Source organism: Dromiciops gliroides, chromosome 3 (assembly GCF_019393635.1).
Source record: "Dromiciops gliroides isolate mDroGli1 chromosome 3, mDroGli1.pri, whole genome shotgun sequence".
Classification (NCBI taxonomy): Eukaryota; Metazoa; Chordata; class Mammalia; order Microbiotheria; family Microbiotheriidae; genus Dromiciops; species Dromiciops gliroides.
This window is the reverse complement of record NC_057863.1, coordinates 574,274,846-574,346,934: the sequence shown is the minus strand read 5'-3', so window position 1 is coordinate 574,346,934 and position 72,089 is coordinate 574,274,846. Positions and strand designations below refer to the sequence as shown.

At 39.5% G+C, this 72,089-nt stretch overlaps 1 pseudogene; it reads left to right on the top strand.

The window, feature by feature from the left end:
* Positions 1–40,633: 40,633 nt before the first annotated feature.
* Positions 40,634–67,306, top strand: LOC122747965 (annotated as a pseudogene).
* The last annotated feature ends 4,783 nt before the right edge of the window (positions 67,307–72,089 follow it).

Genomic DNA, 72,089 nt, shown 5'->3' with positions numbered 1-72,089 from the left:
ATGAACAGTTGTCAGGTCTACACGAAACACAGGTAAGTCTACAGGTATGCTGGTTATTTCACTGATGTGTTTACACCCTCTTCCAACAAAGATCAAAACCTCTCCATGCCTTCATAAATACTTGTCAAGAAATTAGCAATCTCCCCTTCTTGAAATTGCTTTGTCTGACTTTGTATTTACCAATTGTGTACATCCTATGTCCACCCAGAAGACTGTAAGTTCCTTGGGGGACAGGAATGATTTTTTCCCCTGATTTTGTATTCTCAACACCTACTAGAATGTCTGGAACCAAGGATTAGGCACATAAAAAGTATATCATGAACTGAACTGAATTTGCCAACTACTAAGGAACACAGTAACATCAGCCCTTGGTCTTCAAGCTGCCATGATTATCAAGAGATGGTGACAAAAAGATTTTTTTTAATTCCTTAATAAATGTAATTATTTTTCATTTTTCCTGCGAGGAAATGAGGATTAAGTGACTTGCCCAGGGTCACACAGCTAGTGTCAAGTGTCTGAGGCTGGTTTTGAACTCAGGTTCTCCTGAATTCAGGACCAGTGCTTTATCCACTGCACCACCTAGTAAATGTAATTTTTAAAAAATAAAACTAAAGCAGGAAATGCAACTAAATAAAATTTAAAGAAAGAGTTATGGGAGACTAGCTGAAGACATTAGCAATGACATGCAGGTGTAGCTGCCTCACTTTATGCAATAGAGGCGTTCCTTAAAAGTTGTGTAAATAAAGTATTGGTTCAATGAATCATTAAGTACACAAAGAGGACTAGTTGTTTAAAAGAAAACGTATCCAAAACTTTAGAGCACATCATAGATACACCCTTTGGAATGTCAGGGACATACAGAACGAATCCTTACTGGAGGTGAGACAATTTTTAAAGTACTCTGGGATTGATTCTCAACATTACCTTAAAAGGGGCAAATTCCAGAAGAATGATGAGTTTAGATTTGGTTTGGTTTTACAAAAAATAAAAAGGGAATATAAGGAAAAGTGATTGAAAGATATCAGATGGCTATAGATCTGATAGCTAAAGGGCATTCCAGCTTAACCAAGGACCAGAAAGGTTTTATCTTTCCTAAGCAAGTTGGTCATGAAATGGCTAAAGTTTTAGGCCTAAAATCAGGAAGACCTTATTTCAAAATTGGCTTCAGACAGTTACTAGCTGTGTGATCTTAAGAAATTCACTTAATCTCTATCTGCCTCAATTTCCTCAACTATGAAATGGAGATAATAGCCTCACAAGGTTGTGGTGATGAGCAAATGAGAAAATATTTGTAAAGCTCTTAGAGCAGTGGCTAACACAGGGTAAGCACTATATAAATATTTATTTCCCTCCCACCCCCTCTCACCCCCTGTGCAATGTCATATAAGTATTAGAGCAAAGTTGGAGCTCTCATTCAGCATTTCTAACTATAAAATTGGACAGTCAGGTAGTACAGTGGATAGAATGCTGGGCCTAGAGTCAGGAAGGTTCATCTTCCTGAGTTCAAATCTGGCCTCAGACACTTAGCAGCTGTGTGAGCCTGGGTAAGTCACTTAACCCTGGTTACCTCAGTTTCCTCATCTGTAAAATGAGTTGGAGAAGGAATTACAAACCAATGGCCAAGGGATCATGAAGAGTCAGACATGACTGAACAACAATAAAACTATATAGTTCTTGTACTCTACTGCCAACTACTAACTTAACTCTCTGTTTCTCATCTGTTTTAAAATTTTTCAGAGAATGACTCTTTGTCTCAAGGTAATCTGCATGAAAACACAAGGGAGGTAGGGAGTTACTTCAGAAGACCCTAATCTTAACAGTTGTACAACTGACAGACAGAGAGTTTCCACCATGTTTATTATTTATTATTTTTGTAACTTCACGACACAAAGGGTCTGGAAACACGCTAGGGGATTTTCTCATTCTCTCAGCTCATTCAGGAAAACCTGAATGATAAAGTATATACATGGTTATCCCCCACCCGTGAGAAGACCAGCTTCCCCCTCATGAGATTATCATTCACAGTATTGCAAGGGGGAAAAGTTTCACTGTTTAATTTAACTAAATGTCATTAGCTGACATTTATATATAGCATTTTGAGGTTTGCAAATCTCTTAATATGTTACTCCATTTAATATAACTCTGAAAACAAGATTCTATAAACATTATTCCCACTTTACTGATGAGGAAACTGGGGCTCCGAAAAATTAGTAAACAAGAATTTATTAAATGCTTACTATAATCAGGCATTGTTTTAAGCATCAAAGATACTAAGAAAACAGGAGAGAATAACAATCTCTACATACAGAGCAGAAGGGAGGTAATCTCAGAGGGAAAGGTTTTAGTAGCCGGGTGTAATGGGGGAGAGACCAAGAAAAGCCTTCCAAAGAAGACTGGGATTTGGGTTGGGTCATGAAGAAAGCCAAGGAAGCTAATAGGTGGTAATGTCTCAGGTGCCAACTCTCCCTGGAACTTTCCTCCCTCATGCCAACCTCCTTCCATTGGTGAGTTCTTGCTAGGGCCTCTTTGAGGAAAGAGACTGTCTTTCTTTTTGCAGGTATTTGTATCCCGGTATTTATCACAAGGAGAGAGAGACGGAGGGACAGAGAGACAGAGACAGAGAGAGATGCAGATGTTGATGTAGCTATAGATGTAGGTGTAGATGTGTGAGAAAATAATTATTAATAATGGATTTCTGGAAGGACCCAAGGATTAGTTCCTCAGTTCTTTCTCTCCCCCCATCCCCCTACCCCACCCCCACTCCAGAAAGTTGAAATCTTGATCTAGGACAAACCCAAGGGAATAAAAGAAATGGAAATTGATTCTTTTGCCACACTCAGGCAACTTGAGTCAGGGTCTTCTCCCTGATGTCGTCTATAGAGTTCATTTTAATTTAGACCACACTCAAATCATGTCAAGCAATGGAATTGAATGATGCTAACCAATTAGCTTTGAACAATGTATAATGACCTGCATCTATCAAAAGAGGGTAAAACCCTTGGCTGTGCCAGGATCTCTCTCTTGGCTGGCACTTGACTACCTCTCAGTGTATGTTCTCCCTCTTAGGACAGTATAGATTTTGTAGGTGTTCTGAACTCTCCTTTGGATCACATGCTGTCTCTCTGAGAGACAGCATGGGTCATCTGGGACTTTTCTCCTGCTTCTGTTAACTGCCACCCCATCATTCTTTACTAGTGTATATAGTATTTAATTAATAGTAAATGCTTACTGGGGCAGCTAGATGGTGCAGTAGATAGAGCACCAGCCCTGGAGTCAGGAGGACCTGAATTCAAATCCGACCTCAGACACTTGACATGTACTAGCTGTGTAACCCTAGGCAAGTCACTTAACCCCCATTGCCTCACAAAAAAAAAAGATCAATAATAAATGCTTACTATCAAAACTGGCATAATAGCAATTAATTATAAAATACAGTTTTAGCCATAATTTTTAAAAACACAGTTATAGTTAGAGAAGTTGCTACTAGAGCCTTCCCCTTTGAGATTATTTTCCTTCTATCCTGTGCATATCCTCTATATTCCTAATCATTTATATGTTTTCTTCTTCATTAGAATATATGTTTCTTGAGGGGAGAGCCTGTTTTTGTCTTTATTTGTATCCTTAGTGCTTCATATGCTGTCTTTGTATATACACATGCATATAAGCATACTTCCTTTTATTGCTTTTCATTTTATGGCACTTCACAGATATTGTGTTTTTTACAATTGAAGGTCTGTGGCAACCCTGCACTAAGCAAGTCTATTGGCACCATTTTTTTTCCAATAGCATATGCTTACATTGTCTCTGTGTCACATTTTGGCAATTCTCACAATATTTCCAACTCTTTCATTATTATTATTATTATATCTGTTATGGTGATCTGTGATCATCATGATCTTTGAGGTTACTAGTGTAATTAATTTAGGGTATCACAAACTACACCCATATAAGATGGCCAACTTAATGAATGAATGTTGTATGTGTTCCTGTCTCCTTCCCCTTGGGCCTCCTTATTTCCTGAGACACAACAATATTGAAGAATATTACATAAATGTAGTTGATAAATCAGAGGATGGGTTTGAGAGAATTGATTCCAATTTTGAAAGAAGTTCTACTGTGGTAAAATGCTATCAAAGAGCATCACACACAGAGTCAATCGACACAGCAAATTTCATTGTTGTCTTATTTTAAGTAATTGTCACAGCCACCCCAACCTTGTTTGCTGCATCAATTGACTCTTCCTTTCAAAATAAATTTCTCTGTTGCATATGATGCTGTTTGATAGCATTTTACTCACAGTAGAATTTCATTCAAAATTAGAGTTAATGCGCTGTATTGACTTCCTACCACCTCTAGGATCAAATATAGAGTCTTCGGTTGGGCATTGAAAGTTTTCAATAATTTGGCCCCTATATGGAAGAAGTCTGTCTGTTGGTCTCTCTCTGTGTCTCTGTGTCTCTGTCTCTCTCTTTTTCTCTCTTTCTCTTTCTGTACAGGCATACCTCAGAGGTATTATAGTTCAGTTGCAGACCACCGCAATAAAGCAAATATTGCAATGCAGCAAGTTACATGATTTTTTTTTTTGGTTTTCCAGTGAATCTAAAAGTTTTGCTTACCCTATGCTATAGTCTATTAAGTGTACATAGTATTATTTCTTTTTAAGAAGTACATACCTTAATTTTTAAAAAAAACTTTATTGCTAAAAAATGCTAATCATCATCTGAGCCTTCAACAAGTCCTAGTGTTTGGCTGGTGGAGGATCTTTCCTCAATGTTGATGGCTCCTGACTGATCAGAATGGTGGTTGCTGAAGGTTGGAGTGGCTGTGGCAATTTCTTAAAATAAGACAACAATGAAGTTTGCTTTCAGTGATCCCAAACTGACAAAAGCTGCCAAAGCCACTTCCTGGGACGCTAGATGGCTGTATATGATGGCACACCACAATCCCAGAAGAAATAAAACTACAAATAACCCAAAAAGCAATGGAAAGACTCATGGAGAATGAAAACAGTCTGCTGCATATCACAAACAATGCTGTGTATGTAAGAATTCACATAAAAGGCATTAAGGATGAGAAGCAGTGCCAGGTAGTGCCTTGTGCTCCAAAAGACCTGGATTCCGCTCCAAACTCAGACACAGACTGGCTGTGTAAGCCTGAGCACATCAAAAAACCTTTTGGGTCCTCCCAACTCTCTCAAAGTGTGTCAGCACAGTTGCAGATCTGCATTGGAAAACAGACTTGTTCATTGAGAGCACAATATACACATGAAATCCCAGATCTGGTTGAAAAACTTTTTAAGAGAATGGAGCAAAGGTCAAAGATCTGATCTTGTACATGGACATTTTCATGGTATTAAAAAGAACAAGACAAATACCTCCATTCCTTTGGGAAAACAATGAAAATTATATGCAGAACATGGACAAGAAGCTACATAGAGCAGGATAGCATAATGAGGTTGTGATCCTCACATATTAGTGGATAGAGTGTCCATACTGATGAAGCTGTCTCTCTCCAACCAATCGCCAATGTAGGACCAATTCTACCGTGAATCATATTAGTAATAACAGAGTTAATTATTAGTAATAATAATTACTAATTACAGTTACAGACCTGTAAGTCAGTTACAGATGGCTAATATGTAATACAGTTCACTCAGTTATTTTAGGGAACGTATCATTTTTAGAGTACCTGCACAATAAACATGATTCATTGCACTTTTGCAGTACATCTTACAAAATTGTCTTTGCATAAAGATTTGAATTTTAATATAATTGTGTAACTCAATGATGTGATTAAAATTGCACATTAGTTAGAACTGAAATATATTTTCAAAAGCAAACTTAAACACGAAAAGGTTATAAAAAAGAAATGTTATTTGTAACACTCATTTTTAGGGTTTTATTTGTGTTTTTTTAAAGAGAATAGGGAAATTGCACACTAACTATAAAGGGCATTTTTTCCTTTTAAGACTATCCATGTCCAAGGTCAGATTTCTCCTTCCATGTTTATTTATCTCATTATTTTTTTTAAAGTTTTCAAATGCATAAAAAAATAAACATAGATCACTGCTCAGACATATCTTCATTTGTCAGGGAAACATCCCAAATGGTAGATAACATTCTCATTAGCCATCTGGCAACATACATTCATTCAGTCCAGCTGGGCCTTTAATTTATAAGATGGGGAGATGTTAGTCAATAGAGCACCTGCCGGTTTTTTGAAGTTTTTGAGTCTTATTCTTCACAGAGAAATCACTCTCTTGAACCAGGTTTCCTCTTTTCTACCTATCTCCTCCCCTGACCCTATTGCCTGTGAGAAAATAACACACACACACACACACACACACACACTAACTTTTGCAGGGCCAGTCCAGAGTCAGGAGAATTTCAAAGGAAATGTAGATCAACCTTCCTAACTAACTAAAGGAAGTTAATTAACTTAAGACCAACCTTCAAGTCATGTCAATCAGTGGACTTGAATGCTACCAACCAATTCGCTTGGAGCGGTGTGTAAGGATTGCCTCTCTTCCAGAACACCAGGTAGCTTCCACTCTCATAGGCACAGGATCTTCCTTTTTTTGGGGGGGGGGCCTGAGACTCTGAGGTGGTGGCAGCGCCTTGTGCTAGGTACTTAGGGCTTCTGAACTTTAGGAACTCCAAGTGTTCTCTCTTTACTAATATCTAATATACTTTAATAAATGCTTAATGCCCCAAACTGGTGCAATAGCCTCTAATTTCTAAGTAACAAATATATTAGAAACCCCAACTAATTTTCTCTACACTAGGGACAGTAATAGGGCGACCACATTTAATTTTACTTGTCACATGCTTCAATCTTAAATGGGAAGCATTGGTCTTTTATCCCATAGAGCCTTCACTCAGCTAGCTACCCAAATATGTATGGTCTACCTTCCTCTTCTACAGATTAAAAGACTTTCAAAGAAGTCAGCAGAGTTACTTAAAGCTAACAGTCAAAATCGGTTAATTTGTATTTCTTTACCATTTACATTTCCAAAGGCTATGCCAGTGGACCACAAAATTTAGTAGGTTTAACCAGACAGGAAATCACCAGATTAAGCCTAGGTTAGGAGAAAGAAGTTTATCAACCAAGGTTGACCACAAGCTAATGAAGTTTTCTTTTTTCATTATTTTGTTGTTTTTTACCCCCAATAACACACAAAATGCTCTTTAAAGTGGAAAGTGTTATTTATAATCTGTACTAGTGGAAGGTGTGACCATCCTGATAAATCATAGGTCTGTGAAGAAATTTAAGTATTGAGGCAGCTAGGTGGCGCAGTGGATAGAGCACTGGCCCTGGAGTCAGGAGTACCTGAGTTCAAATCCAGCCTCAGATGATTGACACTTACTAGCTATGTGACCCTGGGCAAGTCACTTAACCCCAATTGCCTCACTGAAAAAAAAAAAAAAGAAATTTAAGTATTAACAAGGTGGCTTAGGCAGAATCTCAAACCCCTTCCACATCTCTGAGGTTAGCATTGCAGTGCTCCTGCAATCTGGAAAATCCACGGAAAAATGTTTGACTCTCCCTTCATACCAGGGGGAAAGTCTGAATTATTATGGTATTAAAAGATAAAATATGTTGATATTATATAATACAATACATACATTTTATGCATTTCTGAATTTCTAAACTTTTTCTGTGTTGTCTGCTGGCCTTTGCATGTCATCATAGGCTTCCACAAAATTCCCCCCAAATTCCCATTTAATTTCTTATGCTGACCCATTAATGTCAAAACCATAATGGAGAAAGTTGTGGTGCAGAAGGAATAACTGTATACATGCCTCCACCATATTGATTCAGAAAACCACACATTAATGTTATATTTGCTTATCTATTTTTGCTTTTGGTTTGGTTGTTGTTGTTGTCATTGTCTTTAGACATTGCTCATTCTGGACTCATTCAGGAGTTTTACTGCCAAACCTCCAGTTCAACCCCTCTTGTTTAGGGGAGAGAGCACCACTGACCTGAATTCAAAGTCAGCCTCAGACATTTGCTTGCTATGTGACCCTGGGCAAGTAACCTTTCTCAGTATCTGCATCCTCACCTCTAAAACAGAGATGATACTAGCACTTACCTCACAGGGTTGTAGTGAGAACCAAATAAGATGATACATGTAAAGCACTTTGCAAACCTCCAGTGTAAATATTAGCCATCATGGCTGTCTGTAAATGTACAGGACCAGCTGACATGGGACTAGAGGATACGATCTGACCATTTCCCTGTAGCTCACTATAATGTCAGTGATGTAGAATGAGCTGTGGTATCAGAAAAAAGGCACTCAACTTGAAGTAAAACAAAAACAAACTGGCATTTAAGACTTACCTGTCACTTATTAGTTGTACCTATTAGCAACTTGTGGAAGTTGCTGGACTTCACTTGAAAATGGAGGTCACACTATTACTCTCCCCATCTCATGGGTTTTTTGAGTGAATCAAATACACGGGCACCTGTATTTGATTACAGGAGCTCTGATTCCTTCAAGTCACCAAAGTGACATCCCTTTCAAGGTGAAATAAGGCAAGATAAAATAATTTTGTCATGGGATCATAGAGTATAAAAGCTATAGAACGGAGGGTCCTTGAACATCATCTAGTCTAATTACCTCACTTTATTAAAGAGAAAACTAAAGCCCAAAGAAACTAAGCAGCATAGGCTAGGAGTAGCAAAGAGCTGGGATCAAATTCCACATCAGACACATACAGATAGTAACAGCATGACTCTGAATCTCAATATTCTCATCTTAAAAATAAGGACAATGTTACTAGCTGTGTGACCCTGGGCAAGTCACAAAAAAAAAAATAAAAATAAGGACGATGGCATCAGCTGCACTCATTTCCCAGGGTTATAGTGAAGAGTAAATATAAAGTGCTTTGTAAATCTTAAAAGTATGACATCAGTAATCGTTATCATCTTTTCATCAGTTAGGGGACAGTTAAAGCCAAGACTTGAACTCTGGTCTCAAGTCTTAAGAAGCACTACTCTTTACAGAAGGAGTATCAAACATGGTGCTGACTACACTGACCTACAGCAGGAACCAGATTAAGATGTAATTGGGAAATATTTAATTAAAAATTCAATAAAAATACAATAGGACATAGATAATGCTAATATGTAGTTTTCTAAGTCAAAATGCCTGGGCAGGGATCCCTATGTACAATTTAGTGGTCTCTGTTTTTTTTAGACACACACATATACATACAGATAGATGAAAGCTGAGAGATAGAGATAGAGATATATAACATAGGCAGTATATCTCATTGGATTCACCACAACTCACATAAGTGTCATACTGAGTTATGACAATCAATTAATCAAACCACTCAGTCTCATTTCAACTGTCAATGTGCATAGAGACGTGGTTGTGGTTGATATTGCAGGAATAATATCTCCTAGGCCCTGCCCCATAGGCTGGGCTATTTTCCAACAGCTCTAACCCATGCAGGCTACCCTAGTTTTTCCTTTAAAGGTCCTGAAACTGCCCTTAAGATTAACAATTGCTCCAGGGGACCATGACTCTGACCATTGACTGTGGCTTCCTGTTGGTCTAAATACAAAAGCCATCACACTAAGAATCATGTGCTCCTTTCCCAGACTGTAGAAACACTTCTGACTAGAAGCAGTAGATGGGACCATATTAATGCTATTTCCTTGCTAAATATCCTTTCCATGATAAGGTTACATGTTGTTGCTGTTGTTCAGAAATTTTTCAGTTATTGTCTTACTTTCCATTACCCCATTTGGGCTTTTCTTGGCAAAGATACTGGAGTAGTTAGCCATTTCCTTCTCCAGATCATTTTATAGATGAGGAAATAGAGGCAAACAGCATTAAGTGACTTGTCCAGGGTCACGCAGCTAGTAAGTGTCTGAGGCCAGATTTGAACTCAGGAAGATGAGTCTTCCTAACTTTGGTCCTGGCATTCTATCTATCATGGCACCTAGCTACCTTCATATGGGTAAATAAATATTCTTTAATTAACTGCTAGATGATTATTTATGATGGGGCAACTAGGTGGTATTGTGGATAGAGCACTGGGCTTATAATCATGCTGACTCATCTTCATGAGTTTCAATCCTACCCTCAGACCTGTACTAACTATATGACCCTGGGAAAAGTCACTTAACCTTGTTTGCCTCAGCTCCTAAGCTATAAAATTATCTAGGAAAGAAAATGGAAAACCATTCTAGTTTCTTTGCCAAAAAACAGCAACCCTAAAATGAGGTCACAAAGAGTTGGACATGACTGAAATGGCTGAAGAAAACAGCAACTAGGTGGCATGGTTAATTGAGTACTGAGTCTGGGGTCAGAGAGCCCTTAATTCAAATCTAGCTTTAGCCACTTATTTGCTGTGTGACCCTGAGCAAATCACATAATTTTTATGCGCCTCAGTTTCTTTATTTGTAAAATGTGGGTAATAATACCACTTTCCTCCCAGGTAGGTTGTGAGGATAAAATAAGATAATATTTGCAATGGTCTTTACAAATCTTCGATCACTATATAAATGCTAGGAAAGTATTATTATTATTATTAATTATTATTCCAATGATGAACCTTAACCACCCAGGCCTGACCTACAACAGTTGGCTACAACATAATAAGGAAACTGGGAGTCTGTGACCATATTAATATCTGTAAATGATAAGGCCAAACTATTTCCCTAATGTCCCTGTCTTAAGTGTCTACCCTCTACTAGAGATTGGTGAGTATATTTGTGTGTGTATATATATATGTGTGTGTGTATATATATATATATATACATATATATGTATAGATACATATATATGTGTATATATGTATAGATACATATATGTATCTATACATATATATGTATATATATATATACACAATAATTGTTCATGGGCAAGCTCAAGAATTGACACTAATACCAAATAATCTCCAGATTTGGCACCATTTTCTTTTTTATTCAAATAATAAAATGTAAACCTATATTTAAAGTACCCATTCCACATCAGAATCTGTTGATAATTTGAGTCTGCTGGTGCCTGCAATAACACTGTGAATGTTAATGATAGAAGCCTCTGCCAATAGAAATAAAGCAAGTGGTGTCACGGGCCAGAATGAATGCTGCTCTCTTTTCTCATTTAATATACTTTCCTCTTTCTTTTGTTAAAGTTGTCCTTGTCATTTTATTTCACTGAAAATTGTCTCTCCTTATAAGTCAGAGTATCCTCAACAATACCCCTACTCCCAAACTATTCTGTGGTAACATCTGGTACTCAGGGAGATCCATGGAATTTTTCAGAGCACCAAAGTCTGGCTTTCACTGCTCTTGTAGGAGGCAGGTCTTCTGAATAGACTTGACCCCAGCTTTCTCTGAAGGGTGTTTTCCAATGCCTACTGGTAGGGAGATCCAGTGGAACATTATTTGTTCCCTTTTCTCAGGATGTTTGGTGCCTGGCAGAGAGAGAAACCATATTGTTCAGCCAAACTGAGGACAAAAGAAATTATGAGGGAGACAGAGAGAAAAAGAGGAGGAGGAAGGACAAAGGGAGAGAGGGAAGGGATGAGCATAGAAAAAGATGGGGAGAATTAACTGAAACAGATTCCTATGAGAGGCATATTGACTTGGAAAAACCTCAAATTAACACTATCTATGTTGTATTATATTTTTATTTATTTTGTTAAACATTTCCCAATTACATTTTTTTGGAGAGGCAATTGGGGTTAAGTGACTTGCCCAGGGTCACACAGCTAGTAAGTGTTAAGTGTCTGAGGCCGGATTTGAACTCAGATCCTCCTGAATCCAGGACCAGTACTCTATCTATCCACTGTGCCACCTAGCTGCCCCCTCCCAATTACATTTTATTCTTGTACTAGCATACTTGGTTGAGGTGGATCCCTCTGAGGTACACAATCATCTTTCTCTAGAATACATTAGTTGCTGGAGGTGAAACTTCATTCCCATCGGGACACCCCAAGACATGATAACACACCTTACTGAGTTATTTCCATGAATGACTTAACTGTTCTCCTATAATCCTTTCTGACAACAGTAGGAAACAGAGAAGTTTACAAGGTAGTCCCTGAACTCCTGTCTGTGGATACAGAAGTGGAATGAAAGATTGGGGGTAGATGGAACTCCATCAAGGTGGATAGAGGAGACAAGGAGATAATATGAGGCATGAATGAAAGTGAAAGCACATTTTATCTTAGCTTTTGCTTCATGTTTCTTTCTATTGCTGCATTTTCCCTAATCTAAGTAACTGGTGTACAGATGAGGTTTAAGTGATTTAGAAAGGATGTTTCTAGATAATAGGTTCCAATGAGTAGGGGTTGAGCCCCAAGTCCATACTTCAGGAGTAATAGGAAAGTAACACTCTGGATACTGACTACATATAGAACATCTATTTCACAGCAGAAGAAATCATAGATCTTGGAGTACTAGACTTAGAGTCGGGAGAGACCAGAGTTTGAATTCTGACTCTGATACTACTTGGTTGACCCTGGGCAAAGTCATTTTTCACTTCTCTGATAGCTAACATATCATGTCCTCCAACTGCCTACCCAGGCCATCTTCTTGCCATCTGCCCCAGTGCCATGGACCATACCCACCTTCTACCCTACATTTGACCGCATGCTCTGGGAACTATAACTGAATCAATACTACCAATTACTTCTGAAAATTCAAAGACCACCAACTTTTGAAAATTCTTGTAGTCAATGTACCAGCCTGAAAGGAAACTTAACACCCCAGGCAGAAAGGGGAGGGATGGTGCAGGTCAGCACTTACATCTGAGCCTCAGCTCTTGTCCTCCCTGAGATACTTTTTAGTTTTGCTTTGGTTTCTGATGAGGCACACCCAGAACTGTTTATATGTTCTTTCCCTGAATCTTGTCTGATACTTTAGCTTTTTGGAGACAATGTGGCCATCATATGAGAATGCACTAGAAGAAATAAAGGAGCCCTTCCACCTTAGTATGTCTGGAACATACTCAGAGCAAATTGTTGTCTCCCCCCACTTAGACTATAAATGACTTGAGAGCAGGGACCATTTTGCTGCTTTTCCTTTTACCCCCTGAGCTTAGGACAGTGTCTGACATGTGGCACATAGTAGATATTTTAGTAATATTTGTTGACTTGCCTTGTAATCCACTCCAATATTTTCTTTTTTTGTTTGTTTGTTTATTTTTTGTTTTTGTTTTTGTTTTTGCAGGGCAATGAGTGCCCAGGGTCACACAGCTAGTTAAGTGTCAAGTGTCTGAGGCTGGATTTGAACTCAAGTCCTCCTGAATCGAAGGCCAGTGCTTTATCCACTGCGCCACCTAGCTGCCCCCCCCAATATTTTCTTAATTTTGTCTTGGTCTTCTTCACCCTTTTTCACTGGTTTGGATCCTCTTGATCCAGCTTCTCATTCTGTTTACTGAGTCCAAGATTTGATGCAAACCATAAACCTTGACTCCCATTTTCAGATATCTTTACTGACAACACTTCTTTTGGACTCTCCTTTGTATGACCCTTGGCTTCACATGTTGATGAGGCCACCATTTGCTTCTCTACTTCTGACATGGTTGCCTAGCAACCTCCCCACCCTGCTCAATAAACAATTATTGTACCTCCTCTCCTCTGGCCTTGGCTATGATCATGATTGGAGGAACTCCAACAGACTGGATACAACAGGTGGCTCCTCTCTTGCTACCTACCACCAACCCATGCCTGATCTCTGAGGTGCCCTGACTTGTATAGATTAGCAATGGCTTTGGCATAAATAAACTTCTACTAACCCTTTGTTTACTTAAGGCAGAGATTGGATTTTTCCAACAGGATTTGATTGGCAATTAAAGGAATAAAATAAAATACAGCAACTGAGAGGAGGGTAGAATAAATTAATCTCAGAGCCTGAAAATCTTATTCTCAAATATTCCTATCTTCCCTTAACTGCCCCTGATTCTGACTAATAAGGAAGAGCTAGTTGGAGAAATATAAATGGTGAGAATCTTGGAAAGTAGTGATCATGTCATCTTAGCGTTTATCATAGATACTCACAGAAAAGCCAAATATGGTCTTAATAGTTGACATGGAGTCCAGAGAGCCCTGAGTTCAAATCCTACTTCCAACACATACCAGCTAGATGACTGTGAGAAAGTCACTCGACCTTTATGAGACCACAGAATCATGCTTCATATGCCATCTAGCTGTCTGCCCTCGCCATGTTCTTGCTATCTGCCTTCGCACCATATACCATAACTACTTCCTACTTTGCTTTTCATCTCTTGTTCTGGGAACCATATTCTAATAAGTGGTATAATTGCCTCTGGAAATGGCTCTATAGCTTCACCAATATTTATTATTACTATAACTAGCATTAATGTAGCACTTTGGGGGTTTGTAAAGTGCTTTACAAATATTATCTTATTTGATCCTCAAAATAACTCTGTGAGGTAGGTGCTATTATTATTCCCATCTCACAGATGAGGAAATTGAGGCAGAGAAAGGCTAAGTTATTTATCCAGCATCACACAACTAAAAAGTTTCCGAGGCAAGATTTTAACTCAGGTCTTCCTTCTCTCCAAGTCGAGTGCTCTATCTATACACAGAACCACCTGCCTGATTCGACTCACTATCCCCATGACTTCCTGTATTAAAACTCTCTTCCTAGGCTACCACTCCCTATGTGTGTTGTCTCTTCCTGTTAGAATGCAAGTTCTTTGAGGTCAGGAACTATCTCGTTTTTGTTTTTAGATTCCCAGAATTCAACACAGTGCTTGGCACATTTGTAAGCATTTAATTAGCAATTGGTAAACGATTAATTAATAAGCTTTTCTTTCATGTGAATCTTAATATCCTCATCTGTAAAATGCAGATGATAATACCTCTAGTTCCTTCCTCAGAGAGTCTGAGGATCTAATGAGATAGTGTGCATACAACACTTTGCAAATTCTAAAACGTTATATGTTGATGGTGGTGATTATGATGAGAAGGAAGGATAAGAGCTTTTGTGACTTCTTGAGAATGGATCCTTGGGGGCAATAAATGTTTCAGGTTTTGTATCTTCGCAGCTTAACAGTCACTTGCACATGATTGTTAAATAAATTAAATCAAATTTAGAGTTAAGAGATAGTTCAGGGGCAGCTAGGTGGCGCAGTGGATAGAGCACCGGCCCTGGAATCAGGAGTACCTGAGTTCAAATCCGGCCTCAGACACTTAAACACTTACTAGCTGTGTGACCCTTGGCAAGTCACTTAACCCCAATTGCCTCACTAAAAAAAAAAAGAGATAGTTCATATAGGATCCCGTGGCCTGAGGCTATGAAAGGGAAGTTGGCTCCAGAGAAATGGGAGGCTTTCAACAATGAATTTCTGGCATCATAATCACAAATGACTCTGAGAAGAGAGGTGGAGGGGCAGCATCTCAAAAAGATGAAGGTGGATACAGAGATGCTTGTCAGCAAACTCAAATTTTAAAATGAGATCAAGTTGTTGTTGTTGTTATTCAGTAGTTCTGTTGTGTCTGACTCTTCATGACCCCATGGACCATAGGCACACACAACCCTTCTATCCTCCACTATCTCTCAAAGTCTGTACAAGTTCATATTCATTATTTCCATGATACTATCTATCCATCTCATCCTCTGCTGTCACCTTTTCCTCTTGAATTCAACCTTTCCCAACATCAGGGCCTTCTTAAATGAGTCCCATCTTCTCATTATGTGGAAAAATATTTAAGTTTCAGCTTCAATATTTGACCTTGCAGTGAATAGTCTAAATTAATTTCTTTAAGTACTGGAGATAGAATCAGATTCAATTTAATTAGATAAAAGTTTATTAAGTGCCTATAGTATGCAGAGAATTGTGCAAGGTGCTGGGATACAAACACAATTTAGAGAAAAGGTCGATAGAAGCAGGAACAGAAGCTGTATTGTTTTTTTTAATATAGTATTTTATTATTTTCTAGTTACATGTATAGATAGTTTTCAACATTTTTTCTTTCTTTCTTTTCTTTTTTTTCCAGGGCAATAAGGGTTAAGTGACTTGCCCAGGGTCACACAGCTAGTAAGTGAAAAATGTCTGAGGCCAGATTTGAACTCAGGTCCTCCTGAATCCAGGGCCAGTGTTTTATCCATTGCGCCACCTAGCTGCCCCTTCACATTGATTTTTTTTAAAACTTTGTGTTCTAAATTTTCTTCCTCCCTCCTTCCTCAACCCTCCCTATGGAATCAAGCAATTCAATATAAGTCATACATGTGCAATCATGCCAAGCATCTTCACATTACTCAAGTTGTGAAAGGAAAAAGACAGAATAACTTTAGCAAGAGGAACTAACAAATAAAAATATACTTCAATCTGTATTCAAATACCATCAGTTCTTCCTCTGTTGACGGTTTGCATTTTTCATATGTCCTTCTGATAGCATCCTGCCCAACATTTCTTTCACAGTTATTATTGCTAGCTGTATTACTCTTCATCCTATTGCCTCCCCTTGATATTTACTCTATTTTCTATCTTCTTTCACCCTATCCCTCCTCAAGTGTTTTGTGTTTACTGCCCCCTCCCCCAATTTGCCCTCCCTTCCTTCACCTCTCCCCCCCTTTCCCCCTTCCCCTCCCACTTTCCCTCAGGGCAAAATATATTACTATACCTTGTGATGTTTAAAATCTAATGTGTGATTGCCTTTTTTCTTCCCCCAGTGTGGGGGAAAAACTAGCTAGGCTTTACTTATAAGTTAGAAGCGTCAGCACCAGTTTGGGGCATTAAGCATTTATTAAATAGTGAAGAGAGGGCACGTGGAGTTCAGGAAGTTAAGAAAGAAACCTATCTACCCTAGGGTTCAGACTGGCCTCCTTCTTCTCCTTTTCTTTCTTCCACCAACACAAGGTTGGGGAATATGAGAGAGAGAGAGAGAGAGAGAGAGAGAGAGAGAGAGAGAGAGAGAGAAAGAGAGAGACTGCCACACTTCCTACTTCCTGCCTCCCTGTGGTACAGGAAGAGGGGCAGTCCCCACACACAGCTCCAAGCTAATTGGCTGGTAGCATTCAAGTCCATTGATTGACATGACTTAAAGGCGATCCATGAATTGTGAGGTAACTTCCAGATGTTGATTTGACCTCAGAAAGGTCACCTCATGCTTTCTCGGCAGGGGGCCCTGGTAATAGTATTCACACAACCCACTTGAGTGTTTGTGTTATTCCTTCTTTGAGCCAATTCTGATGAAAGTAAGGCTCACTCTCTCCCCCACTCCTTCCCCATTTTCCCCTCCACTCCATAAGCTTTTCCTTGTTTCTTTTATTTGAATTACTTTACACCCTTCCACCTTTCCCTTTCCCTTTCTTCCAGTGCATTCCTCTGACCCCTAAATTTTTTTTTGAAGATGTCATCATGGGTCAGCTAGGTGACACAGTGGAGAAAGTACCAGCCCTGGAACCAGGAAGCCCGGAGCCTACATCTGGCCCCAGACATAAGCCACCCCACCCTGCCTGCCCCACAAAAACAAGGATAAACAAAAAATAAAAGCTTTACAGATATCATCCCTTCATATTCAATCCACATTTGTGCCCTCTGTCTAAGTATATTCCTTTCAGCTGACCTAATACTGAGAAAGTTCTTATGAGTTAGAAGTATTATCTTTCCATGTAGGAATGTAAAAAGTTTAACCTTTTAATATCCCTCATGATTTCTTTTTCCTGTTTACCTTTTTTTATGCTTCTCTAGGGCCTTGTATTTGAAAGTCAAATTTTCTATTTAGTTCAGGTCTTTTCATTACAAATGCCTGAAAGTCTTCTTTTTTCACTGAAGTCCCATTTTTCCCCCTGAAACATTATACTCAGTTTGGCTGGATAGGTTATTTTAGGTCGTAGTTCCAGTTCCTTTGCCCTCCAGAATATCATATTCCTTGCCATCAAATCCTTTAATGTAGAAGCTGCTAGATCTTGGGCTATCCTGAATATGGTTCCATAGTACTTGAATTGTTTATTTTTAGCTTCTTGCAATATTTTCTCCTTGATATGGGATCTCTGAAACTTGGTTATAATATTCCTGGAAGTTTTCATTTTGGGATCTATTTCAGGAGGTGATCAGTGGATTCTTTTAATTTCTATTTTACCTTCTGCTTCTAGAATATCAGGGCAATTTCCCCTGATAATCTCTTGGAAGATGGTATCTAAACTCTTATTTTGGTCATGATTTTCAGGTAGTCCAATGATTTTCAAATTATCTTTCCTGGATCTATTTTTCAGATCAGCTATCTTTCCAAGGAGATATTTCATATTGCCCTCTATTTTTTTGTTCATTTGGATTTGCTTTACTGTGTCTTCATTTCTCATAAAGTCACTAGCTTCCATTTGTTCAATCCTAATTCTTAGGCAATTATTTTCTTCAGAGAGCTTTTGTATCTCCTTTTTCATTTGGCTTTTCAAACTGTTGACTTTTTTCTCATGACTTTCCTGTATCACTGCTGTATTGTTAACAATGTACAATACAGACCACTGAGATAGAAAGAAGAAATGTATGTTGAGTTAAGGCAACAGACTTGGGATGGTAGCAAGAGAATTGTGAAGGGGACTGTAATTATCTGAAGTTTCTGTGCCCAAAGCAGAGCATCAAACAATTTCTGAACTTGTTCAAATGAAAGAGACATAGTTGAGATCCAATTCTCGCCAACAAGGAGGAATTAGTTACTAAAGAGGAAAGGGTGATAATTTTGGGGAAGAAAGAGAGAAACAATTCCTCCAAAGAAGAATCAAGGTTGTTTCTTAAAAGGGGTGGTTGTGGATGCATAGGGAACTCAATAAAGAAGACAGATTTTAAGAAAATATACAAAAATGAAAGAACAAGTAACAGAGGAGAAATACAAGAGTGACACAGATCTATAAAAATAGTAGTGTTAGGAGTACTAAAAGTTCAGAATGTGCTGACAATGGTGACGAAAGCTGAACACCACAGAATGGTGAGCTGTTTTTATTCTAATTTGTTTAGGGAAAAGAGGAAACTCAATAAAAAGAAGAGATAACCAATGAAAGAAAGCATGGCCATTCATTTCTTATATTTCTTCTATTTTCTTTGCCAAGGAGAATGTTCTTTTGACTAGGAAGGACAAAACACAACTGGTTGGGGCAGCTAGGTGGCGCAGTGGATAGAGCACCAGCCCTGGAATCAGGAGTACCTGAGTTCAAATCTGGCCTCAGACACTTAATACTTACTAGCTGTGTGACCCTGGGCAAGTCACTTAACCCCAATTGCCTCACTTAAAAAAAACACACAACTGGTTAACAGAGAATAAATACCCATGATAAGTGGGGTGAGAGAAAGCAATTATGTGCCTCTAAGAAATCCATGTTACCAGACTTGAAGTCTAGAAGCATTTAGTAAGCACTTACTAGGCACAGTACTACATTGTAAAGTTTTGAAGAAAATGCCAAATGTGATGTTGTGACTGTTAAACCACCATTAGAGATATATGAAAAACTGTGTAAAAAGTCAAAAAAGAATGATAGAGGAAAAACTAGGTAAAAATGAGAGAAAGGGAAGAAAATTATGAAAAGACAACAGCTTAGTTTTTTTAAAAAGGTACAAAAGATACTGAAGAAAATAACACTTTAAAAAGCAGAATTGACCAAATGTCAACAGAGGTATGAAATCATGTTATTTTTTTCCTTATCATGAAAAAGTATTCAATGTGGAAGTGGAGGAGTTTAAGTAATTATGATATGAAAACAAAAGTTATCAATAGTATTTTGTTTTTGTTTTTAAAGAAAATAGTATGGGAATGAGGCAGGGAAAGATTTCAGAGAACTAGAGAGGTGCCACAGGATTGGAGAATGGAAAATGTCACAATTTTCCCAAAGAGAAGAGAAGAGAATCTATAAGCTTGATTTGAGTTTATGGAAAAATTATAGAATATGTTATTAAGGGACTGGCTAATGAACATCATCAAGAAAAGCAAATGGTCATCACGAGGAAATAATATAACTTAATCAAGAACAGGTCATACAAGACAACCCTTATTCTTTTCTTTTCTTTTTCTTTTCTTTTTTGACAGTTACTAAACTGGGGGATAAGGGAAATGGCACAGATACAGTTTGCCTCAATTTTGGCAAATATTTTGTCAAAGTTCCTCATGTTATTCTGGTGTAAAATATGGAGACACATGGATAAGATGAAAGTATAATTAAATGAATTCTGAACTGGCTGAATGAACAGACTTCAAGAATCTGAACCCAAAAGTTCAATGTCAATGTCTAGGAGATTTCCAATGGACTGTGCCCAGGATCTTGTGGTACCTAATATTTTACTTAGTGCCTGGGACAAAGGAATAGCAGATATATTTATCAAATGTAAAGATAACACACAGCTGAAAAGGATACAGAGTCAGATTTCCCCCCAAAAAAAATCTTTACTGCCTAGAATATTGAGCCAAATCAAAGAAGATGAAATTTAATAGCTATAACTATAAAGTCTTATGCTTGGGTTTGAAAAGCAATTTTACAAGTATAAGAAGATGGGAGAGGCATGGCTAAAGTCAGTTTATCAATAAGAGATCTTGGAACTTCAGTGAATTGCAAACTCTGTGTGTCGGTGATACAATATGGAAGCCAAGAAATGGAATGCAATGATATCTCTGATGGCATGAGAGGTATAGTGTTCCAGACTGGGAGGTAATAGTCTCATTCTTCTCTTTCCAAGTCAGACAACACTTGGAGGAACATTTTCAGTTCTCAGGAGCAGTGGTATTCAGAGACTAGCAACAACGATGATAAAGGATTTGGGCCTCCTGCTCTATAAGTATGGCTGGGGGTTGGAATTCTTCAGACAAAGTCTGGATGACCACTTATCAGCTAGACACCAATTCAGGCCTGAGTTGTATATGCTGTTTCTGAGATCCTTTCCAATTCTGAAGGTCTACAAAAATTAGATTTGGGAGTCATTTGCATAGAGGCAAGGGCTGAAGCAAGTTTCCAGAAGGAACAGCTAACCAACTGCATTACATACTACACAAGTCTTGGGAGTATGAGGTTTGAGGAAAGTCCTTGGATTTGGTTTTCTGGTAATCTTCACCAAAAGATCCTTATTAGAGCCTGCTGTGTGGAGCATTGCCAAGAGGGCTTGGCTTGAGAGTTCACACCCTACCTCAGATATTTTATTTACTATGTGACCCTGGGCACCTCTTTCAGCCTCGATTTCTTCATCTGTAAAATGGGATTAATAAAAGCACCCATCTACGAAGGTTATTGTGAAGATCAAATAAGATAGCATATAAAGAGCTTTGCCAATCTTAAAGTGATATATACATACCAGCTATTTTTTCTCTCTTTTTTTTCTTTTTTTTTTTTTGTGAGGCAATTGGGGTTAAGTGACTTGCCCAGGGTCACACAGCCAGTAAGTGTTATGTGTCTGAGGCCAGATTTGAACTCAGGTACTCCTGACTCCAGGGCCAGTGCTCTATCCACTGCACCGCCTAGCTGCCCCCCAGCTATTTATTTTTTAAACATTCTCATGTTGGAAAGGATTTGGAAGCTCACCATTGACAAAAGGAATAGGGAGTGATGACAGCAGGACAGTGACTTACTTTCTTCATTCCCATAATCTGTCATGTTAATAACAACTATAAAGTTAACGACTATAGAGTTAACAACTATAAAGAAGGCTAAGCTTCTTGGGAGAGTGAAGAAATATGGTTATTCTTGAGCTATCTTGAAGAGGAAATGTTGAAGAGAAACAAAAAGCGCCCAGCCTGAAACTTTGAAAATAAAGAAGAAAAGAATCTTTCATTGGCTACAGCAGCCACATCAAAAATAACTATAACATGAGAACTTTTCACCACATGAAGAGGGAGAACACTAACCTCAGTGAGCTTCTGAACACTTAACTAAGTTTCTTGGTAGATCAGTAGGGTCTTAAAGAAAAACAAGCTCCATTGCTAAGCAACATCTAAATCAGCCCAATGCAGTTTGGGATTTATTTGTAAGCCAAAAATGTGGTGACATGTGAGAGCGTGTCCTGAAATGAATAGTAGTGTCTCACTTCCTTCTGAGACCCTTACCAACTGCTCATGCCAAAGCAGAACTCTGAAAAGAGTGAGGGGCAGGATGGTGAGGAAATAGCCCTTCTTATACTGTATGGATTTCTAATATTTGCATGTTGAATAATTTTAGGTCAGATAGATCTTTTACCATATAGTAATATGTTTGGGTCAGAATCTAGCTGTGTGATATTACTTCCACTGGATCTTGAGTCCTGAGGACCCTGTGATCTTTTCATCCAATGATCCATGGAGAAAGGGCTGATTTCCATCACCCCTTGGCAGATATTTGGCAGCTAGGTGGCACAATGGATAGAATGACAGGTCTGAAATCAAGAAGGCATCTTCCTGAGTTCAAATCTGGGCTCAGACACTAGTTGTGTGACCCTGGGTAAGTCACTTAACCCTATTTGCCTCAGTTTCCTCATCTGTAAAATGAGCTGGAGAAGGAAATGGCAAAGCAACTCCAGTATCTTTCCCAAGTAAACCCCAAATGGGATAAAGAAGTCAGATACAACTGAATTGACTGAACAATGATGATAAGAAGAGATTGATCCTAAAAGATGTTCTATTGTCTGTGCCCCTCCAGGAAAAAGAGATCTCAATCTGCAATCGAAGATGCCTACACAGTACAACTCTTGATCCAGTCCCCCAAAAGTCGCAGGAAAGGCCCCTCTACCCCCCAAAGAAGCAATACCAAAAAAAATTTTAAAGCAACTTGACATAGAATTCTTGATTATCAGCACCAGTCAAGGGAGTATTATATGGATAACCTAAATCAAAAGATAATTTCCAAGCTGCTTATTTACGTTTGGCATTACATTTTAGTACTTAACATTTGATAGTGGATATGTCTGGTATCCTCATAATTCACAACACATGAAATCAAATAATAGCAACAGAGTGTGGAGACTTGGATCAGCAGGAGTTGGAAGATGGTCCAGCCCTCCCATCATGCCTCCTGCTCAACTCCTCCTTTTCTCATCTCCCTCACTCCATTCCATGCTGGGGGGTGATGGCACCATTCCCCTCACTTCTCTTCTTGGTTAACAAAACAGATGAGTCTCCAAACTCTTCTCTCTGAGATTGTTTTCTATCTTTCTCATACCTTTGGCATTCAGGAGGGAAATGAGAGGAGAGACATCATTAAAAGAGATATGTATCAAAGGTTTATAAATAGAGTACTGGACCTGAATTCAAGAAAACCTGAGTTGGAATCCTGCCTCAGACATTTCCTAGCTGTGTGACCCTAGGCAAGTCATTAAACTTCTCTCTGCCTCAGTTCCCTCATCTGTAAAAAAGGTATAATAATGGCACCTACCTCACTAGGTTCTTTTGAGGAATAAATGAAACTGTATTTGTGAAATGCTTGGCACTTTAAGCTCTATATTAAACTAGTGTTTTTGTTGCCATTCGGTAACTGAGCTGGGGTAAGAAGAGACTATGTGAGGAAGTTTCAGTATAAGGAGAAGGCTCTAAAGTATCACAGGGCCAGATATTTAGATCAATAAAAATGGAGTGAGTATCAGAGGACTTGAGATTTTTCTTTGAATCCTACACAAAGCAGCCCAGAAATGTATAGGGGACCATGAAAGGAGGGACCCTCTCTTGGTAGGAGATAGATTCAACTTTTAGTGAACAAAGGTTTCTGAAATGCTTTGGGGGGGGGCGTAAAAGCGGGAGGTAAATTTACAACACTGGCAATGCATTTCCTGCATTCCTAGAGAATCAAAGTGTTGACTCTAGAAAGGAAATATAAGCATAATATTCATATGAGTATGTAAAGAAATCTATGGGGGAAGGGAAGAGATCAAAAAAGGCAAAAAAAAAAGAAAGATGAAAAATAATAAAAGATGGCGGATACACATATTCTGACACATCATTTATCCAAGTTTGTCTGAGACATATGATTAATTTTTTTAATGTAAAGCCTCTTGAACTCAAGGGGACTTTTAAGGTAACTTTCCTTTTTGTGTGAATAAATAATAAAGTCATTTATTTTGTAGAAGAATCGTCCAGTTTTTGAGCTGGAAAGGCCCTGAGAGATAATTTTTTCCACATCCTTCATTTTACAGATGAGAAAAAGGAGGTTATTAAGAGGTGCTAGGACTTGCCCATCATGACAGACTCATGATCCAGTGCAAACTCCTGTAGTTCTCTTTTCTCTTCCAGGTCCAGGAGGACGCTAGCTCTGGTTGTGGAGATGACATGTGTGTTCCCTACACTTCTATATCATGCAGGGTAGCATGTGGAAAAGAAGGCTGGAGTTCTTATCACAGTCCATAAGCTCTGGGCATAGATTCCTGTAAAGTAGTAAAAGGCAGCATGGTACAGTCAGAAGACTTCGGGTTCAAATCCAACTCTACCATTCCTACCTGTGGGAACTTGGGCAAGATTCTTCGCCTCTCTGGGCTTCAGATCCTTCATCTGTAAAATGAGGGGTTGGGGGAGATGCCCTCCATGGTCCCTCCCAGGTCTAAATCTATAAGCCTATACCTTTAGGGCCATATTGGGTTGATAGGCAGAGATAAGGCACCATTGGTTTAACTCCTGGATGATGGAATATTTGTGCCTGTCCTGAGTAACTCCCTCCACTCTGGCTTTATCCATGACCCTTAAGGATCATAGGGCAAAGGGAAAAACAGGAGGTAGATAGATAAAGAGAAAGATAGACAGACAGCAAGACAGAGAGAAACAGATATAGATGTGGATATCTGCATACATAGGAAATAAAGAGAGACTATTGTGCAAGATCATGGAAAGGAAGAAAATGCAAACAGCGGTGTTGGGGTATTGGAAGGAAAGAATCTGGGGAACGCTCAGTGGAATCTGCTGTCTCTCTGTATGACAAAAGACCAAGGCCAATGGATCAAACTTAGATTTCCTCAGAAGGGAGGACACCAGACTCAGTACTTCTGAGCTGAAGGAGAGAGTTTTAGACTTGTTTTCAGCAAGACCTGAGTTAGATTGCTTTCTTACTAACCATAGAACCCTCAGCAAGTCATGTAACTTTGGTCAATCTCAGTTTCCATAGCTTTAAAATGCATACTAGCGCCTTCTCTGTAGGGTTGTTATGAGGATCACATAAAATATAACTATATATATAAAATTATCTATCTATCTATATATGAATATATATATAAAGTGCTTTGTAAACTGTAAAGCTATTAACTATTATTATTAAAATGGGCAATGATAAAAAGAAAGCCATCACATTGGGTCAAATTAAAAATCCCCCACCAAGAAAAAAATTGGAACAGAATAGAATCATTTATTTCTGAAAGGGACCCCAAGAGCAAGCTTGAAGAAGGAACAGAAACATTTTCATAGCTTACTGTCTTTGCTTAATTGTGTCTTCATTTTACACTGCTTGCTTTATTCTCTGCCCTTTTAACATCGCCAGCTGCCTTTCACATTCCTGATCAGAAACAGCCTGACTCCAGGCTGTAACAGGCACCAGCTTCTTTGCAAAGCCTATTCTGGGGACAAGTCACACGGCCTGCAAGCAGTCTCTGCTAGCCCATCCTAAAGTTCCTACAAATGCTTTCCTTTGCAAACTGCATACGTGTGTATCTGTGTGTGTGTGTGTGCGTGTATTCATGCATGTGAGTATGTATGTATGTGTGTCTCTGTGTGTGTGTGTGTGTGTGTGTGTGAAGCCCTGACTACTAAAACAATGTTTGGAGCGGCGTATCCTGCCCTACAATGGGGAGAAATCATGAATTACACAGTGGAATGCCTGGTTCATAGCTAGTTCAGGTTTATCCTGTTATCAACGAAGCAGACAGAGGAAGTGACATCAGTGACCCAGGGTCTTGTTTGAAGCGGAGGAAGCTTAGCAAGAAACTGCAGCTCTAGCTGCTGAGCAGGAAACATCCCTGTTAAACTTATGTTTAGTTTACTTAGGTTTCTCAGGTTTAAAAACACATGTGTCTGTCACATGATGGAGGAAGGTTACAAATGTTAAAGATTCACGGCTAAAACTTGGCACCCTCAAAGGGATAAAGAGGCCGGTCCCCCAGTTTCCTACATTTTAAACTCTCTAGGACAAAGCTTGCAATTTGGGAAGCACGCTGGGTTGATCAGTTTCTTACCATGAGAAGTCAAAGGCTGTTCCTCAGGATCCTGTTTTTTGCCTCAGTACCCAAAGATCCCAGTTTCTCTGGTGTCCTTGTAACAGAAGACAGACAGACACACGTTCATAGTCACCTTAGCCAAAGTTTTTTTTTTTCTCATTGAAGGCTAGCTCTTGGAACCCGTTGTGTAGATTAGATCAGGGGTTCTTAACCTTTCTGTGGGTGTCCTTGTCCCCTGTGGCAGCCCGGTGATGACCTGTAGACCCCATTTCAGAATAATGTTTTTAAATGCATAAAATACATAGCACTAGAAGGAAAACCAATTATTTTGAAATACAATTATTGACATTTTAAAAAAACAAGTTCACAGGCCCTAGTTTAAGATTCCCTGGATGATGCGCAAAATCATTTTACTTAAACAACAAAGAGCTTTCTAACCATCTCTACCCTTTCCACTCCTCCCTGGCTGCCCCCCAACTACACACCCCAAAAACACACATACCAAGCCCCCAACCTAGGGGGACTGAATGAAATATCCAGAACATGAACCCATCTAGCTGCCCTTTTCCACTGAAACAATCAAGAATTATGGCAAATTTAATATATCTGATTAGAGGAACTCCAGTTTGGTGTGCTTGAATCAATGGTCTTTGTCTTCAGTGCTTGATGGCCTGATTTCAGTGGAATGTCCTATAAAGCCTGTTGCCAGCTCACTTAGACTGGGAGAGGATTTAAGCTCAAAACTCATATGGTTGGCACTGTCAGGAACCAGGATATTTGGGCAGAAGAGAATGCCAGGCCTACTGTTTATTGATCAGAGGGAGAGGTCTATGTGACTCTTGGGACCCTTAAAGGGTGCCTATAGAAATGCCAATATTCATTGGCTTTATTGTTTTTATCTGATAACATTTTTCCTACACTGTTGAAACAGCTCTTATTCCTATTAAAATACCAGAACAACCTTATTTTGTTTTGTTTTGTTTTTTTTTAAAGAAAGACATCAGAAAAAGAATAATCGCATTTATTCATGGAGTGAAAGGGACTCATAGAATGAAGTCCACTCTCTAAAACCCCACCAAAAGAAGAATCCCTTTGCAACTAGGGAAATTATTTACAGTTGGCAAAAATTATTGATAGGGAGAAGAGAGAGTGCTTAGGAAGGACATTCAGCAAATTCATACATATACATATTATATATAAGGAATACTATCTATATTTGCTCAATGAATGAATAGAAGAGTTTCCTGAGTATAGGTTTAATCCAAATCATTTCCTTCAAGTAGTTTACATCTTAGTTAGAGATTTGACTTTAGGAGATAGATCATACATAAGTAGTCCTCTGCTCTTCTCTTTTCTTTCTTTCTTTCTTTTTTTTTTAAATTTATGACAAAGTCTCTGGGTGCTTGCCTTGGCTCAATTTCTTCAAGTATCCACCCTGAAGTAGTCTCAGGGCTTAGATTCTGCCCAACATAAGCTCTGCTTGTGTTACAGAAAAGGAAACCAAGGTGCAAAAGATGACATGCCCAAGCTCACTAACAGCCAAGATGGAAATAGGATCCAGGTTTTTGGAGTCCAGTCATCATGCCCAGTCAATGAGTCAGACTGTCAACAATGTTTATTGAACACCCACCATGTGTAGGGCACTGTGGTAGGCACCATAGGGAATGACAAAGGAAATATACTATTTTCTGTCTTTCACAATGCCAGCTGAGAAAGGGCCCACCCTAAAGCCCCCTCTTAAGGGTTGGAGTCACCAAGAATTTCAAGCATGAATTTCTTCGCAGACATCCCAAGATTGGGCACATTAAAGGATCTTGACCCCCTTTTATCCAAATTTTTTACCCCTTGGTCGGTAGCCAGAAAGAATAAACACTGACTTGGAACATGACCCATTTCCCCCTCTGAGTTTGAAGTAATCCAGAAAAGCTTTCCTGGGAGAAGATGTAGGCTACACTTGATCACTTCTCTGAAACTGGGCTGTACCCAGTTGGTGACTGAGGCACAGGCAGCCAGGGGGCTGCCTGGGGTCTCACCAGGGCAGGGCAGGGCAGGGCAAGAAGAAAAACCTCCTGGTGAAGAGGGGTTGCCTTTCTCCTCCTTGCCCAGTGTGAAAGCTGGAATTTTCTTTAAAAATAATTTCTATTGTATAAGAATTAATATGAAAAGAATTTCGTATCCTATTAGGGCATTGTGTTATAGTAATGGAATGCTCTCCCCGCCCAGTCTGGCGCACTGTCCCCTAGACCTTGCCAACAATTATTCTGTTCCATGGTGTGTGAGTGTCACAGTGGGGACAGCCTCCTGAGTCAGAAATAAAGAGACAGGGAAAATGCATAAAGCTGAAGGGAGGTTATCCCTCTCCTCCCATTCATCCCACCCTCCTCCCCACCATCACCACCACCATTTGGTCCACCTCAATCAGGCAGCTTTATTCATCTTTCTGCAAGCTCACGATGGCCTGCATGAGCAATTCTAGGGTTAGACTACCATTGTGTTCATTATCTTAAAGGAGCAATACAGCTGGTCTGGGATGGAAAGCCCAAACACTGCTTTATCCTCTGCTTTAAAATGGGCGTGTAAAAGTGTGTGTTTCATGGGAGGGATTTTTCTTTGGGTACTTGAAGAGGGCCAGTTGTTAAGGGCTTTGTTTTGGGGGGGGTTGCTTGTTTTGTTTTTAGTAATCTCAAAACAATTTCCTGACCCTAAGCGTTTGCCATGGGTCCTCAGATTTCTTCATTAAAGGGAGCTTAAATTCTAGAGAGGTTAGATGGTAATTAACAGCTTTCAGGTTGCTGAAAGGTTATTATGCAGGGGATGGGGACGACAGGCTGTTTTCCATTTCCACTAGACCAGATGAGGAAATGGATATAAGTGGCAGCATGAGAGATTCAGGTTAGACATGAGAAAGAATTTCCAGTCTAAGGAATGTTAGCCACTGGAATGTTAACAGAGGAAGGTTGCGAAATCTTTTCTGGAAACCTAGTCTGTCTGGGATCTCATCTGAAGGCAGGGGGATGGACTATGTGACCTTGCCCTTGTCCTTCCTGGCCTGCTGATTTTATGGAAAGTCCAGGAGTTATTGTTGTTGTTTGTTGTTGTTGTTGTTAATTTCTCCGTTGTTTTCTTTGGTGTCAAAGTCCAACTCCTTCCTAACAGACTAGCCCTATTTGAAGGAAGAACATGACCTCTTCATTTCCTCTTGACCACGTCCAGTCCCAAAGGCTTTTTACAATCTTTGCTTAGGAAATACCTCCCAGGGTAACCCCTTCCTTTTCAGCTCACCATGTGGCTTCACACACTCATAGTGTTTAACAATGGCTAGGAAGGTGTGGCTGGGTCGTTGGGGTTTTTTCCCTCCTTTTCCTTTTTCTTAATAGAACTTGTTCAATTACATATATGTTCTCAGCAGGCCAGCCAAGTCCTCCTCCACACCAGGATGATGTCAGCAAACCCAGGAAGTTTTCAGAGCCAAGAAAACCTCAGACACAGGAGGAAACAGTTACAGGCCTCTGAAGTGTTTTGCATCTGTGAGACCTATAAGAGGGAGAGTTTCTGTCCACTGGGGACTAATATATCCAAGCACAGGTATATGACACTGAAGTGGTCGGCCTATGATGGTCCACCAAAGTTACCAAGTTACAGAAAAGAATTGAGGAAGAAAATTGTTCTATTCATCTTGAGGTCATCCATTCACTCATGCATTCTTTGTTTTTGTTTTTTTTGCAGGCAGTGGGGGTTAAGTGACTTGCCCAGGGTCACACAGCTAGTAAGTGTCAAGTGTCTGAGGCCAGATTTGAACTCAGGTACTCCTGAATCCAGGGCCGGCGCTTTAACCACTGCGCCATCTAGCTGCCCCTACTCATGCATTCTTGTGACTAACAGTTTTTAAGGGCTTCCTATGCACAAAACACAGCGCTAGTCATTATGGGGGTTACAAAAATGTACAAAACATTGTTCTGGCTCTCAAGGCAATCACTAAAATAGGATGATAGATTTAGATGTGGAAAGAACTTTCTGTTGTTTTTCACCTGTTTCATTTGTGTCCACCTCTTTGTGACCCCGTTTTTGAGGTTTTCTTGGCAAGGATATTGGAGTGGTTTGCCATTTCCTTCTCCAATCCATTTTACAGATGAGGAAATTGAGGCAAACAAGGCCAAGTGACTTGCCTCCAGTCACACATTTGATTTGAACTTAGGTATCCCTGACTCCAGGCCCAGAACGCTATCCACTTTCTCACTTTTCACAGATAGGAAGCTGAACCTTAGAAAAGGGATTTGCCCAATATCACACAGGCATAGTAGTAAGTTAGCAGATCCAGGATTTAAGTCCAGGTCTTCTGACACCAAATTTCATGCTTCTTCCCCCTGAACCAGCCTGGCTCCCCAATTTAATAAGGATATAAAGCACGTACACAACTGACTAGACTATCAAGCAAGGAAGGAAGTGAGCACTTATTGTGTGCCAGGGACTGCAAAAGAGAGATAGGCCTTGTTCTCCAGAAGTTTACTTTCTATTGGGAGATGCAGAATGTTCACAAATTAGTAAATACAGGATAAATACACTATAGTGACTTTGGGAGAGGATAGTAATGACTGTAGGCATCAGGAAAAGTCTCTTGAAAGAGATGCTTACTTGAGCTGAGTCTTAAGAGGAACTGGTGTTGGCAAGAATTCCAAAGTGAAAAAGAAGGGAATTCCAAGCAAATGCAAGCTATTCCAAGATAATTGAGACATAAGGCACATTTGACTAGTGTGTTATGTGTCATGAGAGATGTATATTAACAAGGTGCTATGAGAGTTGAAAGGAAAGAAATATTGGTTCTGGCTTGGGCAATCCTAGAAGTTACAAAGAAATGGCTTTTAACTTGAGCATTGAAATTTAGATAAATATCTAGCTAGGGATGGAGGCATTTCAGATGCATGGAATTGTATAAGCAAAAACATGGTGATGGGTGGAGAATATGATACAAAGTGTGTATGGGGATCAACAAAGTGTATAATTGGGTTGAGTCATAGGGTATGTGATGGTGAATTGTTATGAACTAAGGATGGGGCAGCTAGGTGGCACAGTAGATAGAGCAATGGCCCTGGATTCAGTAGGACCTGAGTTCAAATCTGGCCTCAGACACTTGACACTTACTAGCTGTGTGACCCTGGGTAAGTCATTTAACCCCAATTACCTCACCCCCCCCAAAATTAAAAATATTAAATTAAATGAACTAAGGATAGAAAAGTAGTTTGGGGCCAGAGTAAGAAATATGCCCTTTATTCAGTAAGCAATATGATTAATGGTATTTGAATAAGAGGATAATATCATAAAACTTTGTTTTAGAAAGCTGAATCTGGTGATGGTGTATGGTCATGGTGCTTACTAGCCAGTAGCATATTTGACTTAGAAAACCATAAATCAACATTATCTGTGTTGTATTGCATTTTTTTTAGTGTTTTTTAACATTTCCCAATTACATTCTAATCTAGTTTGACTATACTCTGGACTTTTGCAGGTCCTAAGTTTGACACCTCTGGTGTATAGTAAGGATTGGAGACAGGAAACTGGTGACCAATTAGGAGACTACTACAATAGTCCCAGATATGAGGTGAGAAGGGTTTGAAATAGGGTGGTAACTATGGAAATAGAAAAGAAGGAATGCATGTAAAAGCCACCATAGAAATAGAATCAATAGAGTTGACTAGATCTTTGGAAATGGGAGAGGAAAGAACCAAATCTTGAACTACAAGGTTGGAGCATAAGTGGTGACATTAATAGAAATAAGTCAGAAAGAAAAGTAAGTTCAATAGAGAAGATAATGAGTTTGGTTTGGGGTGGTTGAGTTTGAGGTGCCAGTGGGACATCCAGGTCATGGTAGCTGAAATATGGGGCTGGAGTATGGTAGAGATATTGAGATTTTATGTACAAAATGTTTTGCAACATGAAATTTGATTTGGGGGAGTCATCAATATAGATATTTGAAATTGTAGTAGTGGATGAGATAAGAAAGATAAAAATAATAGAGACAAAGAGGAAGGGAAGAGAAGGTTAGGGAAGGAAAAGGAAGGCAAGGCAAGGGAATTGGACAGACCCAGGGCAACACCTATGTTATATAGTGGGAGGAGGAATAATGAACAGTGGACACCAAGATGTAGGAGAAAAACAGGAAAGGGATTTATCAAAGAAACTAAGGGAGAACATTTTAAGAAGAAGAAGGTCAAAAGTATCAAAGGCTAAAGAGAAATCAAGGAAGATGCGAAATGAAAGAAGTCCAGTACATTTTAAGATTAAGTTGTTACTATTTTGCCTTTATTCTCTTTTTTTTTTTTGCCTTTTTTTTTTTTTAGGCAATGGGGGTTAAGTGATTTGCCCAGGGTCACACAGCTAGTAAGTGTCAAGTGTCTGAGGCCGGATTTGAACTCAGGTCCTCCTGAATCCAGGGCCGGTGCTTTAACCACTGTGCCATCTAGCTGCCCTCCCTTTATTCTCAAAGAGGGCCATGATATCAGGGTGATGTCATGTGTTTCAGTGAACTAGATTTAAGTGAGGAAGGGCTGTGCAAAAGTCACCAGCCTTACCTTCTCCAGAGCCATCTGGGTCGAGTGGCAAGATATATATCAGGATGATTAGAGATGGCCCCAGACGTTTAAGGAAATTGGAGTTAAGTGACTTGCCCAGGGTCACACAGCTAGTAAGTGTCTGAGGTGAGATTTGAACTCAGGTCCTCCCAACTTCAGGACCAGTGCTCTATCCACTGCGCCACCTAGTGGCACCTTGTGATCAAGTAGGTGACCTCAAAGAAAGCAGTTTCAGTTAAGTGGTAGTAATAGGAAATAGAAGGGGTAATTAGCGAGTGGGGCAGTGAGGAAGAGGAGTTGGAGATTGTGAAATCCGCTAATGAAAGGAAGGGGAAAAGTAGAACAATCACTCATGTGAATAGATGACTAGAAGAAAATTTTAATTTAGAATGATGGAGCGTGTGTGTAAGTTGAGAGGTGAGAGCCAATGGGAAAAGAGAAATCAAAGATGCAATAAAAGGCATAGAATATTACTCACCAATGCAGAGAGCAGTAAGGCTGTTAAGTCATCTACATATGAAGACTGCCTGTCCCTACTCTAGATCTCCTAGATTGCAGTCTCTTTAGGGAATGAAAAATAATAACTTATATTTATAGTTAAAATTTGTAAAGCACTGTGAAAATATTATCTCATTTGAGCTAGATTCTGCTGTTATTATTAGAAAATTAGGGGGCAGCTAGGTGGCACAGTGGATAGAGCACCGGCCCTGGAGTCAGGAGTACCTGAGTTCAAATCCGGCCTCAGACACTTAACACTTACTAGCTGTGTGACCCTGGGCAAGTCACTTAACCCCACTAGCCTCACTAAAAAAAAAAAAAACACACACACACAAAAAAAAGAAAATTAATGTCTAAGCTTCTGCTGGGATCCCATGGCCCCATGCTAAGATGCTGTTCCTTTTTGTTAAGGAAGAAGGTACTACCTCCATATAAAACTATCTACTGTGGATCCTGCCATGCATTCATAGAAACCTGCTGCCCCTCTGAAGGAGGACTATGTATATGTGTGTCTGTGTGTTTAAAGGTTTACTATTATAATCATTACTCATCTAAGACCCAGCATAGCTTTCTGCACATGTACTTGGATAATTACTATTTAACAGAGAACTGAATCAAATATATAAGAATACAAATCATTCCCCAATTGAGAAATGGTCAAAGGATATGAACAGGCAGTTTTCAAATGAAGAAATTAAATCTATCTATAGCCATATTTTTTAAAATGTTCTCAATCACTACTGGTTAGAAAAATGGAAATTAAAGCTACTCTGAGGTACCACCTCATACCTATCCAATTGGCTAATATGACAAAAAAAAAAGGAAAATGATAAATGTTGGAGATGTGAGAAAATTGAACACTAATGAATTGTTGGTGGAGTTGTGAACTGATCCAACCATTCTGGAGAGGAATTTGGAACCATGCCTAAAAGGCTATAAGGCTACTGACTCAGCAATACCACTACTATGTCTATATCCCAAAGAGGTCACAAAATGGAAAAAGGACCCACATGTGCAAAAATTTCTATAGCTACTCTTTTTGTGGTGGCAAAGAATTGGAGATTGAAGGGATGACCATCAATTGGGGAACAGCTAAACAAGTTGTGGTATATGGATGTAATGGAGCAGTACTGTGCTTTAAGAAATGATGAGCAGGGAAGCTAGGTGGCGCAGTGGATAGAGCACCGGCCCTGGAGTCAGGAGTACCTGAGTTCAAATCCGGCCTCAGACACTTAACACTTACTAGCTGTGTGACCCTGGGCAAGTTACTTAACCCCAATTGCCTCACTAAAAAAAAAAAAAAGAAAGAAAGAAATGATGAGCAAGCAGATTTCAGAAAAACCTGGAAAGACTTAAGTGGACTGATGCTGAGTGAAGTGAGCAGAACCAAAAGAACATTGTACACAGTATCAACAACATTGTGTGATGATCAACTGTGAAAAACTTAACTCTTCTCAGTAATACAATGATCCAAGACAATGCCAAAATACTCATGATAGAAAATGCTCTCCACATCCAGAAAAAGAACTATGGAGTCTGAATGCAGATTGAAGCATGCGATTTTTACTTTTGTCATTGTTTTATTTTTGTTGTTGTTTCTTCTTTCTTGTGCTTTTTTCCTTTTGTTCTGATTCTTCTTTTACAGTATATCTAATGTTCAAATATGTTTAACATGATTGTAATGTATAAGCTATATCAGATTGCTTGCTGGCTTTGGGAGGGAGGAGGAAGGGAAAAAAATTTGGAACGCAAAATCTTACAAAAATGAATGTTGAAAATTATCTTTACTTGTAATTGGGAAAAAATAAAATACTATTAAAATTACTATTAAACAATCATAAAGAAATTATTAAAAAATACACCATTTGACAGGCATATGGAGGAGCAAATTATGTGTGCTTGTGAAATGCCTCAGTCCATGTAGGACTGATAAAGAATTAGTTTAAACTGACATCATTTTCAAATAGTGTTAATAAGTGAGTCATTCTGCTGCCCTGGGTGCTATTATATAAAGAGAAACAAAGTGCATATAACATGCAGAGGCCTTGTCTTCTTGGAATTTCCTCCATTCAAAATTACATAAGAGCAGACTAGATACTCATTACCCCCTGACTGGGACATTTTACAATAACGCAACACTTACCATTTAACATTACCTCCTCCCCCAAAGGAAGAAAAACAACCCCACTCCGTGCTTTGATAAAAACTGTGATTGGGCACCACCAATTAATGAGCATTTATTTATTAAGTGCCTACTATGTGTCAGGCACTGTTGCTAGTTGCTGGGGACAAAAAGAATGAAAAAAAAAGTCTTTGACCTCTAGGAGCTGAACTAGTGAGGGGAGGCAACAGGTACGTATGGATCTACATTGGAGGGGAGGTACTCACAAAGCTGGGGATGGGGGATCAGAACAGGTCTCACATGGAAAGTGGTTTTTGAATTGAGTCTTGAAGGAAGCCAGAGATGCTAAGAGGTGAAAGTGAAGAGGAAGTGCATTCCAAGCAAGGGAGACAGGCAATATAAAGGCCTGGATAAAGAAGATGGAATTCTGGTGCTAACATCCCATTCAATATTTAAATGCTCTCTTAAAAGAAAAAGAAAAAAGAAACTCTAGGGAAGGAGAACCAGGCCACATTGTCAGCTAATGTTTTCCTGGGCACTTAATAGTACAACAAGAGGAAATCTGAGGAAAGCATCCCAATGGGCTGAATCTCTGAAATGTTTGAGGTTCACCACCATGCCCGTACTGTGAATCCCCTGGTGAGTCAGTTGTGATGAGCCCTGAATTTGTTAGTCGCCTCTGCCTCATGTTAGCACAGCATGCAATCAACACAATGATCCCACAACAAGGCAAGAACAGATATTAAGTACTTATTGTAATAGCCAGACTGTGAAGGGTGAGACAGCTGATGAGGGGAGGCAACAATGAAAGGGTGCTAGTTGAGAACGTGTACAGACTTGTGCTAAACCAGACAGCGGAATCTGGTAGATTGTGAGGTGATTGCATCAGGGATATTGGGGCAATAAGAAATGCAGCTGTCTACTACTACTATCTGGCTAATTTTTAGGTTGCATTGGAGTAGACATTGGGTCTTCTTTTTCAATATTTTAAGAGGCAAATGACACCCCCACTCATGGGACAATTTGGAAGCCTTCTACCATGCCTAACAGACTGCATATCTGGCCAAGGCCTAGTTTCATTCTCAAAAACAAAAACAAAAACAAAAAACTGCAGTGTCTAAGTCTTTCTGATACCCAGATTATTTCCTAAAAGGCAGCTTGGCAAGATGGTTAGAGACCTACCCTGGGAGTCAGCTGCATGACCCTATTCCAGGAAGCTCTTATCAAACACTACAGATTAGCTGCCATCTCAACTCACAGAGATTTTCCTTATGCCAATCAAATCACAGATTCAGATTATAATCTCATAATGTTTTGGGTTTTTTTTTTAACCAGACCTATGATGTCATTTGTCTAAGGCATTCCCAGGGAGGAAATCCCCTCTATAATACATACCCACCAGCTATTCTATAATTTATGGTCTTGAAAGTGTTGCTTCAGAACCCCCCTACCCAATCTGGGGGATTATGGGTATAAAATACTATTTAAATTAAACTTTAGGGAGGTGTTGCTTAGTTTTGCTATAACCTGGCTTTTTTCCCTCCCTTTTTTATTCTTTGTCATAAAGAATGGCTCTGAGACAGGGAAACAAAGAGGGATATATCAGGACATGTAGGTGGTGCAAAAAACAAAATATATTGATAATTTTTAAGAGTATTGCCTGGTCAATTTTCAGACAAAGAAATCAAAACTATCTACAATCCTATAAAAAAAGTTCTAAATCACTATTGATCAGAGAAATGCAAATTAAAACAATTCTTAGGTACCACCTCATACCTGTCAGAGTGGCAATATGACTAAAAAGGAAAATGTTGGATGGTGATGGGTATGTGGGGAAAATGAGGTGCTTATCCACTGTTGGTGGAGTTGTGAACTGAAACAACCATTCTGGAAAGCAATTTGGAACTATGTCCAAAGGGCTATAAAACTATGCACACCCTTTGATCCAGCAATGCCACTGCTAAGTCTATATCTCAAAGACATCCAAAAAAAGAGGGGAAAGGACCTATTTGTACAAAAAATATTTATAGCAGCTCTTTTTTGTGGTGGCTAGAAATTGGAAATCAAAGGGATGCCCATCAGTTGGTGAATGGCTAAACAAGCTGTGGTATATGATTATAATTAAATATTATTGTGCTATAAGAAATGACAAGCAGAATAATTTCAGAGAAGCCTGGAGGGACTCACATGAACTGATGCATAGTGAAGTCACAGAACCAGGAGAATGTTGTACACAAGGAAGCAATATTGTTTGATGAAGAACTGTGAATGTCTTAGCTATTCTCAGCAATGCAATGATCCAAGCCAATCTCTAAGACTAATGATGAAGCATACTATCTGCCTCCAGAGAAAGAACTGATATTAATTGAATACAGAATGAAACATGATTTTTTACTTTTTCTTTTTTTTTCTTTTATTCAAGTCTTCTTGCACAAAATGATTAATATGGAAATGTTTTAATTTTTTTAAAAGAGTATTGCCTGAGGTACTGAGAAGAAAATAACTTGCTAAGGCTACCTCTCAGGAAATTGAATGTGTATCAAAAATACTATTTTAGGGGCAGCTAGGTGGCACAGTGGATAAAGTACCAACCCTGGATTCAGGAGGACCTGAGTTCAAATCCGACCTCACACACTTGACACTTACTAGCTATGTGACCCTGGGCAAGTCACTTAACCCTCATTGCCCTGCAAAAAAATACTATTATATATTAGCCAGGTTTGAGTTATTTTATTTTGCCCCCAGTCAGGGTTTCCCTGGGGAATATCATAATATAGTTCATGTATCTCAAAGGACCCTTAACTTCCATGCAAACACTCAGATTGGCAAAATATAGAATATAGAATAGTTTTTATACAAGCTAGGGGAAAAAAAATTGACCTCAAAAGCCTTCCATCTAAGCTCATAAGCAGTCAGTATAACCCTCCCCTCTAGTAATCCCTACCCTTTCTGTTGTTATCTCAACTTATAGATGTCCCCTCCAAAAAAAGAACTCAGGAATTGCTGGAGTTGAGTAACTCCCTCCCAGCCTTATTGTAGGCCTCTTCTCCCATAAGATTACTTATAATCTTCCTGGTTTATAACATTAGTTTAGGTGAGGTCCTACCAGTGAGGATGGATGGTGCAAGTTGTTTTTCCATATTATGGTTCCTTCTCATGCCAAACCTTTTTCTCCTCCACGTTTCCATCTGTTGATGGTTTCTCCACAATTCCACTTTCAACAAAGTGGATCTCCAAATTGGTCTATGTCACCATCTGGTTCCAGTTCCTCCTCTGCTGGGGAGCTATGTAAGTCCCTGAAGAGAGGCCAGAACCTTTACTTGGCTCTTAAGAAATAAAAACTTTTATCTATTTGCAAGTACTCTTTGTGTTTATTTGTCCAGTCTTTGCCTCTGGCCTGACCTCCCTAGAGTGAACTAGAGATGAACTTGGATTCATGCCAGAACGATTGGTGGGGAAAGTACTCAGGCCTAGAGGAATGCATACCTTGTCAGGGAGACATAAAATGAAGAGGCTTTTCTGGGAGCATGCCTTAGCATGGTGGCTAGCACACTATTTGAAGGAGATGGCATGTTTTGACCAGATGTGTCACACTTCTAATAGGTACCATGTTAATTTGTGGTTGTCTACCATCTTGGAAGAAAATGGCAGTTATTAAAAGTCTTCCAGCAGTAGTAGCTACACATTTTCTATAATTCATTTTCACTTAAATATGGTTCAAAGCTTGGATATGCTGAGGCTAGTGACTGAATTACATGAGATTTACAATGTTTAGAACTCCTAGTTATTGAAGGACTTCTAATTCTATTGCATATAGTTATATGTTACTATATTCATAAGGTCATAAAATCAATTACTTAGAGTTCTTCATTTATTTAATATTTTTTCTAATAAATAAGGTAATCTTCATAAAGTTTCTGACCTCCATCCCTACCCTGTCCCCTTTAATTATTCCCTTGTTTTCTGGATCTCCTCCATGTTCACTACATCTTTATTAAATTGTGGAAATGTGTGTTGCGACCTACGGTAATAATATAAAGTTTAATCACAGTAACATTGTTCACAGATGCACACCAATTCTATGCATCTAATCACTTTCTTTCAAGATTCTAAATAAATTCTCCACATTTTGTTCTGAGTTGAAACTTAACATACCTAATTATACGCACATATAGACGTGGGCCCAGAGAGGATGAGTGACTTGCCCAGGATCAGACAGCTAGTTGGAGACAGAGTTAGGCTTAGAGCCGAGGGCTGATCAAAGAACTAAGTATTTTTTGTTCATGATATAGAAGCTTGGAGACTGATTTCCCCTGGACATTAAGTCTGTGCTCTGAAGCATCAAAACTATTGTGGTTGTGGGCTGGCTGTGTGAAGATGGCAGCTGCAATGGGAAAATAAGTATCTCAAGAACATCAGGGCATGAAAAATCAAAGAACAAAATAAGAATCACATTTTTAGCAAATTCACTGGCAGCAACAAAAATATGACTGCATCATTTTGAGTTGTAATAGTAATTTCTTTTTTATGAATTTAGCCCAGGATGTAGTAAGTCAATGTAGTATACAGTAGCAAGGATACTGGAACTAGAGTCAGGAGCCCTGGATTCTAGTTCTGTGTAACTAGCTGCATGATATTACAACCTTCCTCATTCATAAAAATGAGGGAGTTGGATTAGAAAATCTCTATGGTCCCTTACAGAGGTAATAAATACTATTTACCCATATACATGAATGTATACATATTTGCGTATGAGACAGTGAGTACTAGTGAACAATTAACTAACCTTGGAATCAGGAAGATCTGGGTTCAAGGCCCACATCTGAAACATACTTCCAGGCCAACTCATAATCTCTCAGTACCAGGGGCAACACTCTTAAGACAGGAAGTTGAAGAGCAAGTGCTGATCCATATTGGTAGAGGGAAATCCCTCAAATCTCAAGTCCTATCCAAACATATAGATGTAAACATATAAATATTTATGCACATGTATATGTACATATGTGACTCCTATATATTTTTTAACATTCAAAAGGTAACTTTACTGTTCTTGTTGTTCAGTCATTTCAGTCATGTCTGACTCTTCATGACTCCATTTGGGGTTTTCTTGCAAAGATACTGTAATGGTTTTCCATTTCTTTCTCCCATTCATTTTACAGATAAGAAAACTGAGGCAAATAGGGTTAAGCTACTTGCCCGGGGTCACACAGCTAGTAAGTATCTGAGGCTGGATTTGAACTTGGGTATTCCTAACTCCAGACCCACCACTCCATCCACTGTGGCACCTAGCTGTCAGACCTTACTGCCCAACATGCAATTTTCTGACCATGCACAACTCATTTTTTCCTCTTAAAAAATATCTGTACACAATTTGCACGGATGGCGGGAAATAGGTATGGAGAAAAGACAGAAGATAAGAGAAGTCAAGAAACCAAAATGGAGATGGGGAGTATGATAATCTTTTTTTTTTCTGTTGTTTTTCCTTTCACATAATCTCTTTCTGGTAAGATTACTCATCTCTTTCCAGTGCATTTATACAAAGTTTTTGCATAAGACCTTTCCTCAAATTAGAAATTATGGTATAGGTTATGGGACATTCAATCTGTTATGTGATGGGAAAGAGGAGTTGATTACATATGGACAAAGGTTCTACTTATTCTAACAAAATCCATCCTCTTTCAATAGGTATCATGTTTAAATAAATGAATTCACATTGAGGTATGTAGTGAAACATGCCTCCATATATCATTTTGATAGGTATCTTTATTTCTCTAGCCTATCACTTCTTCATTTATAAAGTATACATGTCATCTCCCTATTGAGATGTCCTTAAGAATCCTATTAATAATAACCTTTGGGATCCTTAGACAGAAGAAAAATACTACAGAATGCTTAATTACATTTTTTCCTCTTTATATTAAATCTACAATATTTCCAGTGAAACTGAGCTAAACAGTGTAATGATTGGAATGATGCCACCTATTGGAGACTTGCTGTGGGAAAGCTCCACCATGAGGAAAATGCCTCAGAGACATTGTGGCTTTTCCTTGGCGTCAGGAAATGATGTTTGCTCATGGGTGCTGTCTATCAAGGCTACCAGCCAATCAACTTGAGGAGCCTCCTATTTTCTGGGAGGAGACAGGAAGGAGGAAAGGGAGCCTGCGCGTAGAGCACTTGGGCTTTTGGGTTCCTGACTTGGTGGTGGTGGCAGCAGAGGACTTCACAGGAAATTTGAGGAAAGATAGCAATGCCAGGCTGTTGGAATTCTGTTCTCAATCTTTTTCTTTCTATTTTCCAATAAACCCTTAAAAACCTCAACTCGTTTTATCAGTGATTTTAGTCAGTTTCCCCCAAAACTGGGGGAACAGATTAGAATCCACATTTAGAATCTTAAATTACACAACAGGAATGACATTAGGTTGCATTAGAAAAATTTTATTAACTCAAAAACCAAAAAAAAAAATTCACTTGACTAGTATTCCTTATATTTCAGTGCATCAGATCTATGATTTCATGCACATGTTCACCCACCCCAGAAGTCCCAACCAATCTATGCCCTTTTTTCCCTAGTGATGTTCTCAACTCTATTCTTTTATCGGCCTTCCATAGAAGTGTTCCTTGCCTGGTGTCCTGAAGCTTCCCTCTGGGTCTCTATAAAAGCTCTGTTCTGCTGCCTCACTGCGGGAGGTGACGTTGACCCTGAATTCTCTTAAAGGTCATGCCAGTGGCTCACAAACTCTAGAAAGTTCTATCAATCTAGGAAGACTTTAAGGGCAACAACTCTTGTTTAGAAACTGGACTGATAAGGATGGAAAGTCACTCAGCACTTGTAGGTCAACCACAAGATAAGGAATTCTTTGAACAGGGCAACTGAAAAAACAAACAAACAAACACAAAAACAAAAACTCTAAAATGATAAAAGGTCATGTCATCCAAAATTTAAGCTGAAGGCCTGAAGTTGGTCTTCACTAACTCTGATAAATACTTGAACTTGAAGACTATCCCAGAGAATTAACCAGAAGTGGACGGTGATAGAGGCAAAGGGTTTAGGGAAGAAGAGTTTTACAATTATCCATGTTAGAGGGAAACCAAGATGGGACTAAGACTTCAGGAATGGAGAACACATGGACACCTCAAAAGTATTGAGAAACAAGAGATACTGTGAAGACTGCGTACCTGTGAGCTGAGACTGTGTCAAACCGGAAAAGTGTCAACAGGATATGTGTATTAAGATTTTGTTTAAAGCAATAGTTCTGACAGGGAATAGCTTTAAAAGTTCCTCACCTACAGTTTTACTATGGTCATCTTGAGATGATTTCAGATTATTACAGTCAAAGAAAGACAGACACAAAAAATTTCCCTACAATGATCACAGACTGAGAATTAGTCCTGATTTCTGAGAATTAAGAGAGGAAACCTTCCTTTAAGGGGGAAACACCTTCAAATTCCTCATTTGCAGATTCTTTCTATCATTTTTCCTCATTTCCTTTTCATTTTCTGACCTCTCCCCAACTTTCTCCAACCTTAGTCTCCTAGAAGGGATAAGGAATCCCAAGGGCAGACCCTCTCTCTAAGTGCCTAAGAAATGAAAAGGAAAAAAAAAAAAAGAAATGAAAAGAGTGCATTCCATCAGGAAGTATCCCTAATGTGGGTCTCTCACCCTGGCCTTGAACTAGCCCCATTAGGAACAGAGCTGTTGAAAGGCTGAGTTTGCCCAGGACACTGAAATTGCTGTTCAACATCAAACATATATGGTACCAGGGCAGAGTTTGCATCTGAAGCAGGAAAATTTGGCAGACCCACCTGGATACTTCCATAGGGATTATTTCCCTACACTCTATCAGTTACACATAATATTCACAAAAAGTGATGCATAAATATTGGTAAAAAAAAATGATAAGTGGCTCTCCTATTGCTCTTTATATAATAAAATAGCTGAGTTTTGTTGATGGTTTTAAGACTCCTAAGCACTCTGCGTGTCCTCTCACTTGATCTTTACAACCTTTCAAGCTAAGCTTAACATGGGTTATTCTCATTTTGCTGATAAAGAAACTAGGACTAAGAAAAGAGGTTGAGAAACTTCCTCAGGATCTGGAATCCAGTTAAATAAGTATTTCTTTTTTTTTCATCAAATTTTAATTTTACTTACTTTGGGGGCTTTGTGTTTTATTTTGTTTTCCATTTTTTAAACACTTTTATTTAAAGGTTTTAGTTCCAAATTCTATCTCTCCCTCCCTACCCATCCCCCTCCCTGAGGTGGTTATACATAGGTTATACCTGTGCAATTATGTAAAGGATTTCCATAATAATCTAAATAGGTATTTCAGGAGAGAGTCTAACACAGGTCATCCTGACTTCACATCCTATGCTCTACCTAAGTGCAATGTAAGCTCCTCACAGGCAGGGCCTGTTTCATTTTTATCTTCCTATCCCCAGTGACCAGCATGGTACCTTGGGCAAAGCAGGCTGGCCACCCTGGTCCTAATAAGGTGACTTACCTCATCCCTCACTGCCATGCCTCAGCTGCTGTTGATGAGCTATCCCCAGAACATCCCTTCTGAGCAAAGACCTAGACCTTCCTCAAGAGCAGGGATTATCTTTCTCTTTAGCTTTATGCATGTCCTTCACGCTTAGCACAATGCCTGACCCAGAGTAAACACTTAAGAAGTGCTTGTTGACGTGACAAGTTATCTCTAAAGGATTCCATTTCCTACAGTCTCCTCACCATGCCAGCATGAGTGTGCCTACTTTCTTCTCCACCCTCTTTCCAGAACCCCTTTCTATGTTGTTATTGTCTTCCCCCATTAGGATGTAGGCTTCTTTAGGGCAGGCTTATATTTGTAATCTTAGCACTGTGTCTGACACATAGAAAGCTCTTAATAAATACAAATGAATAAATACATTGGGTGCATTAAATGATTTTTTTGTAGTTATGTACCATGCTGCCTGCCCCACCTCTTAATTAGCACAGGAGCACAGACTGGAGGCATTTATTATTAATATTATAATATATCATTACTATTATTTATATTTATTATATTTTATTAGAACATATTATATTTATATTATATGTAATATATTTATTATTAATATTAGCATGGTGTCATTTTGTAAGGAGTGCCTAGCTTTGAGAGGGTAAGGTTTATAGGAGGAGGGGGCAGCTAGGTGGCACAGTGGATAAAGCACTGGCCCTGGATTCAGGAGTACCTAAATTCAAATCCCGCCCCAGACACTTGATACTTACTAGCTGTGTGACCCTGGGCAACTCACTTAACCCTCATTGCCCCACAAAAAACCCAAAGATTTATAGGAGGAGAAAGTCTCCTTGGGAGGAGGTTGGACATGGTCAGGGGGAGGTGCCAGGAGATGGTGTAGGAACATCTGTTTAGTTGGTTGGAGTGGCATCACATATCAATAGTGAAGATGGGTGGGCCTAAGTGGTAACCCTAGAACCACACTTGGGTAGACTTGTGTATAGAGGGGCCAGGCCAGGGTAGGTGGGGCAGCATCAAAGCTAAAAGGTATCACCACCTTCATTATTTTACAAAGTTCTGACTACAGCTAGGGTTAAGAAGGTGGTACACATAGAATGGTAAAGACTGGCAGTAGCCAATCTCCCCAGCAGGTAAAAAGACAGTGGGAGGGGGAGGGACGAGAGAAGGTTAGGTGTGTTGGGGCACAGATGCCATCACACTTTCTCAGCACCCATAAGGAATAGAAAGGGCTATTTGAAGCAGGCATTAGAGGAAGAATCTTTGCTATTTATATAATGTCTGCTTTCAGGAACTCCAAGCCTCCTCTGAATATGATCTCGTTAATCCTATCCCTCTCCCTCCCCCTGAGGAAGAAGGAAACAGCCAGGCCTACTTCTACAAGAGATGATAGAATAGATCCTCTCTGACGAGCAGCCTTGGTGAACCTACAGCTTTGCTCTGGTCCAGATGACATCATGGAAGGACTGTGGTCCTTCTCCCTGATACTCGTGACTCACAAGCTCAATTCTGAAATACGCATCGCTAATCACGAATGAAAAAATTAAGTAACTAGTGAGTCAGTGGGGAGCTAAATTAGGGAAGTTAAATGGATTCCTTGCAACAATAGTGTGTGGGTTTTTTATTCTGCATGGCATGTTGAAATGTTACTGGTCTCCAGGTTCACCTCTCCCTACTAGGGGCAGCTGTCCAGAGAATCTATGCCTACTCCCCTACTCCTGGACCAGTTTTACTGCTATGGGCCTGCCTCATCAGGTTACTCGTCAGCACATGCCTGACACTTTATCTCTGACACACACCCCAGGAGTAAAGTTTATTCCCCTTGCCTGGACTCCCACAACCTCACTCTGGGGACTGCCATGTGGGCTGCTTTTTCAGTGTCCACGCCCAGTTTTCAGCCTATCGGCCTCTATGGAGGCTGATCTTGGAAGTCAGCAGGATAGGGAGTCAACAAGTCAGTCCAGCCCACTGTGCCCTGGCTCCCATGGGCCCTGGTTTTGAACAGAGAGGAGGGAGAGAACTGCAAATGTCTACTATAGTATCTCAAATTACCATGTGCCTGTCCGATACTCTGGTATGCATGCTGGTTTCTCTGACAGTTCACAGGAAGAATATTCATACCTTCAGCTTCCTGTTTTTGATGAACTAAGAGGGAAAAAAAGGTTTATTTCTTTTTTTCCAAATAGAGCAAAAATAGACTATATGAAAGAACCATAGCCAACCCAACACTGATTCTGGACCTATCACCTCACTCCATCTCTGAGCACTATGGAAAACATTGGCTTACTCAGGATGGCTTCAGGAACAGCCACTCTGCCCCACTAGTGCCGATAGCACAGTTTTTGGAAAGAGAAATATACTCTTTTTGTGACCTCAGATAACATCTTACTCAATCCCTCTAATTTTACAAATGAGGAGACAGAGGCCCAAAGAGCCCAAATGACTTGTCCAAAGTCAGACAGGTAGCAGGTGGTAAAGCCGAGATTCAAACTCAGGTTCAGTGCTCCAACAATAATCTTCCAACTTAACCATGCTTCTTTCTGACTTACCCATGAGTTTCCCAGACCTCAACTTTCTAATCTTCAAAGTGATGAGGTCCCTAGGAGAAGCTAGGTGGCGCAGTGGATAGAGCACCAGCCCTGGAGTCAGGAGTACCTGAGTTCAAATCTGGCCTCAGACATTTGACACTTACTAGCTGTGTGACCCTGGGCAAGTCACTTAACCCCAATTGCCTCACCAAAAAAAAAAAAAAAAATGATGAGATCCCTCTTGTTCTAGGTCTTTGATTTTATCATTGATCAACTGGGTCTTCACTGGAATCCCCATCTGGGGAGAAAATACACAAGGAAGCCCCATGAAGCCCTACTGGAAAGGGAGCCACTCTTGGGATCTAACCCTCATCCTAATTGACATGCTCTTTTCTCCGTGGCATGGAACCAGTCACGTAATGCGTCTGTTACAATTCCTCTGTTCAAAAGGAAGAAATTATTACCATATGGGCCATTCCCTAGCATTTGGGGGAAATGAACTTGTTCATATTCATATTCATAAAATATTCATAGGCTGTTTTGAAGATGTTAGTGCTAAGCATCTTTCCTTGCCGCACCCAGATGCTGCTATTCATCCCTCATCTAATCCAAACAGGGATGAATAAATACGATCGTCCAGTTCCAGAGAAAGCCACAAGTCTCTAAATGGAAAATTGCTCTCCATGGCTCAGTTAGGCCTTTCCATCTGGCTTTGTGAACAATTTTCACAGGATAACTTAAGGAGGCTACCTTGGGCCACAAGATGCTCTCTGGAAAAGGTGGTGGTATTGGGGATTGCATATTGTCTCCCCCCCCCCCATGAGACTGTAGGTTCCTTGAGGGAAAAGATTTTTTTTTTGCTGGGCAGTGAGGGTTAAGTGACTTGCCCAGGCTCACACAGCTAGTAAGTGTCAAGTGTCTGAGGTCAAATTTGAACTCAGGTCCTCCTGAATCCAGGGTTGGTGCTTTATCCACTGCACCACCTAGCTGCCCCCCTCATTTAACTTTAAATCAACATGTAAGACCACTAATGAAGAAAACCAGCTTACCAGCAGCAATGCTACCATATACCCTTTTCAATTTGATTCAATTTAATAAATTTATTAAGCATCTACTAGAGGCAAAGCATTGCACTGGATACTAAAAACATAAAGATGAGTAAGCCAAAGTCCTTATTGTTCTACAGGAAGTATTTCCTAATAAAAACCACCAATAGATTTATTTTATTAATACATATGTACATCATATGTATGTGTATATACATACATGTTGCTTCCTTCTATAGAATATAAGGTCTGTGGGGGGCAGACTGTTTCATATTTGTTCTTTTGTCCTCCAGAACCTAGAACAGTGTTCGGGTCAGAGTAGGTGCTTAAGGATTGATTGATTGATTATTTAATTGATTTCTTTCAGAATTTACACACTGGTAGAATATTATGGAGACTGCCACACCCCAGATCTGCTGAGGATGGGTATGTCACTAAATAAAAACACATAATTTTGTTCAAGAGTCAAGGATTTAATAGGGACTGTGAATTCACATAGATTGTGTGGGACTATCAGGGGAAATTCCTAGTTTAATGCAAACATTCAGTTCTATCCAAAATATTTCCTATGTAAAAAAATAGAATTCTTGAAAAATTATCTTGAAAATATTTTTTAATTATATCTGAAAGAAAGATGGCAATGGATACCCCTCCTGGCTCTTGTTTGCCCTAACTCCACAAGAGGCCATGGAGAATTCCCAACTCCAAAAAGTGAAAGAGAAAAGGAGAGAAAAAGACTGCTGATTATTCTTCTTCCTGTCAGATTAGCCTTCTAGACACCACTGAACATGATGAAAATTATGAACTGTCATGCTCCCTGCTGCTCAGTCCTCAAGAAGAGGAGAGAGACTGAATGAGAGAGATAAGAGAGAAAAGAGGAGTGGAGAGAGGAAGAAGGAGAAGGAGAAGAAGGAGAAGGAGAAGGAGAAGGAGAAAGAGGAGGAGGAGGAGGAGGAGGAGGAGGAGGAGGAGGAGGAGGAGGAGGAGGAGGAGAAGGAGGAGGAGGAGGAGGAGGAGGAGGAGGAGGAGGAGAAGGAGAAGAAGAAGGAGAAGAAGAAGAAGAAGAAGAAGAAGAAGAAGAAAGAGAAAGAACCAAATAGACTCCTAAAAGCCCTTCCTAAGTCTCCTGATCACAAGTACCTAGTCGTTTTCCTTCTTGACCACTTCTTAATTCCTCCCTAACTTAAAGTTTGAGATAGCATCTAAATCTTCATTTTAAGCCTGGCTATATCTGAAGATCAGTATAGATGTCTCCCATTTTCTGGGAAACATTTTAGCTTTGAACCAGAGTTCCTTCCCTATTCATCACAGAAAGCTACCTCCCCAATCCAGTCAACATGCCTTATTAAAGTCCACTTTCATGATGGGTACTGTGTTTAAGAACTGAGTAACTCTGTACAATTCCCCTCCCCTCCAAACAGTTAGAAGGTAACTGGATAGTTAATGACCAATTCATCACACACAGGCCATTTGAATCCATGTGGACAGATACATAACGAACTTACCCGGAAGTCCTGTTAGAACTTCTCTCTTTAAGTCCCAATCAGGGGCTTTAATCAAGCAAAAGAGTGACACCAATGAACAGCAAGACACATCTAGGGGGATAAAAGACTTGCCATGCAATGAATAGAATCTGTTAATCATGATAATGCCAGAATAAAGTAGATAGGCAGGTTCCTAACAGGGGAATAAGAATACACAAATAATAATAATCTAAATTAGAAAATGATTGTGTATAGGAGGATGGGATACCAGGAAGGTGAGATCAATTCCATCTATGCAACTCAGGGAAGCCCACACACAAGAGATAGCACTTGATCTGGTTTTGAAGGTTTTAAATGGACAGTGTCCATTGAAGGTATGCTATGGTGGATGCAAACTGAAAGAGATGGGGAACATAGGACAAAATCGGGAATATAAAGTAGTCCAAAAAAAAAAGTAAGAAAGAAAGTAGTCCAATTTGGTCAAAATATAGAGTATTGTTAGGGTGTCCTCATATTAAAATAAGGTTGGAAATTGTAGATAGGTTGTGGAGGGACATCAGGTGCCAGCGAAAGTATTGAGGTTGTAGGCAATGAAGGACTACTGAAGATTTCTTTTTAAGCAGAGAAGTGAGCTGATTAGGCATTGGGAAAATTATTTTGGCATCAATGTAAAGGATGTATTGTTGAGGGGAGTGATTAGGTGTAGGGAGATTAATTAGGAGACAATTACAATAGTCCAGGTGAGAGGTAATAAAGGCCTAAACTAGGGTGGTGACAGTGTGAGTGGTGAGGAGGAAACAGATGTGAGAGATATTGCAGATGTTGAAATGACAGAACTTGTCAACTAATTGGATGTAAGGAGAGGAAAAGAGAAGAGCCAGAGATGACTTTGAGGTTTCAAGCCTTGGTAATTAGGAAAATGGTGATGCCATCCAAAAAAAAGGAAAAAAGGAAGAGAAAATCATGATTGGGGTACTGATGCAGAACCTTAAGGACCACTCACATATAGGGGTTGGAAAGAAAAAGGAGGACTAAACAAATGAGAAAAAGAAATCGTCAGACAGGCAGCAGACAGACCAGGAGAGAGTAGTGTCATAGAAGTTAATAGAAGAAACTATAGAGAAGAAAAGGGAGGTCAGTTCTGTCAAATGCTATAGAAACCCTCTGTCCCTCTAGATCCTTTGACTTGGCGAGCAGAGCCATGAGCTCTAAATCCTCCATTTAAGGAAAGGCCTTGGCACAATCTTTTCCCCATTTCCCACCAGCTGAACTGCTTTAGGGCTTTTTTGGACTTCCATTATTATCCTCCAATTCCACCCCACCACACACACACACACACACACACACACACACACACACACACACACACACACACACACACACTATCTTCTCCTCTAAACCCATCCCCTGCTTTTCAGCTTCCTTTTTGTGTGTTGTCTTCCCCCATTAGATTGTGATCTCCTTGAGAGCAGGGACTATCTTTCTTTTTATTTGTATGTATATCCCCAGGACTTAGCGCAGTGTCTGGTACATAATAAGCACTTAATAAATGTGAATTGACTAACTGACACAAAGATCTAGAGAAGGTAAGGATTGAGTAGAGGTCACTAAATATGAGATTGCTGTTTCCCTTGGAGAGAGCAACTGGAACTAAAACCAAATTGCCAAGGATAAATGAAGTGAGATGTGGGAAGCAGAAGGAGCAAGTTTGAATTACTGTCTTTAAAGCCCTATGTCCCCTCCTCTCCATAGTTAGTCATTTCGCAGTATAGATGTTCTGAACCTTCCTACTGATTACTTGTGGCTGGAGCAAATGAGACCTATGGATAGACTATCTTGGCATATAGTCATCAGTGTTGAAGTAGTTAATTTGCAGGCCAGATTTTGGCTCATGGAACAAAACAGTCAAACCTGTAGTCTCTAAGAAGCAGAATCTAAGAATGATTCCCATACAGTTGATAACCAATTTGTCACACATGGGCCATTTGAATGCATGTGGACAGATACATAACCACTTACCACATAAGTCAGCCAACCCTGGAAATGCTGCTAGAATATACAAAACTTCACTCCTCCCTATGTGCCAATCAGGGACTTTAGTCCAGCAAAGAGTGACACCAATGAATAAGAAGACACATCTTTTTTTAAAAAGTGATGATTTGCCATGCAATGAATAGAATAAAGAATGTTATATAAGCTCTAATTTCCCCAGAGGAAAATAATTGGTTTTCTTCTGGAGAGCAAGGGAGGTTAAAGTAAGAAAACTATAGGTTAATAGCAGCATTGTGGGTTATGTTTCCATTAAAGGAGAGGCAAGTACCTGTCAAGTAGGCCCCTCTAAAGGGCAACACACCATTACAGCTGCTGGAGAATGATGGGAGAAGCTTAAAAAAAAAACACCCAAGCAACTGCAAGTTGGGCTACTGGGTGGAGAGTGGACAGCACTAATTTCCCAGTCTATCATTATGTTCTTAGTTTATTTTTAACTAAAATGTCTTGGCCCACAGCCTTGCATTTCAGAGATGCACTGACTCGGCAGAACAGGCAGTAGGAGACTGACAACATATGCTTTTGTTTTGGATCAGCCTCTGAGACAAGTCAGGGACTGTACTTACTGGCATAGTATCATATGTCCCACTAACTCTAATCAATCTCCAACAAAATAACAACAACAACAACATCTGGAACATCAGTAAGCTGGGGGGGGGGCGGGTAGCACATGGACCTGAAAGGAACATGCCACAGTGTCAACTATACTTATTGGGATACAAAAGGTTTCATTGGCATTGAGCCCAATCAAAGAATCTTTCCCTGTGGACTTCAATGTGTAACTATATTAATTGGTGCCTCTAACAACTGGGAGCTGTATTAATTGCATGCACATTCACTATACCTGCCAAATCAATCACCAAGCATTTACTAAATACTTATTGGGTACAAAGACAAAAATGAAACTGACTGACCCACTCCTCAAAAAGCTTATATATATAGGGGAGGGGATCAGGGGAGAGGGATATCATTGATATGTCATTATATATATGGAATATGTACAAAATGAACACAAAGTAGTGTGTGTGTGTGTGTGTATGTGTGTGTGTGGAGAGACAGAGACAGAGACAGAGACAGAGACAGAGACAGAGACAGAGAGACAGAGAGACAGAGAGACAGAGAGAGAGAGAGAGAGAGAGAGAGAGAGAGAGAGAGAGAGAGAGAGAGAGAGAGAGAGAGAGTACTAGCAACCTGGAGGGAATCAGGAAAAGTTTCCCATTAAAAAGGTATTGCTCTAGCAGAGAATGACTATCTGCTTGTATGTGTTTGTAGACTTGCATCCTTCCAAATATCCCACCTAAGTGAAGACCTCACTTGCTGGGGACTTGCGATGTTTACAGATCCTATCCTGAGTATGATCTCCATGGGCAGCTATATTTTATATCCCCACTACCTACTAACACATAATAGGTACTTAATAAAAAGCTTATTGATTGAATGATTGATTTCCCTAAACCTAGAGCCTTGGGAGATATCATAGAGAAGGAGAGATCTAGCAAGCTCTAAATGAGCCTGTTGCTGCCGGGTCTTGAAATTTCCAGACTACCTTTCTCTCTTTTTATTTCCTTTATGGCTATTTCCCTGCTAAGAAAAAAAAATCAGCGGCTTGCTTTCCGTCTACTAAATTCAAAGTCCTTTGCCAGGCATTCAAGTCTTTCCATAATTTGGCCCCAATCTGTATTTCCAGGTTTGTCTTATTTATCTCAGGACCCTTCACAGACTCTATACTCCAACTGGACTAGAACACTCTTTATCTTCTGCTTTTTCTCAGCTTCATACCTCAGTCAAATCAATAAGCATTTATTAAGTGCTAGGAATGCATAGAAAGGCAAAAACACAGCTCTTCCCCTGAAGGAGCTTATATGCTAATGATGAAGACGACCCGAAGTAGATACAAGATGTATACCAAGTAAATGCATGGGAGAGGGGAGGGCATTCCTTCACTCACACCACTCATCCTACTTGAATGTTGTCTCTGCTCTTCACCTGCTGAATTTCTAGCCATTCTTTCTTTCGTGTCCCACTTGTCATTTCCTTGATGAAGCCTTCCCTGATTGATCCCTGATGTTGTTCCCGCTTTTCGTTCTCAGACCTCACATGGCCCTTTATTTCTCATCTCTTTAATATACTTTTCATTTATCATTGAGCATTACAGTGATCTGAATGCATCTCTCCTCCTATAAACTCCCTAAGAACAAGGACTGCGTCCCCCCAGTGCCTGAACCCTGCTCTATGTGCATGAGGTGCTTTCTAAGTGATTGCTGATTTGAAGAGGATTAAATCTGCCTTGATTTTTTTATTTTAGTTACCTGTATTCCCCTGTGATCTGCCCTGATTGCAAATAAGTGTGTTAAAAATGCATCAGGCTTCACATGGAGTCCTCCAGTTGATGAGAGTGGGGTGTATGTAGAGAAGACCCAACGTCTTGCCAGGCAGGCTGTTGTAGTAGTGGCTTGAGGAGCCTGATTTCAAAGAACATCACATTCAGACAGGAGCCTCTTCATCTAATTGGCATCTCTGAGAGAGGAAGGCAAAGTGATGTCATTGCCAATTGACACTTTGCAAAAGCCCAAACTGGGAGAAGTTAACGAGGGAAATATGACAGAGGCAAAACTGACATGGCTGCCAGGTTCTGGAATATTGAGGACATTTCCAATTTCATTGTAAGAGACTGAAAATAATAATTCCTTCTGTTTCTAAAACACATTTAGATTACTTTAAAGTTCCTTCATGAAGTTTGTTTCATACCATTATCAAAAATATGTTATCATCCCATTTGACCAATAAAGAACCAGGGTGCAAAAAAGTTAAGGGGCTTGCCTCAGGGAGTCTGTGGCAGTGCCAGGATTAGAAGCCAGGTCTTCTGGCCCCCAACTCTTTCTACTAGCCTATAATTATTGGGGGGTAGGGGATATGGCCTCATGTGCATTTAGGGTGAGAGAAGTCTGGCTAATAACCCTCCCTCCCATAGAAGAGTCCCCTCCCAAGACTGGGGGGGTGGGTGTTAATCTTGTTGGCTTTGGTGATTAAAAGGGACACTGAAGAGACAAGTAGAGGAAAGAAGACAAGGAAATAGTGTCCTAGTTCAACTTATATATGCCTTTCCACCTCAGGTAAGGAAGGCACCAAGCGGGAAATAGTGAGTAATGTGTTTGGGGAAAGAAAATGATTGAGAAAAGTAGATGTGGTACAAAAATGTGCATGTGCCCATTCATCTTGTATTTCTGGTCATCAGGAGGAAGAAGGTCTCATGAAAGCAGGAGTAGTATCTATACAAACAGTTCCCCGAGGTGGTGGTGATTCTAAAGCACATTTGTGAGTGAGAGAGGATATGTCTTTCTTTACCTACCTACACAGGGTCATTACACATAACCTTCAGAGGAGGAGGTGGTTCAGAGCAGGACAAACAGAACAGAGTCTGAGAGCCAGCAGGGTTCTACAGCAATTTTATATATATATATATAAGAATCATAGACTTAGAGCTAAGGGGGACACCAGAAGTTACCTTATCCAATTTCCTTGTTTAACAGACGAGGAACGGAGTCCCAGAAAGGGTTAAGTGCCTTGCCCAGGGTCACATGGTAGTAAGTAGCAGAAGAGGGATTACAGCCCAGGTCCTGTGACTCTAAATCTGGCCCACTTTTCCCTGTGACATGCCACCTTCTAGATATTTAATTAATGTTACTATTTTATTAACAAAGCCATAGTACTTAAGGTATTATTACTTAATACATTGATTCATTAAACTTTTAGAAATGGAATCTTGCCTGATTTGTAGATTCTACAAGCATCCAATATCTCACCAAAATTACTCATTAATGTTGTTCTGTTGGGTGGTAAATGCCAGTAAGTCTGGCCCACTAGCTGTTCTCTGTACACAGAAGTTTTCTTTTATTTCTATGCCTTTTCTCATGAGATCTCTAATGTCTAGAATGTACTTCCTCATCACATTCAATACTTGGCTTCTTTTTGGAGTATCCCCTCCAGGGCTACTTATTTAATTCCCATTTGAATTAGTAGTCCAAATTCCCCCAGTGTTTCCCTTTCAGGATTCTAGGGGTAACCCTAAGGGGCTGAGAGCATCTAATACTGTTGTATTAGACAACAAATCCTTCACAAATCTTTACCAGGATGCTTCCCACTGATTATCAATTAGAAATAATTCACTTTTAGACAGGGTATTTACTGAGTAGGAATATAACACTCAAGGTCCCTGAAGAGAGTTGGGGCTCCAACTTAGAGACCACATGTGGTCAAAAGGTAAGTTCACATCCACTGGTTATTTGAAGTCTTTCTCTTTCTCCCTTAATGGAATTCAGGTGAGAAGAGGAAGAAGAGAGGAAGTGGGAGAGAGGAAAGAAAGAAGAAGAGAAGAGGAAAAGAAGAGGAGAGGAAGAAAAAGAGAAGAGGAAGAGAAGTTCTCTCCTCCCCACCAAAGGAATCCTTCACCACTGAATTTAATCACCATTCAAATTTCCTGTTGCTGGAATCCTTGATTCATCATTCAACTCAAACCGTTTTCTCCAAAGTTATTAACGATCTATTCTTTTAAGTAAGTCTTTTTTCATTAACGAGCATTTATTTCTTTCCCCCACTTCCACTAAAAAAGAAAAAAAACAAGAACAAAACTCTTGCAATATGAATAAGCAAGCAAAATAAATCACCATATTGGCCACGTCCAAAAACATGTATCTTAGTCCATGTATTTAGTCCTTAATTGGAAAATACACTGTCCTTCATTCCTCATCCTCATCTTCTTGATTTTTCTGTAGCATTTGACATTTTGGATCCCATTCTCATGGATAGTACCTCTTCTCTGTGTTTTTGTGACACTGTTCTCTCTTGGGCCTTCCTCCTAAATGTCTGACCACTCCATTTCAGTTTTCTTTGCTGGAACCACTAAGCATGGGTGTGCCTAGAGCTCTGTCCTAGACCTTCTTCTCTTTTCTCTAGACACTCTCTTACTTGGTGATCTCATTAATTTCCATGGGTTCAATGACCATCTCTATATAAATCATTTCCAGACCTATTGATCCAGCCTTCAACTCTCTCCTTAGTTCAAATCTCCTATAGCCAACTGCTTATTGGAAGTTCTGAACTGGATATCCCACAGGCATCTCAAATTCAAAACATCCAAAACAGAATTCAGTATCTTTCCCCAAAAAACCTACCACTATTCTGAACATCCCTACTACTGTTCCCCTTCCAGTATAATATAATCCATTTCCTATATCCATGTCTTTTACTGACTATCCACCTTGGCTAGAATGTTCTTCCTCCTAACCTCTGACTCTTGGAATTCTAGGCTTCCTTTAAGACTCAGTTCCAGTTTCACTACAGGATGCCTTTCTCAGTCCCTCCCTTCCTCACCCCCACCCCACCCCACCCCCAGCCAAATACTTTGCCTTCTAAAGCCATCTTCTATCTACTCTGCACATCTCGTGTGTAGTGACTAATACATATGTCACATCCCCCCTTTTAAACTATAATCTCCTTGACGGTTGTTGTTCAGTCATTCAGTTATGTCTGACTCTTTGTGACCCTATGGATCACAGCACACCAGTATTGTACATGGTTATGTTCTTGGCAAAGGGTTAGTTATTGGAATGGTTTGCTATTTTTTTCTTCAGTGGATTAAAGCAAACAGCTTAAGGGACTTGTCCAGGGTCACACAGCTATCAAGGGTCTGAGAACAGATTTGAACTCAGGTCTTCCTGACTCCAGGCCCAGTGCTCTATCCACTGACCCACCTAGCTACCTCCTTCCTTTAGGGTTGGGACTTCTTTTTCTTTGTATCACCAGCACGTACATAGAACTTAGAAGATAGTAGGCATTTAATAAATGCTTACTGATTGATTGTTCAGGTGAAGGTTGCAATAAATAGCGTCTGGGGGCAGCTAGGTGGTGTAGTGGATAGAGCACTGGCCCTGGATTCAGGAGGACCTGAGTTCAAATTTAGCCTCAGATACTTGACACTTAATAGCTGTGTGATCCTGGGCAAGTCACTTAACCCCAACTGCCTCACCAAAACAAAACAAAAACAAAATAAAGAGCCTCTGAAGTGCTTTCTAATTCTAAGATTCAGTATAGAAACTCCCTCCATCTATGGAAAGCATTAACTCTTCTGTAACTTGCAGCCTTAGAGTTTCTTCTGGAGGCACTAAAGGGTTAAATGATTTGACCACAGTCATAAAATTAGTATGTATTAGACAAAGAACTTGAACCCAGGTCCTTCTGGCTCCAAGGCCATCTATCACTACATACACCATGTTGTCCATCTGAAGTTTCATTATGATGTGTTCATAATGTCATTGTGAAATGGTGTTAGCCAGGGAGATGCCACAAAGGATTTGCCTGTCATGCAATTTAAAGTTCACCCTCATAACTCTTTTCATCTGGAAATTTTTATCCTAAAGCACCATACCTACAAACATTACATTTCACAATATCCCTGTGAAGAAAGATATTACAAATTATTTTAAGTGAATGAGCAAACTGAAAAGCTGAACCTGAGTTAATTTGCCCACGCAGGAAACCAGTGACATGGCTGTGGTGGAATATAGGAGTTCTAACTTTCAGCTACCGGTTCTGACTCTCCCTCTGACACTTCCTCCTTGTGACAGAACAATCCTATTACTCATTATGCACACCTGTAGGTGTACACACCCTCCTAGGCATAGAAGGAAGCAAAGTCTCTCTCTCTCTCTCTCTCTCTCTCTCTCTCTCTCTCTCTCTCTCTCTCTCTCTCTCTCTCTCTCTCTCCCTCCCTCCCTCTCTCTCTCTTTCTCTCTCTCTCTCTCTCTCTCTCTCTCTCTCTCTCTCTCTCTCTCTCTCTCTCTCTCTCTCTCCTCTCCTCTCCTCTCCTCTCCTCTCCTCTTCTCCCTCTCTTCTCCTCCCCTCTCCTCCTCCTCCCTTCCCTCCCTGCCTCCCTCCCTCCCCCCCCCACTCCTTCCTCAAACTCCATTCTACTCTAGAATGCTTAAGCTACATTTATGGCTTTATCCTTGTATTTTCTATAAACCCAGCTAAGATTTTTATACAAAGCCAAAAGTAGGGATTCTTATGCTTCTGTGTGTGGGTGAAAATTAATTGAGAGATTGAGGATTTGGGGGAAGAGGGCAGAACTTCCTGATCACAGGTACCATTACACGATAAAGAGGGTAGTTTTGTCCTACAGAGATTGATCTTCATCTCACAGATAAAGTGAGGGTACGGGGGTGAGTAAGTCAGAAGATGGGCAAGGAAACTGAGGATAGTGGCCCAGGGATGGTCACACCACTCAGGTTATAGGACTGCAAGGAAAGTGCTTACAAGAAAAATGATCATCATATGAAGAAAGTGTATTCCCTGAGGAATGAAGCACCCCCCTACCTCCAAGGAGGAATCAGGGAAAAGCTCAAGTTGCCCCAGGCTGGTTATGGCTCTACCCCTATAAAATTATGGGGAGCCTTGAAGACACTATGAGAGTGACTCCAAAACTACAGTTATTTACAGATTCAGATTCACTGAGCTGGGAGAGATAGTAAAGGTCAATTCATTCAATTCTTAGCTGATGCCTAAATGCCCTCCACAGTACTCCTGACCAGTGATCATCCAGTCAATATTTAAATATCTCCAGGGAAAGGAAACTTAGTACCTCACAGGGCCACTCTTTTGACTTTTAGACAGTCCTAATTGTTTCTTTGAAAACTCCAAAATCTGCCTGGTCCTTCTGCTTGAAGTCATAGAAAAGGAGCCCATTTCTTCAGACTCCACAGTCTAAGACCTTGAAGATACCTTAGAGATCCTCAAGACAAATCCTTTCATTTTAGAGAAAACAGGTCTCACTTAAGGTTTGAAGCCCCCCAGCGATGTAAAGATAGCTATCAAGGGGCAGCTAGGTGGCACAGTGGATAAAGCACCAGCGCTGGATTCAGGAGGACCTGAGTTCAAATCCAGCCTCAGACACTTGACACTTACTAGCTGTGTGACCCTGGGTAAGTCACTTAACCCTTATTGCCTGGTCAATAGATAGATAGATGGATAGATAGATAGATAGATAGATAGATAGATAGATAGATAGATAGATAGATAGATAGATAGATAGATAGATAGATAGATAGATAATCTATTTATAGATATATATATAATGTTGCCCTCATTACCTTTTTCCTAAGTTACATACATACTTAGTTACTTTAAATGTGCTTAACACTTTTAATTCCTTCGCATCAGAAGATTATAGGAATATCAATGGAAGGGGACTTAGGGATCATCTTGTCCAAATTTCTAATTTTATAGATGAGAAAACTGAGGCATAACAAGGTTGAGTAATTTGCCCAAGGTCACACAGGCAGTAAGTGGCCCAGGATTCAAAGCCTGGCTCTCTGACTTCACATCCTACATGCTTCTCGAACTTCATGCCATGCTAAGACATATGTAGCTGTTCAGCCTCAAACAACAAGACATATTAGAAGGTTATTACAATAAAAAATAACAAAGATAATGAGGGATTGGATCAGGGTAAAGACAATGGGACTAAAGAAGAAGAAAAAGATGTGGCAGAGATAAAATGACAAGACCTCTTGACTAGTATACTGGCTGTGGATAAGAGGGAGTGAATACGGGGGAAGACTAAAAGATGATTCAGAGGTTGTTTCATCCTTGATGAGTAGGATAATAGTGGGACCATTAACACAATTACTAAAGTCAAGAAAAGAACATATTTCATAAGGAAAATAATTCACAATAATTTCACAAGGAAAAAAATTATTATTATTAATTATTAACATAAATTTGAAGTGCTGGTGAAACATCTAGGGATATGAAAGGAAGGAAAAAGATTAAAGTCAGGGGAAAGAGCCCTGGAAATGTTTATACTTAAATAGTGGGAAGAGAAAGAAGAGCTAGAAAAGAAGTAGAGAAGCAAGAAAAAAACCACTAGAGTACTGCATCACTAAAGATGAGAGAACTAAGAATTTCACAGAGTGGTTGGTTGGTCACCAGATTTTTTTAATAATAATAAACATTTTTATTTAACGTTTTGAGTCCCATATTCTGTCCCTCCTTTCCTCCCTCCCTTCCACCCTCTCCTCCTCCCTCCCTGAGGTGGTAAGCAATCAGATATAGGTTATACATGTGGTCACCATATTTTGCTTCTGCATAAAGGTCAAGAAGGAAAGGCCATTGGATTTAACAATTAAGTCATCACTAGTAGACCTTGGAGAAAATAGTAGAGTAGTAGAGGCAGAAGTCAGCTTAGAAAGGGTTTAGGAGTGAATGGGTTGTAAGAAAAAATTAAAAAGAATCTTTTGAACAAGTATGGTGACAAATAGAAGGAAAGAAATGGTATGGTATCTTGAGAAAGGCAAAGATTATATTGATTCTAACATAAATATTCTCTGGGTATTCTAGGTCTGGTCTATCCATTCTTCCAAAATTCACTTTCTTAAGTTACAACTCCAGCTTTCTCATTTGACACATCAGGGGTTGAAGTATTAGGGTCTAAATCTGGCAGCTCCACCTTCATCAATGATGAAAATAGATTAAAACAAGGATTTGGTACCTATTTCATATAGAGAACAAATGTATAAAACTAAGACATTCCCCCCAAAAAAAATTTTCTTAAAAAGACATTCCCCAATAAGTAAATGTTCAAGGGATATGAACAAATGGTTCTCAAAAGAACATTTGCAAATTATTGGCAACCACATAAAACAATGCTATAAATCAATAATAATAAGAGAAATATAATTTTTTTTAAAAAAACTGAAGTTTCACTTGACACACAGGAAATTAGAAAAGATGGCAAAAGACAGCAATAATCAATGTTGAAAGAGTTATGGAAAGATAAACATACCAAAGCATTGTTGGTAGAACTATGAATTAGTACAACAAGGAATTATGCAAATAAAATGGCGAAAATGTCCATACCCTCTGAACCACAGATTCTACTAGTAGGCACATACCCTACCCCCAAAGAGGTCATCAATAAAAAGAGAAGGGTTCCATATATACTAAATGATTTATAGAAACACTTTTGACTGTAACAAAGAACTGGAAATAAAGTAGATATCTTGGGGGGTTGGCAATGAGGGTTAAGTAACTTGCCCAGGGAGGCCGGATTTGACCTCAAGTCCTCCTGAATCCAGGGCTGGTGCTTTATCCACTGCACCACCTAGCTGCCCCAGTAGATATCTTTCAATTGAGGAATGACTAAATAAATTTTAGCATATGGATTTAGGAGAATATTACTGTGCTATGAGAAATGATGAATATGATCAATGCAGGGAAGCATGGAATTACCTATCTGAATTCATGCAAAGTGAAGTAAACAAAGCCAACAAAATAATATATACAATGACTACAATAATGTAAATGCAAATAACAACCACCCAAAAAACAAAAAAAACTGAGAAACAGAATCTTGTGAAATTACAAAGAAGAAATTTGACTCTAAACAAAAGATATAGTGATATACCTCCTCTTAATCATCCCTCTCACCCTCCCCTTATCTATAGAGGTGGGGGGTCCCTAATATGGAATATCACAGATAATGTGAGGGTTTTTATATGTGTTGATTGATTTTGCTGGATTTTTTTCTCCCTCTTTTTCCTTTTCCTTTTGAAATGAATTTTGTCTTATAAGAGATGGCTCTCTGAGACAGAAAGGGACAGATACAAAGAGAAATTTAGGTTATGTAGAAAGAAAAGATATCAATTTTTTAATTTTAATTTATAAAGGAAGTAAACCAATGGAGAAATGCAAAGAAATTTGTTTCATTTTTGGCCTATTTGTTTTTCTCCTGCCAATACTATCTATGTTCATGGGATGATATAGCTCAGTCAGACTTCCTGACTTTTCTGTAGACTTGGTTTTGCTAGTTTATGGTGCAATTCCACTCATGCTCATCAACTCTCCTCTTCAGTATGCACTAAAAATGAGTTTCTATCCTTCTAAGTGGTTCCCTTGCCTACCATGTTTTTATGACTCTAAAGTCCAGTAGCTGAACTATTTACTGACCAAGAAAGTTTCTTAGGCTCCTTTGACCTCCTCTTTGTGATGACTGCTTTACAATGATGAAATGGGTTTTGGAAAATAGTGACAAAGTCACTATCTTCCATTTTCCCTTTCCCATTGTCTGGTATGAATGGCTCATTTGAATAGGATATATTGAATCTATTTAAGTTGTTAAAAAGTTCTTCCTTATTCTAATTTTATTTTTATTTTGACTTTTATTATAACTAGTTTGTGGCTTCATTGATCCTAAAGAGTAAATTCTGCTATATTAGTAACTAATTATTTCCCATATGTTAAAATAAAATAAATTGTGTATGTGTTTGCGTGCTTTATTGTTCCAATACCATCTTACCCTCTTCTGAAAAAAAAATATTCATGATGTATTAGTTTGAGGTTTCTGAATACTGTATAAGCTTTCTGGGGGGTTTTGTTTCTTTGTTTCTGAAATCTAAACCACAGTTTCCAGGACATTTTCACTATGTTTGCCTGTACTCACCTTCACATGGAAGTCCCCAAGTATACTTAGCTATATCTGGTCTAGGTTTTTCATATCTTGTCACACTCTCCATAAAATTTACATATCCATTCTCTTCTACAGGTATGGGTGAGAGGCATAATTATCTTCCTGCTAGTCTTTTGGCAAATGTTCATTGTGAATGCCACAACATACAATGAACTATGAATTAGTACAACAAGGAATTATGGGACCAAGAGTGATTTTTCTTGCTATCTCTGATCACTCAAGGAAACAGTCAACTACTTTGTCTCCTTTCAAATAAGGATCCATAAGCTATCTTTCTATTTAGTTTCAATTTCTGCTTGTCATCTGATTTCAATTTATCCTGTAATATAAATCACAGCATCACAGTATTTCAGAGCAGCAAGGGACCTAAGTGGGTATCTATCCCTATCTATCCCCAAGCTACAATTCTCTCTATAAAATTCCCTTGAAAACCTTCAGAGAAGGGGAAACCACTACCTCCTAAGGGATTCCATTCCCCTTTTAGATGGCTCCAATTTTCAGTTTGCTCTAGACCAAAGAGTGAAGCAGTTCAGTTTTTTCAATAGTATACCAATTGATTTCTGGACAAAGATCTCAAATGTAGAGTACATATAGTTAAACTAATGTTTATAAAAGGACTGAAAGCTATGATTTTTGTTTGTTTTAGCAAATTCTGCCCTGTTTTTTCCACTGTACCCCTATCACTGCAGAAGTAGAAGGGAAATGCACAAGACAGAACCATTTTTCCATTTTTTCTTTTTCCTCCATACTTAGCCAGGTTATTCCTCAGACAGTTTGTCACTGGAACTGAAGCCTTCCCAGCATCTACTAGAGCTCCCTCTCAGCATAACCTTGGAGACCATTAGGCTATCTCTTTGCCATGACAAAACCTTGCAATAGGACAATATTTCCATATTTTTGGAAGGCTAAACACTCTGGCTCTCCATCTTTTATTTCTCTCTCTTACTAGATGAGTAACCTATCTCCTTTCCTTGTTATATATGCTCTTAATAATGTTGTTAGCATTACTTCTTGGGCAAGTTATCATTAGAAATATAATATAGCCTATTTACATCCACCATGAATGTTTCCATTGCTCTTCTCAATTACCTACAATTCTGATCCTTTGAAGATGTTGATAATGTGTTTGCTAAACCAACTCCATTTGGGTGGCTATAAACTCATTGAATAAACCCTACATCAATATAGGCCTTGATGCTATCAACACAATACCATTTGCACTGGGAGAGCATCTGTAGACCTTCACTCTCTTGGAGGATTTCCACTTCCATCTGGAATCTATGAGAAATATCATATAAGATGACTGAGTAGTCATAACTAAGATTAGCTCCCCTTCATCACCTCAAAACAGCAACAAATGTGTCAAGTAAAAGAATAACAATCAAAAAAAAAGAGACAAAAAGAAATTCCCAAGGGAAAAGTCTTGCAGAAAAGCTCAGAGAGAGAAGAAATGAATAACAAAAGGGGGAGAGAGAGAGAGAGAGAGAGAGAGAGAGAGAGAGAGAAAGGTCCCAGTACAATATAAATACTACAAAGCAAAAGAAAGCCAGGAGGCATTTCCAGAAAGAAAAAAATGTTATAAGCATAACTAGATTGACCCAATAATACCATTACTAATTTATTGACAATAAGAAAAGATTTATCTATGCAAAAAAATAATAGCAGTGTTATTTGTCATTGAAAAAAAGTAGAAATAAACTGTGTCAAACTATTAGGAAATAGACTGTGGTATATGAATAGTATGGATTATTATTGTGAAAGGTGGGTATGAATAATTCTAAGAGTCATGGAAAGACTTTCATGAAGTAACGGGGAGTGAAGAAAGCAGAACCAAAGGATAGAAACATGATGACTACAGCTCTGTAAATGATGATAACTTTAAATGTCATTCAGTCAACAAGTATTTATTAAGCACCTGCTATGCACCAGGCATTATGCTAAGTGCTCAGGATACAAATAAAGGCAAAAATAGTCCCTGCCCTTGAGAAGCTCACATTCTAAAAGACAACATGAAATAACTATGTATTTATAAGATACATATAGGGTACATTGGAGGTTATCTCATAGGGGAAGCACTAGCATTACAGGTTACTGGGAAAGGCTTCATGAAGAAGACTATCCTCAAGATTTATGTACAACAAAGTTGGAACAAACTTGTTAAAGTTCAAGAATCCACACTGTCCCTTCTTTTAACAAATATTAATTACAAAAGGTATAAGGTTCCGTTATAACGAGTTGCAATCACCCTTTTATGCTATTTTGCTTGCTTATGTTTGATGAGGTGCCCAAGAAAGGCATTTAATTTTGCAGTGTTCTGGGCAACTCATTAAGACTGCTGAGTCTTAAATTAGGCAGAGTAGGTAGGTGCCTACCTGACTTAGCAGGAGGAGAGTCCTCATCTGGAATTTCCCTATATGAGTGAAATTACTAGTCCCTTCCCTCTCCCTGTCTGACATATCAAAACAAAATTTATGCTTTGGATGATGTGTAGAACACCTTCCATGACAGCAAACACCTTTAGCAAGAGAAGGGGAAAGGAGGGAATAAGCATTTATGTAGCTACTACTATGTGTCAGGCACTGTCCTGAGTGCTTTATAAATATCATCTCATATGATCCTCATAACAACTCCGGAAGGTAGGTGCTGATGTTATCCTCATTTTATAGTTGAGGAAACTGAGGTTAAGTGACTTGCCCAGGGTCTCACAGCTCCACAGTGTCTGAGGTCAGATTCAAACTCAGGTCTTCCTGACTCCAGGCCCAAGGCTTTATACACTGCTGTACCTAGCAAGCATTTTGTCCCCTTGTTTGTCCCTTGCTTGATATTGATAATCAAGGATCATTAAGTATCTTTATCTCTGTGGTTATATCTGTCAAGGGATATGTATATTTTGAAACATGCATTAGAGATACTTTGATGGAGGTGCCTAAGACTATATTTTGCTCTAGGGTCAAACAATAAACATGGCAGAGATAGTTCTGTACTCTTGACACTTCTCGGCATGGTAAAGTGGAAAGAGAATATCTCTGGAGTCAGAGGACCTGGGTTTAAATCCCACCTATCATGTCACAGTGGTACAGTGGATAGAGAGCTGGGCTTGGAGTCAGGAGGACCTGGGTTCAGATCTGACTGGACACACTTACTAGCTATATGATCCTGGACAAATCACTTAACCATAAAATGGGAGTGAGAATAGCACCTACTTCCCAAGGATGTTGTGAGGATGAAATGAGATAATATTTATAAATCATATTGCACAGTGCTTTAAACATGCTGTTGTTCAGTCATTTTCAGTTGTGACTGACTCTTCATGACTGCATTTGGGGGTTTCTTGGCAGAGATAGTGGAGTCGTTTGCCATTTCCTTCTCCAGCTCATTTTACAGATGAGGAAACTAAGGCAAACAGGGTTAAATGACTTGCCCAGGGTCACATAGTTAGTAAGTGTCTGAGGTCAGATTTGAACTCAAGAAAATGAATCTTCCTGACTCTAGACCCAGCACTCTATGCACCACAGTGCCACCTAACTGCCCCCAGCACATGGTAGGTGCTATATGAATGTTCGCTATCATTGCTATAATCTTATAGCTATTATTATCATTTATTACCTTGTGACCTTGGGCAAATAATTCAACCTCCTTAGGCCTCGGTTTCCACATTGTAAAATAAGGGCCTGGACTAGATGACTTATTGAGTTCCTCTAACCCTAGATCTATGATGCTGCAAATCAATGATGTACTTATGAAAATGTGCTCTGCTGTAGAGAACTGCATGTAAAAATCTAACTGTCCCCTTCCTACATTTTATCAAAGTCATCTTCAATAAGTGACTAGACCATTGTCATATAGTTTTAGAGAAGAGAAAATCAGCATATAAGTCATTAATTAATTATGCCTCCTAGATCACCCTTTTCTACTAATAAAACTATCTGTGGTGTTACTCTTTTGCGATTTTTCCCTTTTAAAAATGTCTTGAGGGGCAGCTAGATGGCGCAGTGGATAGAGCATCCGCCCTGAAGTCAGGAGTACCTGAGTTCAAATCCGGCCTCAGACACTTAACACTTACTAGCTGTGTGACCCTGGGCAAGTCACTTAACCCCAATTGCCTCACTAAAACAAAACAAAACAAAACAAAACAAAAAAATGTAAGGAGGCGCCAGGGGCCACCAGTGCTGGGGCTAGTTTGTCATAGTTACACTGACACATGGCTGAGACCCCCACTCCCCCAATCCCCAACTCACCCCAGATCTGACCTCTGTCTCCCCTGCTCCCCTGCCCAGATGCCCCCCCCGCTGCATCCACAGTTTGCACGTCTGAGGGGGCAACAAAAAGTACCAGGCACTGAAACTGGACGTGGGCAATTTCTCCTGGGACTCCTGGGACTGTGGTCTACAACGCACCCAACAACGAGCTGATCTGCACCAAAACACTGGTGAAGAATTGCACTGTACTTGTCAATAGCACCCCATACTACCAGTGGTATGAGTCTCACTATGCCTTGCCCCTGGGCTGGAAGAGGGGAGCAAAGCTGACTCCTGAGGAGGAAAACATTTTAAATAAGAAGTGGTCGAGGGCAGCTAAGTGGCAGTGGATAAAGCACTGGCCCTGGATTCAGGAGAACCTGAGTTCAAATCCGGCCTCAGACACTTGACACTTACTAGCTGTGTGACCCTGGGAAAGTCACTTAACCCTCATTGCCCTTCAAAAATAAAATAAAATAAAATAAGAAGTGGTCAAAGAAGATCCAGAAGAAATATGAGGAGCAGAAGAAGAATGCTAAGATCACCTCACTTCTGGAGGAAGTTTCAGCAGGGCAAGCTCCTTGCCTGTATGGGGTTGAGGCCTGGCCAGTGTGGCTGAGCAGATGGCTAAGTGCTGGAGGGCAAAGAGTTGGAGTTCTACCTGAGAAAGATCAGGGCCCAAAAGAGCAAATAAACCCTGACCTGGACATAACCCTAAGTCGGACACTAGCTCATGGAATAAACCCCTAGATTGTTCCAAAAAAAAAATGGAAGGAGTCTCATAGATTCATAGATTTATAGCTAGGAAGGACCTTAGAGGTCATCAAGTCCAAAGTCCTAAATTTTACAGATAAGGAAACTGAGGCCTATGATAGAGTCACATAACTTGAAAACACAGTTGGGGGAATCCAATTCCGGGTCCTCTCACTCCCAATCCATTGCTGTATCTAGTAAACTAGACTACCTCTCAAAGCTACACAGTTCTGACAGTCATATCTGACTTTTATCTGTTCCCATCAGTAACTGTGGCTAAAGAATGGATCAGCCAAACTGCTGACAATCACCCTTTCCACACCTTGGCTCTTCCTGGGAGAGCAAGCAGTATTGGAGGCTTTGACAGCTGAATGGAATCTGGCAGAGACTGACCTTCTTTCACAAAGCCTCTGAGGACGTGTCGTCACATTGATGTCAAAATGAGCTATCGAACTTGTCCTCCTGCAGAGGATGTATAACAGGATTAATGCCCAGTTCTGATTACCTGCAAAACCCTTACCCCGGTAATCCACCAGATTTACAGGAAGCCTAGGCCTTTGAACAAATGATCTTTTCTTCATTTCATTCTGCACATGTTCGTTGTTCCCCAACCTTCTGCATTTGAAATTCGATATCAGCTTAAGTTAACAGCTATCTAAGTTTCCCAGCTATATACAGGTAGTCTTCTATGTTGGATGTTCATTTCAGTGGTGATAAGGACAGAACTTCTGGGCATGGGCGGGGGGGGGGCTCTACCATCACAGACAGTGTATTTTGTGAAAGTAAACACAATCTAAAATGTAGACAAAGTAAAAATATTCATCACAAAAAACTAAGATTACAAAAATGCCAAGCTAAATGCCTAGCTCTCTTACTTCAGCCTTTATGGGCAATGAACAAGGAAACACTATTATAACTGTTAGAGACTAAGGAACATTTTACAACATAATTGCCTTGGGATCCATGGTCTAAGTCAGAACGTTAGAAAAGGAGAAAAAAAAGTAAAGGAGAAAAACATAATATGATTTTTCAGGCTACCTTTCTGTAATGAGGTCCCATAATAGACAGAGGGTATACCTTCCAAATCTAGTTTTGATTTAAAAATATAGAGTTCTAAAAATATGTTGGGCCCTGAAAGGGGGGGGCAGAGCTAGGTGGTACAGTGGATAGAGCACTGGCCCTGAAGTTGGGAGGACCTGAGTTCAAATCTCATCTCAGACCCTGGGTAAGTCACTTAACCCCAATTTCCTTAAACATCTGGGGCCATCTCCAGTCATACTGATGTATATCTTGCCACTGGAAGCAGATGGTTCTGGAGGAGAGATTGAGACTGGACACTTTGCACAGCCCTCCCTCACTTAAACCCAGTTCGCTGCAAGTCATGATATCACCTCCTGATGTCATGGTCCTCTTCCAGATTGAAAAACAAACAAGATGGGCCTGAAAGGAACAGAGAAAAGGCCTGTTCTTACTCTTGAATCATACATGTTTTCAGAACATCTACTTTGTACATACATGAGTGGGGAGGGGAGATAACGGGGAAAAGAAGGAGGGGGGAAGTAGAAGGGTAGAGTCAGTAAATGTCAGGGAAATCTTCCTGAAGAGGGTAGATTCTCCCTTAGTGGTAAAGTTATTTCAAGGTTCCTTAGAAGATTATTCCCTAATCTAAGTACTTTTCCTTTTTAGAGAAGCTTCCTAATATTTGACTGAAATTGACTTTCCCTCCATTATATCTTGTTCTTCCTCATCATGCTCTTTTGACTGTGCAGGACAGTCCGTGCCTCTGTTGTTTTCATGTTTCTAACATTTATGAATTACTTTTAGGCCAATTCTGGATTCCTCTTAAACTTGCAGCATACACATCAATCTCCTTTTGTCTTTCCTCCACTGGGACGAGCCATTATGGTAATCTTCTTCCATTTAATACTTTCTGTGCTGTCTCCAAATCCTCTCTGGCTTTTGGTCCTGAGTGTAAACTGAATGACAGAGTCTATTATTAATCTCTGCTGAATCCCGTAGAGCTAACCTCATCTTCCTCCAAAAAGGTTGTCCTGCGGCCAGGACAAGACCTGAGTACTGAGAAAATTGGCTTCCATGTTACATTAAAAAATGTGTGTTATCTACCTGCACTCACCAGCTTTCAGGTTCCTGGTTTTCCCCTCACCAGTTTAATCAAGTTGGTGTAGACATCTTTCCTTTACACTTTCATTTACACTTTACAGATTGCATTCCCCATGGCTTTGAGTTCCACCCTTTTTAAGTCCATTATCTCTCAGTCCTTGTTGATGACTTTAGCTAGCTTCCTTCCCCTAAAATTAATATGATTCACAGTATCATTAATAGACTGTCAATACTCTCATTCAGATCATTAACCAGAGCTTAAGTAAACCTGGGCCTAATGGGGACCCCTGAGATATCCCATTTGAGAACTTCTTGGGTTGATGTATGTGCATGAGTAATCATGACCCTTCATTTTCTGGGCCTCATTCATATATGAACTAGATTGTGCTAGTTCATGTTTTGGAGAGTTGACCCAAAATGTTGTATATGTTTGAAATGAAAAATCTTTTATGCAGATATTTCCTCTACTCACTTATTTTTTTAGTGCTAGTGGGGGTGTTGGGGGAAGGCCAGCTAGGTTTTCCCATATGATTCCTTTCTCCCAGCAAGTTCCAGGCTGATGAATTTCTTTCACAACCCTGATGACCAATTTGTCCTTAAATATCCTATCCTTTCTATTGATATTCCTTAGATCAACAAAGATGAAAGAAAGAACATTTTTTATAATTTATATAAGGAAGAAAATTTAAGTAACATTCTTCTTCTGAAGAATTATACGTTTTACAACATTTTTTCCCGGTCTCCTTACCCAGCACTCCATATCTTTGTAAGGCAAGTAAAGGGCAGGAATCCTAAATCATATAGGATCTATCTAGGGGTAGCTGTGCTGGCAAATGTTAAACACCACACTTAGAGTTCGGAGGTTGGGGTAAGGTGGAATAGAACGCATCTACAACAAACTTTTTAAAATAGTATTTTATTTTATTTTATTCCAATTACATGTAAAGATAGTTTTAACATCCATTTTTGTAAGATGTTGAGTTCCAAGTTTTTATCCTTCCCTCCTTTCCTTTCCCTCTCCTGAAACCAGCAAGCAATCTGATATAGGTTATACATTACAATCATGTTAAACATATTTCCACATTAGTCATATACAACAAACTTTTTAAATTTGATGAGCATCATTAATATTTTCTCCATCACAATAAGTCTAAACAACAAAACAGTAAATCAAGTCATGATTTGCAGTGCTTCTAAGGTATAAATACTCACACAGAAAATTTAACAATCAGCTCAGGTAACAATAAGCTCACTCCCTTGAATGAGACAGATCCACCACACTCCTGGATCTATCTCATCCAATTGGAAGTGTAACCTATTTTCTATGTACTCCTTCTGATCCACAGACATATCTGTACTATTTCCTGACATTTTCCAATACTCATTTTTATTGAACTCACTTATTTGTGTTAATCTATTCTTTCCTTTTGAATGGTTTCAGAATGGCTCAGACTAGGGTAACTAGCCCTTTAATGCCTAACAGGAAAGGAGAGAGCAGCTGCAAATAAAAAAAGACATTCTTCTTGTCCATAGAAAGAAAACTCCTTGAGGGCAGGCACTCTTTTCATTTTTTTTTTCCTATCCCCAATAGCAAAGTGACTGGCACATAGTGGACACATAATAAATACTATCTTGCTGAATTGAATTGAATTTCCCTTCTTTCTTAGTGTTTGAATTTCAGGCTTTGATTCTTAAATTCCTCTGATTTCAATTGCCTACTTCCCTGTTGGTGGTGCCTACTATCTCTCCACTTAGATTTCACGGGACCTGGACTCCATCAGCCAGAAGTCAGCCTGGCAATTGGAACTGCCCTCCTCTTCTAAGATTGTATTTGCCTTCAGCCATTTTAAGCATCCAATCCAGTTACTTCAATCAATCTTCCCATAGTATAGTCTGGAATCTTTTCGACATCCTCATCACCTTCCTCTTGATTCGCCCCAACTTGTTACTGTTTTTTCCTGAAATGTAGTGTTCAAAACTGAGTATGATATTACATGCAATTCCCTGGTGAGCTGACCAGGACAGGGCCAGGCCTAGCACCTCTTTCTCTATATTAATGCATCCTAATATCACATTAGCTTTTCTGGCTGCAAGTCCACACTACCCATGCATATAAAATTTATAATCCACAGAAACCCTCAGATATTTTTCACATAAATTACTTTCTAGATATTTCTCCCCATCTTATATATGTATGTTTGATTTTTTTACTCAGCTGTAGGAATTTTCATTTATCCCTATTCAATTTCATCAAATCAGTCTTAACCATTGTTCTAGTCTGTTGAGTTTGTTATTCTTTTTAGTCGAATTGCCATCCGATGTACTAACTATTCCTCTTTCCCATGATCCCATCAAACCATAAATTTGATGACCTCGAGTATCAAATCTAAATCTTGGATAAAAAGATTAAAGAACATCCCAGCATTGTTGTTGATTCACTGCCTAAGGAAAGTTGCTTAACTTTTTGATATCAGTGCTTCTAATCTTTTTCTTTCCTTTTTTAAAAGGGATGATATAAACCATTTCCCTAATGAACTGAAGAATCTATGCATTCAATATGAATTGAGATCCATCAGTGAAAGGTATCTGAGCTTTGCTGATGA